Source organism: Pleurodeles waltl, chromosome 3_1 (genome assembly GCF_031143425.1).
Source record: "Pleurodeles waltl isolate 20211129_DDA chromosome 3_1, aPleWal1.hap1.20221129, whole genome shotgun sequence".
In the NCBI taxonomy this organism is placed as follows: Eukaryota; Metazoa; Chordata; class Amphibia; order Caudata; family Salamandridae; genus Pleurodeles; species Pleurodeles waltl.
In genome coordinates, this window is record NC_090440.1 from 915,577,268 (window position 1) to 915,649,356 (window position 72,089).

Consider the following 72,089-nt stretch of genomic DNA (forward strand, 5'->3'; position numbering starts at 1 on the left):
CTCCAACATATTGTGAACAATTATTTTTAAAACAACTCACCATCACCACTGTAGCAACGTATGAAAATAAACACAGATAATAATCACCATATCATCGTCTGGGTAATCATTTTTGCTCACCTTTATCTCTAACTATCAGAATAACAGTGTAGCCTAATGGAGAATTGCTGATATACCGATCAGGACACAGACATTCCAAAGCAATTGTGATGCATATTATTCAACAGTCACATACACACACACTGTAAAAGACATATATCTTGTATATTTCACCTTTGAATGGCAAAAGCGGAGGACCACACCTATTTCACACATACATGTTGGCAACATAGTTCATCGCAGCATATGGCACACAACTAAGACACCATCAGTCTATAAGGGGAAAAAAATGCCTCATACATGAGGCAGTGGATGTGCTATTGCATTGGTAACAGGAATGTATGACCAGACCCTTGACAGCAGTAAGTCGTACAGCACTACAGTTCTCTCAAAGCTGGTGCCTGTGTCATCTGAGCCCTCAGCTGTATTGGAGCTGGCAGGTCTTACAACTGGGGTTGTGGGTGGGTCCTCTGTGATGGCTGCTTGTTCTGTGCTCCTCCTTGGGACAGAAGGTGGGGTCTGGAGGTTTCCAAGGACATCTTGGAGGATCTGGTGGCTGATGTTTGTCAGCTCATCATCCATGTCATCACGGTAGTCCTGTACAGGCATATCCGCAGGAGATCCATCGTCCTCTGCAATGAAATAAGGTACAATTAGTGTATCTGTGTTGTGGCATTGGTGATGTGACACACTGCCTTGTGATGATTTCACATTGTGATCTTGTTTCTTGTTCATTGCTCCAGTCTTTCAGATGGGCATTCTCCCAGGACTATGCCCCACCTGCACGTCACATGTATTGTGGTAAGTTATTAGACTTGTCGGCATCATCTCCTCTAGGTGTTGGTTTAGGCCAAATAGTGATTTGCCACCTTCTTGTCCTACTCAACCCTCCGTCTACATTCATTCTCATGGTGAGACCTTTCAGTGGCTGTGGGTGCTCTGATGGCACTAGCAGCACACTTAACAATCTGGACCTGCCCCAGTCTCTGATCTTTCACATCCACTTATATGTAGGTGAAATGTTGCATATCCTATGCACAGCATTGTTTTGGCACGATATGGATGATGGCTTTGGTAATTGTGTACAGCTGATGTTGGGGAATGGGTGGACATTGGATTGCCCTGATAGTCCTAGCAGTGTCCTATTTCCTCCTCTGACTGTGCAGGTGTATTTCAGTGACCAGTTACATGTGTCCTCCCCCTCAATGCTGTTGCCTGAGCAGTATGACATTTGGGATGTTGCATTGTGACCCAGGCACAGGATGGACCCTGACATATGCTGCATGGGTGTGACCTTAGTGCTGTGTAGCTCCTACTGTTGATGACATTGGCTGATGTTTGCAGGAACTATGGGCATTCACAGTTGACAAGACTGGAAAATTTGTCTTGTTTCAGGGGATTGTTAGAGTTGTAATCCTCAACCGACTAATTTAGGTGTGTATGATCCATGGGGACGTTGCTGCCATTGGCTACTTGACCAGCACACACAGCGGAGGTGGTAGTGACAACTGTTGTCACTGTTAAATTCCAGTTGCCGGTATGGATAGAGGTTGTTAATTGGGCCCTAGTTAATGTAGGAGTATAGTGGCTGATATGTGACGGGATGTCAGTTTGACGTTGTGCCCTTCCCTCCTGGCATGGCTTTACCTTTGCTCCATCGTTGGCATCGCAGCATACCCCCATGGAACTGTTGTTGGTGTTGTGTTATGGTGTGCCCCAGCTTCTCTCTGTACAGGCCAGGCCCCCATGCCATACCCCTTTACCCATGCCATTCCATGTATAATATGACTTCCATGCATTTTGTGGTCGGTATCCCCCCACCGGTTGTAGTTGACATTAGTGCATTTTAATTCCCCATGCGACTTACCCTGCATGTGTGTTGTTTCCTGGTAGTCTGCGCTGTCCTGTCCTTGAATCCCTGTGACGATCTCCTCAGGGATGACGGCTGTGACCATCTCCTCCATGTGGTCCAGGGTCTCATGGTGTGCTGGACTCCCACCTCCAGTCTGCAGTGCTGCCTTCCTGTTCCTGGCCATCTTTTCCTTGGTCCTGCGCTTGCAGTCATGCCAGTGTTTCTTGCATTTGATGACTGTTCTGCGTACTTCTGCCACACTGTTAATCTTGTCAACAATTTGTTGCCATATTGCCTCCCTCCTACTGATTGGCAACTTTGAGGTGACAAACAGATGGTGCTGGTGTTCCGTCACATCTTTAACCAGAATTTCCTGCTCCTCTGCACTGAAGCAACACTTTCTTTTCTTCTTCAAACTGTCCTGGATCTTGTGTAGGTCCTCCTGGCTGGTTCCTGGTCTGTTGTCATCCTCCTGGGGTCCGTACAGGCACCTGGGATCCATTTTGGCTCTCCTCTGCTGAAATGGCTGTGTTTGCAGGGAAGTTTGAAGCTATTGCATCAAAAAACGCTACATATCCAGTTTGCGGTGTCGTAAATCGACCCACAGTCATTTCCGCCACGTTAACGTAATTTTGCTTTATGACTTGACGCTGCAGTGTGCATCTAAAAAAATTACGTACACCTGTGGTTTGCGCCGCCGGGCGTCAAAGTATAAATTTAACGCCCGCACGGCGCACCGAAATGGCGTAAGCCGCGGTAATTTTTTTGACGCAAAACTGCGTCTGTGCAGTTTTGCATCAAAAAGTATAAATATGGGCCAAACTATTTTAATATCCCTGCTGAAGAAAAGGATATTGACATTTGTTTACTTCTATGACCTACCTGGAACCTATTCTGGTGCTACAAAATAAGTAAATTCAGTAAAATGTGTCTATTCATCATATACACACAAGTGGAATATGTGTGAATGTATTCATGTTTGTGGTATTTATACAGTGCAAACCTAGCGGAAAGGCAGGAGATTACTCTATAGGTTCAAAGGCAAAGAGAGTCAACGTGTGACTGAAGCAGCAGCTAGTTTCTATGACCAAAGGTAGACTGTTGCTGCATCATGATATTGAGGACTTTAAAGAGTTTCATCTTCAGATCTTTCCTATACTGGAGCATGGTTGGAGTGGTCTGGTAGATATAAGGATATTTTCCAGCTCCTGTGGTTGTAGAGAAGATCTGCTGCCTTGTGTTTTCTTTGTTGCACTTTTTCATCTTTAATCTGATGGTCTCCTTCCTCAGGTGTGCTGAGAGCCACTGGACATTGGTGGCCTGTCAGACAGTCATGCGGGGACTGCCTATGATGGCTTTGTATATGATGCAGCTAGTCTTGAAGATTGGAAGGGCCAGCAAGTTTTACCCTGTGGAGTTTGATTAGGATGAAGTTGATTTGGTCATGGCATGTGGGATACCCTTGATCAGCGTCATGTGGAGCCTGGGAGGACTTGGTCAGGAAACTGACACTCTTACAAAGACAGCGATTTGTGTAGACAGGCACTTTCATTTCTCAGTGTGGCTCTAATATTTTCCTCTGGCTTTGCTCACCCATAAATATATAGCACATTAAGGGCCATATGTACAAACATTAGGAATACCAATTTCCTAAATGCGATTCTCTTCAAATAGCACTTAGGAAATTTGTATTCCTAATGCATGAAACTCATTGAATTTCATATCTGGATTACTTGTAGTTCACAAATCAACCTACCTCATGAATAGTAAAGAGGTGGGTCGTATTTCGGGACCCATTAGGAGTCACAGCCAACACATGGATGATGGCCTGCTGAGGTAAGCAGACCCCCATTTCTGTGATTGCTTTTTAATAAAGCAATCTTTTTATTAATGCACCTCATTTTCTCAAAGGAAAACAGAATGCGTTTAAAAAGAAAAAAATGAAATGTACACGTTTTTTTAACGCCTTGTGTGCCGAGGATGTAATGGTTATGTTCTCCGCTGCGGCGCTGCTGTGCTGAAGAAGTAACCATTACATATTGGTGCTGACTCACGGGGGAAATCGATAGTAGCCCCCTCCGTGGGCCGATCTCCACCACCCCCACAGCATCTAATGATGTCAGCACGTGGACATTAGAGGTCACCCGGCGCGCTGGAAGCCAATTGCTTCCAGCGAGTCGAAGGAGAAACAGCTACGTTTCTTCTAGGGGGAGTTTACAAAGGAGGCATTGGTGGAAAGCTTCTCTTTGAGCATTTGTGCTGCATGATCGCGAAGCAACTGTGCAGCAGGAATTCCAACTAGACACCCGGGAGTTTTTTCTTTTTGTTTTTAGGCATTTTTTGGGGAGCGACCCCTTTGGGAGCATATATGTTGGCCGTTTCTGCCTCCCTTGGGGGCAGATCGGGCAATTTTTTATGCAGATCTGCCTGCAAGTGAGGCAGAAACCACTAGAATCCAGGGAATTATTTATAAAGCATAAAAAAGAACATCTACTCCAAAATTTTCAAAACAAATACTCATCAATATCTAAAGATAAGTAGTCACTTACTTAGTTCTACTCGTACAAAAAAAGGTCACCCATCCCCAATATCAGGATAGCGCTCTTAAAGGATCACAAGTTAGGAAAAGGAACTAATATTTTGCAATTCCTTGAAAGTAGGCTGATTAACCTACCCTGCTGACCTGTGTCCATGTTCTACATGGTACATGGTAAGTAAGTGACTACTTATCTTTAGATATTGATGAGTATTTGTTTTGAAAATTTTGGAGTAGATTTTCTTTTTTGGTCCTGAGGAAGCGTCATAGGATCCGGCTGGACCATTCGGATGCGAAACATGTAGACCCGCTATAGAGAGATACCATATAGTGTTTATCCTCCTTTTGAGAGTAGGTGACCATTGTCTATCACCCATTACTCTCTGACTCGTTTTTAATCTCGGTCTTCATCACATAAAACTGATTAAACTATGAGCAATAATCGTTGATGATGAACCAATTTTAATTTTTTCTATTCACTCCATTGACATTTGGGTACTTCTAATTGGGCACCCGCTCAAAATAAAGAAATGTTTTGGATGTGCGACTATCTGAGCACCCCGGTTAAGAGCACCCCCTCGGGGGGAGCCTGTTAGTCATTGCAGTACCAGCCTAACGAGGAGCTTTCCCAATGATGAAGCCAGTCATCCATTGCGATGCATGAGGGTTCTTGCTCCTGTAGATATTCCGTTCACTCTAACAGATTACTCTCAATAGGAACAGTGTACTTTTAGATTTATAATGACTACATTGGGAGGCTGTACACTGGACCTGTAATCTCCCGGTCCCTTTTCTACTTATTTGTCTGTGACAGGCAGCCTTGATGGGGTGGAACAGGCAAGTGGTAAATGATGTAGCTAGATTGAAAGATCGCCACTTTCCTGATCACATTCCTCCCACGGTCAAAAAAATCAATCCTCTAAGAAATATAGAGTCTGTGCCCCAAGAGATATCCGGAAAGAGAATTGTATGTACTGCCCTGATTGTCCTTCTAAGCCTGGGCTGTGTGTGCCCACATGTTTTGAATTGTACCACACACAACAGAGTTTTTGGTTGCAACCGTGAGCGTAAAAGTAAACTGACTTGTTTGCATCATTTTTTATTTTTTGTTCAGATTTCACTGCATTAGTGTGATGTATTTAGTTAGAGCTACTGTACCTGTAGGTATCGTTTTGTATCTACTATCAATTGGTTTGTGTTTTCTTTTTTGTATTAAAAAATGTGTTGGCAGTGTACGTGGACTGGTGCTTGGCTGGCAGTGTGCGTGGACTGGTGCTTATTTAGCGGTGTGCGTGGACTGGCACGTGGTTTGCAGTGTGCGTGGAGTGGTGCTTGGCTGGCAGTGTGAACGAAGTAGTGCTTGGCTGGCGGTGTGCGTTGACTGGCGCTTGGCTGGCAGTTTGTCTCGAGTGGCGCTTGACTGACAGTTTATGTGGATTGTTTCTTGGATGGCAGTGTGAGTGAACTGGTGCTTCGCTGGTGGGGTGCATTGACTGGGAGAGTGTGTGGATTGCTGCTTCGTTGGTGGTGTGAGTGTGCTGGCACTTGGCTGATGGTGTAAGTAGTGACTTGCTGCTGGTCACTACAACACACTGCAAGTCAACCACCAGTCCACACACTCCATCAGCTGATGTGATTGCTGCGTCAGGCATGTGGGCGTATGAAATTGATGGGCTCTTAAATGGTGCTGTCCATTGATGTGAGTCTCATAATATGCTTGGCCCACAGCTGGTGGTGTGAATGGTCTTGTGCATGTCACGTATGTGTGTGGATGGACCTTAACGCGGTTGGTGCCTTGACGTGGTTTAAAGCTCACAAGCTATGAGTCATTGGTTCAGTTTGTTTTACCTTTCAATTATTAACAGTGCATTTTATTTTTGTGAAATCTCTTGTTAATAAAAATTGATCTATTGGACCATCACTCACCCTTGTGCCAAGTCCAGCCAGTACGTGAGCGTACTCAATGAATATATGGTTATGCAGCAGTAATTGTCTTTTTTGTCTTTCTCTGGCAGGATGTACATTGTTTCTTCATTCTCTTTTTTTGTAAGTGTTGTTATGTACTAGGCCGTAGGCTAGTGGTGTGAATGATCTTGTGTATCAAGTTTAAAAGGAGTGTGAATGGCCTGTAAAGTGGTTGGTGCCTTGTCATGGCTCCACAGCTCATGAGCTGTGAGTCATTAGTTCATTGTATTGGTGATTGGTTATAAATGGTTGGCATATTTGATTTACTAATAAGTCCCTAGTAAAGTGCACTACAGGTGCCCAGGGCCTGTAAATCAAATGATACTAGTGAGACTGCAGCACTGTTTGTGCTGCCCACATGAGTGGCCCTGTAAACATGTCTCAGACCTGCCACTGCAGTGTCTGCAGTTTTAAACTGCCAATTCGACCTGGCTAGTGCACCTATTTACCAGGCCCAAACTTTCCCTTTTACTACATGTAAGTCACTGCATAGGTAGGCCCTAAGTAGCCCCATGGGCAGGGAGGAGTGTATTTAAAAGGTAGGACATGTACTGGTAGGACATGTACTGGTGTGGTCTACATGTCCTGATAGTGAAATACTGCGTAAAATCATTTTTCACTATTGCAAGGCCTAGGTTAACATGGGGACATCCTTTAAATATCTTTTAAGTGCAGTTTCCCATTGTGAACAGATAGAGATGGGGAGTTTTGGGTCTCTGAACTCACAATTTAAAAATACATCTTTTGGTAGAGTTGTTTTTTAGATTGTCTCTCTGAAAATGCCACTTTTAGAAAGTGGGCATTTTCTTGCTTAACCATTCTGTGCCTCTGCCTGGCTGTGGAATCCACATCTGGGTCAGACTGACAGTTGGGCTGTTTGTGAATTCCAACTAGACAGCAACACAAAGAGAGATGGGGAGTGTCCTGCATATCCTGATGAGTGTCCTGGGCAAGAGGAGGGATGATCTGACACTTACACCTGAAAGTTCTGTGCTTGTCCTCACACAATGTAGACTCCAAACCCTTGGAGTGTGTCTGGGGCCAGGCCTGGGCAAGGCAGGATCTTGTGAACAACAGAGACTTTCTTCTGAAATTTGCCTACTTCAAAGGCAGAAATGAGTATAAGTAGTGGACCCAAAATCCAAGATTTTCAGATTACTTCTGGATCCAGAGGAACCTCTGCCAAGGAGATCAGCTTGATGCTTCAACAGGACCTGCCATCCTACCTGTTGCTTTGCTGTGCTGGCCTGCTAATTCTGCCTGAAGAGGGAAAGACCTGGACTTTGCTTTCTGAAATCATGCTTGTGAAGTTTCTCCAATGGCTTGGACTGTTGTAGATTGACTGTTGCTCTAGGCAAAACTGCTGGTTTAAGGAGGACAGTACTTATGTTTGTAGGCGACTAGGCCAATCCTACAACAAGTCTCAATTGTCGTCCGAACCCTCCCAGCTCACAAGCAGCACCTCACCAAAAACCCAAACAGTAAAACGTGATTTGTGGCAGCCTTTACGCATGGACTCAAGAGTGCGACATCTCAGAGAGTGTTGTGGTTAAACGGAGATTACCCCTTTCTCACATGAACAACATGTCTCAATCAAACACAGGCAATGAAAGAGATGCAGTAAAGTTTCAATAGGTTTTTATTAACAATCCTAAAATCTACAATAAATTGCATGGGCTGCCATGATATGGATAATGAACAAGGAAAGAAATAGAATTGTGAACACAAGAGTCATTAATACAAGGACCCCCACCATCTTGCAATATCATAGAATGACATGAGATATGATATATATCCTAATACCCTAACATGATGAACCTAAGCCTTAACCTAAAGAGAGCTAGGTATGTTAAACCTAATCTGCCACTGTCATGTCCATGAGAAGAGCCACCTAACCCTGGTTATCTTGGAATGAGGTCTCTATATCAGACTCCGTGGGGACACGAAGACTGGGTCAGCATCAAGTTGACACATAGCATGGATAACTTCAATGGCATCTGGTAGGAATCCCTCCATCTGCCTGTGTAAGGTGTATTCATACAGATCTTATCTGACTCCTGATGTAGGTCTGTTCCCAAACAATAGATAACAAGACATGCTTGGGGCAGCAATTACATAAACAATGCCCTCGAAAGCGCAAAGAGGAAAATTAGCTAACATGAATACCTACAGTTTGTTTATCTTAGGCGTTGATAGTGACACCTAGCACATTGGCACTGATAACATGAAACTGAAACATTGGTCTAACTAAAAACAATGCAGCCATCTTGGAAAGATATAATTAAATATTAGACCTGAAACAAAGCAAACTAAGTATGGTAAAAGTCACAAGTCTGCACAAGTCTGCAAGCCAGAAGGCTAAGCTAACTCAAGCTTTCCATTAAAACAAGATAGGATTCACTGCAGGACCGAGCTTGTCCCCTATTGTGAAGTCTCAGGGACATCTAAGACATAATCTACCAGTGCTGGGCTCTTCTGCTGGGAGTCTTGACTTGCTAAGTGGTGTCAAATCCAGTCCCTGGGACCAAAGAATTGGAAGCTGGCAACATGTGGGAGAAAATCCTCTGCAGCTGTGTGCGTGTCAGAAAAAATCGACACCCGTCCAGCGGCTGAAAATTAGACGCAGCGCCTGGCTCACAGGTGGAGAAACAATGCAGTGCCTGTTCTCACTGCGGACTCTTCACACAGCGTGTCGTAAATTTCCATACATGGATCCTGGGGTCAAAGTTTTCACCATCCTGCATGGACCCAAAGCTGTGCACCCGGAATCGACACACGGCCTCCCTTGTGAGAAAAAAATTGATTCAAGGCCTCTGGTACGAGTAAAAAAAATGATAAACGGCCTAACTTGAGACTAAGGAATCAACACCACTTGCTGTTCTGATGCCCCGTTGCCCTTGCAGCTGTATTTTTGATGCATACCAGGTGCTTTGTGCTAAAACAACGCACCCAGTTATTTCTATGGATTAAGACTCTTTATTTTAAAAATTCATATCTTTGCTTGTGTATATTGGATGTTTGTCATTGTGGTCTTATTTAATTTAGATAAATATTGGCTTTTTATCTAAACTGTTGTGGAGTCCTTTTTGGTGTTTTCTCTGTGTTATTGTGTGTGTTTTGTACAAATACTTTACACACTGCCTCTGAGATGAGCCTGACTGCTTGTGCCAAGCTACCAAGGGGGTGAGCAGGGGTTATCTCAGCTGTGTATCTTCCTTATGCCCTGCATTGTGTCCCGATATAAATTCTACCTCATTTGTGTGGGTTAGCCAAGTGCCACAGCAGGGAAGGGCCCAAAACACAATGTGGACACATCAAAATTATTTATTGCAGAACAACCTGTTTTTGCACGGGGGCATCTTCCTTTTTGGTCCTGGGCTCGGTGGTCATCTAGGGAAACCTACCAAACCCAAACATTTTTCAAAACTAGAGTCACGGGGAGCGTCCCAGGAAGTGTGGCTTGCATAGATCCCCCAACATTTTCTTACCCATAATCCCCTACAAACCTCAAATTTAGCAAAGAAATCACATATTCCTCACATTTCTGTGTGTGATCAGCACTCTGGCACAAATGTTCTACCACCCAGAGTTTCCCTCATGATACCTCACTTGTCTGGCCGGCCCAAGTACCTGGGAAAGGCAAAAAATGTGTAGAGATTGAGGGGATATCACAGGTAGTTGTTAAACACAACTTTTTTATACGTTATTAGGCAGATTCTGCTTGGGCACCCACACAAGTGTGGTATCATTTTACTTGGGAAACTGAGGGGAATGCTGGGTGGTTGGAAATTTTTAGGTAAGTAGGTAGAACTCAGTCTTTGCTTAAGGAATTCACACTTATTGTGGTGCAGTGTCAGTCCTGACTCTCGTAGACGTTGGAGCACTGGTCTTAGGTGGGTACTGTTTTCAGATATTGACGTGGCGTAGATCAAGATGTCATTGCTGACATTTACTGGGCCTGGCAGATCCACTAGCAGCTCTTGTATTGTATTTTGAAATACCTCCGACGCACTGGAAATGCTGAAATTAAGTCTGCAAACTCTCCAAAGCCCAACATGTGTGGAAAATGTTGTGCTATATCGAGACTCAGCGAGCAGAAGTTGATGGTAACCAGATCTTGGGTTCACCTTAGAAAACCAGCAGCTCCCTTCAGTTCACTGATCAATTCCTCGATGGTCGGGGTGAGGTGGTCTTCTCTTCTGATTACACTTTTTGGTAGGCACATATCAACACATATAGGAAAATTCCTTGGTTGTTTCAGTTTGCGCCCCATGACAACTGGAGAAACCAATGGTGTCTGTCCAGGTATTCTCTTAATCATTCCTATGCTTTAAATTTTTCCTTTTCTTTTTCCACTTGTGGTCTGAGATGGAAATTGACCCGTCGGTGGCGCATTGCTACCAACTGTATTGTTGGGTCTATGTTTAGCTTGATCCCTCTCCCCTTCAGGCATCCGATACCATCAAACACATCTGGGAACTCAGCGAGAATGTGGGCTACCCCTTCATGGTGCACTCCGAAGGTAAATGTGACTATTCTCAATGGTTTGGCAGTATGGCAACTTAGGAGAATTCCATGGCCTTCTTCGGTAAAATAAACTGGAGGATTGATCGTTTGGGACCCTTGAGAGATCTTTGTGTGAAACTTTCCTCTTAGCCTTTGGATTGACCTTGCCCATATGTAAATACTTTTATTGACATCTTCGTAATGCTGACACTGGTTCCAGGGTATTAAAGACTTCAGTTGACATCAGATTTATTGATGCCCCAGTGCCCACAGTAGCTGTTACATGGTGTTGACCAATGCTGATTTGTCATTGAGGGATGTGCCGCTGTGGTGCACTGGCTATGTCAGCTGCAAATATTGAGTGCACTACATGCTCAGACGTATCCTCATCATCCATATTGCTATTATGACTGGGTGTTTTGGCGACAGTGATCACTGATGCATGAGTTGTTCTCCTTCTGGAGGAGCAGCAGACTTTCGCGAAACAGTTTAGTTTTCCACATATGGCGCACTTATGACCTCTCGCTGGGCAGTCCACTGGCTGGTGAGTGGGCCCTCCACAGTAGCCACAGTTTTGGGTTGTGGACTTGGCTTCTTAGGTTTCACAGGCCACAGTAGTTGGGTAACCTCATTGACAGGCTCTGTTTTCACAGTTCTTTGGAGGGCTGCCTCCATATGTGAGGCACGGGCCTTTGACAGTTCTTTTGTTATCCCCATCATGAGGATTTCTGTCAGAGTGTTCCCTAACTCTTGCAGGATTCGTTCCCTAAGTTTTGCAGAGGTACACCCTTGTATAATTTGTCCTCTGATGTCTTCGTTCTCGTCAGCAAAACCTCAGGTGCCTCCTAGCTCTTTAAAGCACAAAAAGAATGCGTCAATTGACTCATCCTCATGTTGCCTCACTTGATGGAATGTGAACTTCTCATAATCTTGATTGGCCATTGGCTCAAAAGTCGTGTTGAACAAGGTAATGAGCATGTTGTGGGTCTTTGGAGTAGCTTCAGTTATCATTTTGGAGAGTCTGTGGATAGTTTTGCCACCCATGTGCATGAATATAGCCCTTTTTCTGTCATTCTCGACCTGGGTAGCTTCAAAGTATAGTTCTATTCGTTCCACCCAGTCTTTCAATCTGGGTCCCTGCGCAGACGGGTCCCCTTTCACCACAAATGGTTCAATTAGAGGTATGTTCACCATGCTCTGTGGATGTGTTTGTGTACTGGCGGGTTGGCCTGCGGGTTCTTGTTGGTCCGCCAGCACTGGGTTTTATTTTTCTGCCATTCCTCTGGGAACAGGTTACTGATGGTGCTGTGTTTAGGCAGCTCTGCGTTGCTTGGGTGGGGTGTGGTTGTTATGCTTCCCCTCCAAAACTGCTGATGCACTTCCAGATTGTTGATATCTCATTAATAACGCTGCCACTCACGTGTCATAATTTTACCCCTTCCCTCTTGAGACAGTTAAAACATAATGTATTGCAGGATTTGGCACCCCCCATTTGGCAAAGTAGCACACAGTCAAATGTAGGGGAGGAGCCTCTTAGGCCTTGTATCTTGGCGGCAGGGATGACTGACTCACCAAATGTCTCATAGGAGAACAGCAGCACAGTCAGATTTCAGCCCTGGCTCAGCGGTCCACATGGCAGTCACAGGGCTATCTGTCACTCATAGAGGTTGCACGTGAGGCAGCAAGATCGGCCCTAAACGCCATTGTTCTGATGGTAGGGCTGCCGAGAAGCATGTCAATTGGTGGTGTGATATGCTGTCTGACAAATGAAGTGCGTAGGGCAAAGGAGGAAACGGCACGAGCACAGTGCCTCCTTGAGATGAGGCTGTGGCCACTGTTTCTACGAATCAAGCATCCAGAGGGAGTGGTGGGTGTCCCCCTTGTCACCAATGTTGCGTTGACCTACACAAATGGTGCAGGCTCCCATTGCACATGCTCACGGTTGTGTGCAGTAAATAGCCCACTAATAAAACACAGAGGCAGTATTAGTCTTTGCTGGGTCAGTGGTCATGCCCAGAGGACTGCCCACGCCCACAGCAACCCTTCTTTTATTACCTCAGTCATGTGTGCTAAGTCTGCACGATATGGACACATTACTATGGGAGTATATCCCAACCTCCCCCTTTCTGTCACCTCTAGCGTGGTGCACATTCTATCTGTGTCTTTCCCTGTTCTGTTTGCTCAGTGTCTTTCCGATTCTCCTCCTGTCCATCTCCATCTCCTTTTGTACTCTCGCTTGTCCTTCTTTTCTGTCTTGTTTTTCTTCCGCCTCCTGTAAAATCTAATGTTCTTCTTTAGTTTTTATTTCAGGTTTGGGTGTCCTCGCTGACCAGCGGCAAATTGCAGGTAAGTCTTCTACTTGGGACCGTCCTGGGAATGTTCCTCTGTCCCACAAATACCAAACCAAGGACGACCTAAACACGTCCCTTTCAAATACCAAATCTAAAATACAAAATACGATTCAGTAACAAAACACACTTTGCATTTTGTACATTCAAAAAGGTATTTTTTCTGTGAATTGGGCAAATTGCTACCATAAAAATGCATTGTACATCTGGCCCTAGATGGTTACAAATTGAGCACAAGAAGCTGGTATCTTGGACCGGAATATTGCAAGATTCCCTTTTACTTTGTTTTCTTTGTATTAAAGTTGCACTTGTTTACGCTACTATATTTTCATCAGAAACAGGAAATCGAAAGACAAATCAATCAACAAATAAGTGGAGGACGTAGGATAGATTGTGGAAGCCTTTAGAGATTTGAAGCACAACAAAAAATTGTAGGATTAAATCAATAATGCTAACTTGGAAAAGAATGAACAGTAACATTATTGTGTATCAAACCAAATGAAAGTTTTTAGTGAGGAACAAAGGCAGAAATTTATATTATTTATTAGACTAACTGAAATAATGTTGCTATTAAGTCACTCCCAAATAACAAGGTGACTGGCCAAGATGGAATCTGGGATGAATTTTACAAAACCTTTTGCAAAGAGCTGCAGCCAATATATCTTGTGATGGTTCAGAATATCTTCATGGAAGGTGTTATTCTTCCTTTAAGAAGGAATGATAATATTTCAAATTTCTTTAAAAAAAATTGTGATATGACAGGTCAGGCATCATTGAAAGGAGGACCTGGCACATCCAAGTATTTATTAGTATCCTGCGAATTATTATCCCATATCTTCACAAATCACATTGTTCAAGTATTAAGGGGGTCATTACAACCCTGGCGGATGGTGTTAAAGGTGCGGTAATACCGCAAACAGGCCGGCGGACAAAAAAAGGGAATCATGACCCAGGCGGAAACCGCCAACAAAGACAGCCACTTTAACACACCGCCTGCCACGGCGGTACAGACAAGCAGCGCCGCGGTCACCGCCAACAGACAGACGGAAGACAATGTACCGACCATAGTATTACAACCTTTTCCGGTGCGGATTCACCGTGGATAAAAACACGGTGGAAACAGTTGCTGCAATGGGAAAACGCTCACCTGAACACATCCCACGAGGAACGAGGACTCCATAGACCCGGAACTACAAATACTCCCTGCGCTTGTCTTTCTGCTCCTCTACGACCACCATATACGTAGGCGCCGAAGGACTACGGTGAGTACTGCACCTACGACATGGGGGAGGGAGGAGGCAAAAGTTAGGGGGACATCCATGAAACACCCCCACCCTCGCATATTACAACATACACACCAATGCATTTCCAAACATCACAGTAACAACCCACAATCCCCCAGGAAGAATGCAAAGACAAAGCAAAATCCGCTGAAACATTGTAATGTTGCAATAAACAAGTTTTGCAAAAATATACAGATATATACGAAAATCTGGCAGAAATATATACAGTACGAGAAGTAGTGCAGATATGTGCATATCAATGTCCGTGCACCACTAGTCCAAAAATGCATGGGTGAGGCCCACAAAAGATACCTGACCACAATCGGAGAGAACACTGCTGGGGCATCAGATAGAAATACTACAGGCACCTCAGGGGGAAGGGAAGGGGGGGCACCTCAGCCGGATGACTGCAAAGCCAGAATCACGACGGGGCTCCATGCCCACTGTGCCATCCTGGGGAGTGCAAAGCCACAGTCTCTCAAGTCTCTACAGTGGGTGGTTTGCCCACTGTGCCATCCTGGGGAGTGCAAAGCCACAGTCTCTCAAGTCTCTACAGTGGGTGCTCTACAGTGGGTGGTTTGCCCACTGTGCCATCCTGGGGAGTGCAAAGCCACAGTCTCTCAAGTCTCTACAGTGGGTGGTTTGCCCACTGTGCCATCCTGGGGAGTGCAAAGCCTCAATTTCGCAAGAAGATAACATCCGCCAGTGGCTCGTGAGGGGGACTGGTGCCCAGACTGGATTAGTCTCCCCGTGAAAGTTCCTGTCCCGTCACTGTCCCAGCTGCACATGGGATAAGGATGCTTGATGTGGCGGTCTATTCATTCTTACCCGGTGCATGCCCTGTTCAGCGGTCTTCACCATGGCGGTGCTTGCCCTGTTCAGCGGTCTTCACCATGGCGGTTCGGGACTGTTCAGCGGTGCTTTGCCATGGCGTTTCTGGACTGTTCAGCGGTCTTCACCATGGCGGACATTGCCCTGTTCAGCGGTGCTTTGCCATGGCGGTGCTTGCCCTGTTCAGCTGTCTTCACCGTGGCGGTTCGGGACTGTTCAGTGGTGCTTTGCCATGGTGTTTCTGGACTGTTCAGCGGTCTTCACCATGGCGGTTCGGGACGGTTCAGCGGTGCTTTGCCATGGCGTTTCTGGACTGTTCAGCAGTCTTCCCCATGGCGGTCATTGCCCTGTTCAGCGGTGCTTTGCCATGGTGGTGCTTGCCCTGTTCAGCGGTCTTCCCCATGGCGGTTCGGGACTGTTCAGCGGTGTTTTGCCATGGGGTTTCTGGACTGTTCAGTGGTCTTCACCATGGCGGTTCGGGACTGTTCAGCGGTGCTTTGCCATGGCGTTTCTGGACTGTTAAGCGGTCATTACCATGGCGGTCATTGCCCTATTCAGCAGTGCTTTGCCATGGCGGTGCTTGCCCTGTTCAGCGGTCTTCACCATGGCGGTTCGGGACTGTTCAGCGGTGCTTTGCCATGGCGTTTCTGGACTGTTCAGCGGTCTTCACCATGGCAGTCATTGCCCTGTTAAGCGGTGCTTTGCCATGGCGGTGCTTGCCCTGTTCAGCGGTCTTCACCAGGGTGGTTCAGGACTGTTCAGCGGTGCTTTGCTATGGCGGTTCTGGTACGGACATTGGTGTGTGGCATGACGTTCCCTAGACTGGGCATTGGTGTGTGGCATGACGTTTCCTCATAGCCCACCTGGGCTGTGGCAGCCGGGGCCCTCCTGGGTACTGACTCCGGCGGTGGTCTCCTGACCAGTGACAATACTTGGGCCCTCCTGGGCTATGACTCCGGCGGTGGTCTCCTGATCAGTGACGATACTTGGGCCCTCCTGGGCTATGACTCCGGCGGTGGTCTCCTGACCAGTGACGATACTTGGGCCTTCCTGGGCTATGACTCCGGCGGTGGCGGTGGTCTCCTGACCAGTGACGATACTTGGGCCCTCCAGCGCACTGACTCTGGCGGTGGTCTCCTGACCAGTGACGATACTTGGGCCCTCCTGGGCTATGACTCCGGCGGTGGTCTCCTGACCAGTGACGATACTTGGGCCCTCCAGGGCACTGACTCTGGCGGTGGTCTCCTGACCAGTGACGATACTTGGGCCCTCCTGGGCTATGACTCCGGCGGTGGTCTCCTGACCAGTGACGATACTTGGGCCCTCCTGGGCTATAACTCCGGCGGTGGTCTCCTGACCAGTGACGATACTTGGGCCCTCCTGGGCGATGACTCCGGCGGTGGTCTCCTGACCAGTGACGATACTTGGGCCCTCCTGAGCGATGACTCCGGCGGTGGTCTCCTGACCAATGACGATACTTGGGCCCTCCTGGGCTAAGATTCGGGCGGTGGTCTCCTGACCAGTGACGATGGTGCTGGCAGTTGGGTCTCGACCGCCGGGAATGATGGCGACCTTCTCCGCCGTGATACTCACAACAGGCTGGCCAGACTTCCTCTGGCCCTTCCCCACCTTTGGTGGAGTCACAGCTGACTCTCCAATCCCCTTGGAACCCATGTGAGTTGTTTTCCCACCAGGAGGCTTCACACGGTCCCGTCGTCCACTCTCCAATTTCAGAGCCTTTACAGGGGGTGGGCTGCCAGTGCCTTGGCTCCGGGTCACACTGCCTGCCCTGGTGTCTGGTGCACTCCACATACCTTGAACAGGCACCACTGGTATTGGGGGCTTTTTGGCTGAGGCGCTACTACGGGACTGATGAATTGGAGGGGGGGTGGGGGCAAAAAGGTCAACTTTACAGAGGGACAGTTTCTGACGAACACTGGGATGGGTAGTTGGACGGAGTCTGGGAGTGGAGGAAGAGGAGGTGGTTGTAGGAGGTGTAACTTTAGGTGATTTGGGTGCAGGTGCAGGTACTGGAGGCTGTCGTGAGGTGGATGGATGTTGGGTGTGTGATTGCTGGTGTTTGTGTACTTTGGGAGGGGGCGTCACAGACACACTGGGAGAGGACACAGGGGACGTGTAAATGGCAGTGGAGGTGGTGAGTGCAGGTGAGCGGCTTGTGGTGCTGGGTGTCCTGGTGCGATTCCTGGTGCCTGTAGATGTGGTGCATGCAGGTGTGTGTGTAGACGAGACAGGGAGGGAGGAGGGAGAAGAGGAGGAGGGGGACACAGTGGAGGCAGTGGATGTTGCTGTGTCTGTATGTGGGGAAGGCTTGCGTGAGTGCCTGTGGGTTGTGTGGTGCCTCTGTTTGCTTGAGCTACTTGTGAATGCTGACTTGTGTGCATGCTGGTCTGTAGGTGTGCTTGGGATGGGCTGGGGTACAGGGGATTGGGTCTGGGTGGAGGAGGTTGGAGGGGGGAGGCTAGACACAGGTACAATGGCTGCCATCAGTGCTGAGGCCAGAGATTGCAGGGTTCGCTGAAGGACAGTCTGACCAGAATGAATGCCCTCCAGGAATGCATTACCGTGTTGTAACTCTCGTTCTACACCCTGGATGGCATTCACAATGGTAGACTGCCCAACAGTGAGTGACCTGAGGAGGTCAATGGCCTCCTCACTGAGGGCAGCAGGGGTGACTGGGGCAGGGCCTGAGGTGCCTGGGGCGAAGGTGATGCCCACCCTCCTGGGTGAGCGGGCACGGGGCAAATGCTGAGGGGCTGCTGGGAGGGCGGTGCTGGTAGGGGAGGCTGTACCTGTAGAAGTGGGGCGCACTGATGGTGCCGCCACCACAAGGGAGCCCCCATCTGAGGATGAGTCCATGTCACTGCTTGGTGATCCGGTGGCCGACGTGAAGCTCCCCTCGCCCTCCGTCCCACTGGTGCATTCTGAGTCCGTGGTGAGGCCCTCCATGGCCATGTGGGATGCAGCTCCCTCGTGCTCCGGTGCCACTGTACCTCCGCCTGATGATGCTGATGCACAAAAGAACAGGGAGAGCAGAAAAAGGGGGGGGACAGAAGAAAGACAGATTGAGTGCATGCATACCGCTACCGTTGGCGGACAAGACAGACACAGCAGCCCCCTGCATTACGCCGTGCTCTTGCCCTCTGCATATGCAATTTCTGGGATATGGCCTACATGGCAATGGTGGACATCTGCACACATGGATGCCACAAGGGCAACTATACCTCGACTTGGCACTCTACTGAGGTGTGGTAGAGTGCCACATGGACTGCATCACAGAGGGGCCTAGTCTTCGTGTTTCTGGCTGGCCTAGGTACACCCACAGGCCTCCTCCCCCACCCAGACCCCTCTACTGCATGCAAAGTCCACAGAATGAGTTTGTACTCACCCCCTTGTGTCTGCTGTGATGCCCTCAAGCGCCCATCCAACTCCGGGGAGGCCACCGCCAGGATCCGGAACATCAGGGGGGTCATGGTGCGATGGCACCCCTCCCAAGTTGGGAGGACATCCCCAGCTGAGCCTCCGCCGTCTTCTTGCTGCAGCGGCGAATGTCCTCCCACCTTTCCTGGCAGTGGGTGCCCCGTCTCTGGTGGGCCCCCAGGGTCCGGACCTCCTTGGCGATGGCACACCAAATGTCCCTCTTCTGGTGGGCGCTGACCTACATGACATGCACAAAGGGAAGAGGAACAGTCATTACCAACTGCACCGTCAATGTGAGTGGCCCCCTCCCTACTCTGGCCATGTGGCCCATTCATTCACATGCATTAATGTTCTATGAACTCTGCCCCCTTCCCTCTTACAGCCAGCCCTCTCGACCCTGGCCTAGCCCATACAACATGCTCCCTGTGTACTGACCTGTTGGTCTGGAGGACCGTAGGGTAGCGTGTACTGGGGGAGGACCCCATCTATTAGTTTCTCCAACTCCTGAGCAGTGAAGGCAGGGGCCCTTTCCCCAGACGCAGCAGCCATCATCGCTTCCAGACCGAGGTCACAGCAGCACTTGCAGTGTAGGTCCTCTCCTGTTGAAGGTCAGGTATCTAGTGATTGAACAGACAGAAAATGGCGGTGACGTCCGCGGCGGTGACGTCCGCGGCGGTGCGCATCATCACCGCCGGCGCACCTGTTCATTGGCTCCTGGGACCCATAGGGTCCAATGTTAACCAATGCTGCATTGCGCCGTGGTCTACGACCGCCTACCGCCACGGTGTGCAACGCCAGCGCTGTTACCCCACAATCCCATTGTCCCAGTTTAGAGGTCAGGCCGCCGCCATTTCAGGGGCCCACATGGCCTCATTTACCTCTGCGTCACACATAGCTAGGCCTACACTCAACACACATACAGGAAGGGTTTTGTGATTGGTGTAGTCTTGTGTGTAACTGTGGGTACATACCTGGATGAAAAATTACTGATTTGTCGCTGTTGTCCTTCGTAGGCACCGTCAGCTGCGACATGTGAGAAGATGGCAGAATCCTCCGGTGTACCGACCGCTGGTGGACCTGTTGACAATGGAAGAGCAACATGTCATCATCACCTACAGGTTTGACCGTCCCACAATCCAGGAACTATGTACCCAGTTAGAGCCAGACCTGATGTCACCAATCCGCCATCCGACTGGAATCCCCCCTGACGTGCAGGTGCTGTCAGTGCTCCATTTCCTTGCAAGTGGGTCATTCCAGACAACAGTGGCCAGGGCATCAGGGATGTCCCAGCCTATGTTTTCCAACGTTTTGCCCAGAGTGTTGTCTGCCCTGCTGAAACACGTAAGGAGATACATAATTTTCCCTGAGGTGGAAGATTTGCCTACAGTTAAAGGTGACTTCTATGCCCTTGGACATATCCCCAACGTCATAGGTGCCATTGATGGGACCCATGTAGCTCTGGTCCCCCTCCACAGGAGTGAACAGGTGTACAGGAACAGGAAGAGTTATCATTCGATGAATGTTCAGATGGTCTGTTTGGCAGACCAGTACATCTCGCAGGTAAATGCTATGTTCCCTGGCTCAGTGCATGACGCCTATATCCTGCGGAATATCAGCATCCCTGAAATGATGGCTCAACTCCAGAGGCACCATGTGTGGCTATTGGGGGACTCTGGTTACCCCAACCTGTCCTGGCCCAGTGAGGAATCCCAGGACCAGGGCAGAGGAACGCTACAATGAGGCCCATGGGCTGATTAGGAGGTTGATTGAACGCACCTCCGGCCTCTTGAAGGCCAGGTTCAGGTGCCTCCATATGACAGGTGGTTCCCTATTCTACTCACAGAAGAAGGTGTGCGAGATCATCATCGCCTGCTCGATGCTTCATTATTTGGCTTTGCGACGCAGGGTGCCTTTTCTGCAGGAGGATGGTCCAGATGACGGTGTTGTGGCAGCTGTGGAGCCTGTGGACAGTGATGAGGAGGAAGCTGAGGAAGAAGACAACGACAACAGGGAGTCAGTCATACAGCAATATTTCCAGTGAGACACAGGTGAGAACATTTTCATTTTTACCATTACATTAACTTTCACACGTCTACCTCTATCCTGTCTGACGATTTCAACCAGTATTTGGTAACTGAGTTGTTCCTTTACATTACGGTTTCACAGGTGTGGTTACCAACGTGTGTCATCTGCTTGCATCCTTCAAGGACTTGTGATGTGTGACATAGGTACGTTGGCTTTACAATGGGGAACGCATTATGACTCTGTCATTGATAATACATATTTACAATCTCACAGACTGACTCCAGATTGTTTTTTGTTTCAAGAGTGTTTATTGAAGTGCTCAGAAATGGGAGGGGGTTGTAATATGAGGATGGGTGATGGCGGAGGAATGTACATGGCAGAGTCCAGTCTATTAGTCTCACAGGTGCACTGCCCATCTGGGCATAGGAAGTGGAGCTGGGGCAGTTCAAGTATGGACAGGGTAACAAAGTGGGTCAGTGGGGGGACAATCAGGGTGGTCTCATTTCCTGGCGGGGGTCTTGCCATCTTGCTCTGTCCTGTTCCTGGCTCTCAGGGACCGCTTGCGTGGTGGTTGTCCATCTGCAGGGGGTGGGGTGCTGGTGTGGTGGTCCTGTGGCGGGGCGTCCTGTCCACTAGCGCCGGAGGAGGTGGTGGGCAGTTCATCGTCCTGGCTAGTGTCAGGAGCCCCTTGGAGTGCCACGGTGTCCCTCATGGTGTTCTGTATGTCCTGGGCACCATCGTAGGGGTGTATGCACCCCTACGATGGTGCCCAGGGCGGAGCTGATGGTCCTGAGCTCCTCCCTGAACCCCAAATACTGTTCCTCCTGCAGGCGCTGGGTCTCCTGAAACTTGGCCAGGACCGTCGCCATCGTCTCCTGGGAGTGGTGGTATGCTCCCATGATGGAGGTGAGGGCCTCGTGGAGAGTGGATTCCCTTGGCCTGTCTGCCCCCTGTCGCACAGCAGCCCTCCCAGTTCCCCTGTGTTCCTGTGCCTCCGTCCCCTGGACCGTGTGCCCACTATCACTGCCCCCAGGTCCCTGTTGTTGGGGTGGTGGGTTCTCCTGGGTTCCCTGTAGTGGTGGACACACCGCTGATTGACCTGTCCTGTGGACGGAGGTATGGGCCCGCTGGGTGGGTGCTGTGCTGGTGTTACCAGAGGGTGGAAGGTCAGTGTTGGGCTGTGCCTGTGCAAGGGGAACCGACTGTCCCGAGGCCCACGATGGTCCGGGCTGGTCATCAGGATCCAGTAGGGCAGAGCTGCTACTGTGGGCCTCTTCTGGGGGTGGAGTGGTGTTGTCTGGACCCTCTGGTGTGGTGACGGTCCTTCGGGTTCCTGCAGGGGCATAAGAGCATAATTAATGCATTTGTGTGTGTGATGGTGTGCAATGGGTGGGTGTTTGTGTACCCCAGTGCTAGCATTCCTGTGTGGGGGCTTGTGTGATGATGGTTAGGGGGTGTTCTGTGTATGTGCAATGGGCATGCTTTAGTGAGGGGTGACCATGCTTTGTTGTGTCATGCAGGGCTTGGTGATGGGATGTGTGGTTTGTGTTATGAGTACATTAGTGAGGAGTTTGAGTGATAGGGGATGGGGTGAGGGTGGGGGTGTGCAATAGCATGCAGGTAGGGTGGGGGATATGAGAGTTAAGATTTGACTTACCAGTGTCCCATCCTCCACCAACTCCTACGAGGCCCTCTGGATGCATGATGGTCAAGACTTGCTCCTCCCATGTTGTTAGTTGTGGGGGAGGAGGTGGGGGTCTGCCGCCAGTCCGCTGAACCGCGATGTTGTGCCTGGAGACCGTTGAACGCACCTTCCCCCGTAGGTCGTTCCACCTCTTCCTGATGTCCTCCCTATTTCTTGGGTGCTGTCCCACAGCGTTGACCCTGTCCACGATTCTGCGCCATAGCTCCATCTTCCTGGCTATGGAGGTGTACTGTACTTGTGAGCCAAATAGCTGTGGCTCTACCCGGATGATTTCCTCCATCATGACCCTGAGCTCCTCCTCGGAGAAGCGGGGGTGTCTTTGGCGTGACATGGGGTGGTGTGTGTGATGTGCGGGGCGGTGTGAGTGTTGATGTGTGTGGTGATGTGTAGTGGTGTGTGGTGTTTTGTGCGTGGATGTGGTGTGGGTGATGGTGTTGTGTGCCTCTGTATGGTGGTGTTGTCTTGGCTGTGCTGTCTCTCTGGCCTTCATTCGTGAATTTTGGTCATAGGGGTTTGTGGGTGATGTGGGTGTGTGTTTTATATTGTAATGGGTGTGTGGGAGTGGTGTTTGTATGTGTATCCGGTTTGTGTATTTTGAATTGTCCAATGTGGCGGTGTTTTGGAGATGTGTGTGTATTTTGAGAGCGGAGGTGTATACTGCCAATGGAATACCGCGGTTGAAAAACCGCCGCGTGGATTCGTGGGTCGTAATAGCATGGGCGTGTTTCTGTTGGCGTGGAGGTGGAGTTTTTTTTTTCGCACTTTAATACTGACCTTTGGTGTAGCGGAGTTGTGTGGGTGTCTGTATTTCGGCGGATTCCGAGATGTGTGTCATAATAGCTGTGGCGGACTACCGCCGCCGCCGCAGTGTATTGGCGGTCTTCTGCACGGCGGTAAGCACCTTTTACCGCCAATGTTGTAATGACCCCCTAAGTCTTGTAAAGTCACTATTCTTTATTCATCCAATTTGAAAATAAATAATCCATAGCCAATGTGTTTCATCCTAACGGACTTAATCAGGGCTCATAGTCACAAAATGTAACACACTCGACAACGGAACGCCATCTAGACAGCATACCGGCAAAACCTTGACCCCCTTTCGATTTCGAAAGAAGATCAGGCATCATATCAACCTTTACGCAATAAACGTGGGTGGCAAGGCCTCTACCACACAAAAAATGTACTACACCTGTTTAGAACAACATAACTTAATACAATAAATACAACAAGAACAAAATGACAAAAATCCAATAAGTAGAACTTGAAGATATGAACTTTCAAAGAATGAACTGTAAAATAGCACTTAGAAGCAAGAAGTGCTAACCCGGGATATCCTGTTGCGCCGGACTGGGGCAAAGTCAAACGTTCAGGAGGACCGCGATGGAGGATTGGCCGGCCTCAGGGACCCAGTGAGGCCCGCTGAACAAAAGTACCTTTATCTTGGTTGCAACAGTGAAAATGTGACAGAGGCCAGGTGCTGTAGCAGGTGAGATGGTAGTCTTTTGTGTCCCTGGAACTTCAGAAAACAGGAGACCAATCAACTGGCCCTTGAAGTCACTCTGGGATTTGGGTGCAAGTGATGTGGTCCCTGTCTTTCTCACACAGGCAAGAAGTGCAGCAGGTCAGCAGAGCAAGGAAGCAGTTTTTCCAGAGCAGGAGTCCAGCAGAGTGGAAGTCCTTGTAGCATCACAGCAGTCTTCCTTCCTGGCAGAGTATCCACAGGTCCAGACTTGTACAGAGTAGTTTGGGATTGAAGTCCAGTTCTTACATCCATTGGTGCCTTTGAAGTGGGGAAGACTTCAAAGAAGGGCTTTGAGGTACACAGACATCCTCCCTTCCTGCCCTGGCTCCAGACTCACTACTGTGAGCTAAGCAGAGCTTTGAGTGGGGATGGGACACAGCCTATTCAGATGTAAGTGTGAGGCTGCAGCCAGCTAGTCCCTCCCATCCTCCCCCGAATGGATAATCAGTATGTGAATGGCCCATCAACCACACCCTAGCTCCCTTTGTGTGTGGCTGTCTAGAGGAAATGCATAAAGCCCAGCTGTCACCCCACCCCAGACGTGTACTGGAGACAGGTTGAAAGCACACAGGGCTAAGAGCAGGAAAATGTCTACTTTGTAAAAGTGGCATTTTCAAAATTATAGCCATAAATCCAACTTTACCATTAAAGAGGAGTTATCATTAAAATTCCATTGGTACTATACATGACAGATCTACACCTTTATAAGGAATGCCCTTGCTATCCTGTGGGAAGGGTAGGCTATACAGTAGTGAAAAACAAATTTAAGAGCTTTTCACTACCAGGACATGTAAAGCTTAAAAATATATGGCCTGCCTTTTAATTACATAACACTCTGTCCTATGAGCTACATTCCTCCTACATTAGGGATGGAGTCTATGTAATAAAAGGGGAGTTTAAGCTTTTGCAAAGGGTTTTAAATGCCAATTTTACATGGCTTGTGAAACTGCATTCAGGCTGCAGTGGTAAATTAAATATACCAATCAAATCATGTTGCAGAGATAGAGCACAAGCACTTTAGCACTTGTTAGCAGTGGTAAAGTGAACAGAGATCTAAGGCCAGCAAAAACAACTTCTACAAAAATGGAAGCAAGCAGGCAAAATGTTTGGGGAAGACCACCCTACGGCTGCCAGGTCTAACACTCCACTAATATCTTATCTAGAGTTGAGGGAACATCAGGGCCATATACTGGTCAGACATATGATGGAAAAAAAGAACATGCCTTTTAAGAGGGGAGGAAGAAGACTGACTCTTGCTTTATAAACTGAGAAAAGGCCTTCAACCATATACGGTGGTCTGTTTTAGGACACGTTCTTGAATATTAGGCTTTTCTGTCTGAATTTTCGTCCACAGGTGAATGGTTCAGACAGAAAATGCCTTGCTAAAATTCAATTTCTGCTCAAACTGGCATCCTACATTATATTTTTTTCAAGCAAAGATTGCCCATCTATAGAGCAAGATTTACTACTGTTTTCTTAAGTAACTTTCATCGCCATCCTTACCTCCATTACTTTGTATGGGAGGGTGTTGCAGTGGCATTAGTTACTCATGTAAGTTGGACTTGGTCCCTTTTTTAGGGGGTGGGGGGCCACACATTTGATAAACTTTACACTAGTCAGTAGTAAGGTTACTCATAAGTGTAGGAGTGCATTTACACATGTGAGTCACTCACAAGTTAAACATACCTTTGTGAATAGCCTGTTAGTGAAAATCACAGACAAAACATAAAGACCAGGGCCCTCATTACGAGGCTGGCAGTCATAAGACCGCCAGCCTTGCCGTGGTGGTCCTACACACCAAGCCTACACAACTCTGCCTGGCCCGCCTAGTGTGGTCACACCACTGCGGCCGACGGTGAGTGCCTCCAACCCGGCGACAGGCCTCGGCCTGCTGTCTGGCTTATGAGGCTACAAACCGCCAGGCTTTCTGTGGCGGTCACCCTGCCACAAAAACCCTGGTGGTCACGCACCCGGCGACAGGAATCTTCATTCCTGTTGCCAGCACACACATACACACATGTCTCCACATATGCACGTATCCCCCCACTCATCCACTCACACACACACCTCCACACCCCTTCACGCACACATGCATTCGCATACACGCCCATTCAGCAGATGCATACATGCACTCAGACACCCTCACTCACTCACATTCATCAACACAGACACCCCCACTCACTCGCAGTCATGCAGACCCCCACCCATTCACGTGCACATACATGCATACTAACATTAACATTCAAATACATAGACGCACACATTCACCACCCCCTTCTTCCTCTGCAGTCATGCACTCACAGTATCCCCTCCACATTCACGCACTCACAGTAATCCCCCCTCATATTCACACCCACGCACTCACATACAGACACCCCACTCATCCGCAATGATTGACATCTCTACCCCTCCACACATGCATACATTGCACCCTCCCCACTCTGCGCACATGCAGCTACACACACAGGCAGTCCCCCCCCTTCGGACACCCACTTACCTTCTCCGTCAAGGAGAATGTCTGGGAGGGGATGGCTCCTGGCGGTCTTGCACCACCAGCATCACCACACCAGCAGGACTCCGCCAAGCCGTATTACAGCTCAGAATACGGAGAACGGAGTCATGCTTGCGTGGTGGTGCTGGCGATGCACTGGCCTCAGCACCGCCAACCGCCAGCATGACTGCTGTCAACTTTCCACCAGTACCATGGTGGATCTCTGCCAGCATTTGTGATATGGCGGTCTGCAGACCACCAGCACTGGTGGTTTGCTGGTGGGTTTGGCTTTGGTGGTCTGGCAAAAAGAACGCCAAAGTCAAAATTAGGTTCCAGGTCTAGACACAACCGGCCCAGAAGGCTGAGAAACAGTGACTCACCTGACTGCGTCTGCCCCTTCCATACCTTTGGAAGGCAGTGGAATATCTGGAAAACTTAAATTTTTCATGTTTATGCTAAAGGCCAACCGTATATTTGTGTGTTGTGGTGTGGGAATACAAAACTGTGTGGACTGGAGATGACTCCCTCCAAGAAAAGCACTTGCATTATCTGTCCATCACAAGTCTGAAAAGGCCTGTATCGGTAGTATATCATTAACAAATATACTAAGTGGAATAAAGGCCAAAAGTCCAGAGCGATTAGCTATTTTTAATGTCTGTGGAATAAATAAACGGAGACTGGCCTTTGTTCTGTTATCACCCGTTCCTTCTGGAGCGAAGTGGACAAACAGGTGAACAGGCTGCCTTGAAGGGCGCAGAACCTTGAAGACGTGATACATGTAGTGGAAAACTCAGTTGACGCACTTATATAAGAGGTAGTGCGGCGGGGGCTAATGATGCAGGCGCCCCACGGGCTCTATAAAAGGACAAGTTAAGCCGTCTCTTCTATTATTTTAATTTATCTTCCTCTGTTGGAGTTGACTCATACAGTGGGCACTATGAAGTTCCTCTTACTTCCTCTCTTGTTCCTTCAGCTCTGCGAGGGGTTGGTGAGGTGAGTTTCCTTTGGACAGTGTGCACTGTGTTTTAGTGTTGCTGCGTGCTGCACCACCGGTGTCTTGTCAAAGAGTTCAGCTCCTCAGGAGTTTGAGTCATAGGGGAAAAGCATGTATTTCTGCTTTTGAAGTTAATTTATCTCTCTGAATTCACAGGTCTGATGTCTAGTCTTTCGGGCAGATTTGAGTGCCCTTGGCACCTCCTTTCGCTACATTACAGTCATTTTTGTTTTACAAAATGTGGGCCGACGAGGCCAAAATCGCAGCGCCAAATTTAAAAAGTGGCGCATTTCATGCATTGCACGACTTTGTAACCCTTTTCGCTACATTATGCCTGCGCCAGGCATAATATATGCAAAGGGGGCGTTCCCCATTAATCTAAGAGATTTCTTTGCGTAATTTTTTGGGGCACTTTTAACAACTGTTCAGAGCAGGTGTTAAAAAGAGGTACACCATTGTTTACAATGGGCCTCATTGGGCTTTGCAGGATTAGTGTCAACATTTTTTACGCTAATCCTGCAAAGCTCTGAACTAGCGTCAAAAAGTTTGACGCTAATTCCCCTAACTATAGTCATGGTGCGCCGTACACATGGTGGCACTAGGGAGGGCAAAAAGGGGCGCATGAAAAGTGGCGCTGCACTAGGTGTAGCTCCACTTTTTTTAAATCTGGCCCTTTATTCCAAACGATTATGCAGCCTTGAGGACTGATTTCATAAATGTGTACTAGTGGAGCGCACACTTACATCGTTATTTACACAGATAGACCGAGCAAAAACATTTGCACCAAATAAATAGTACAAAAAAAGGGCAATTACACCAACTGCTGTAAAACTGCACATGCAGCAACAGACAGGTGGTGCAAATGAGGTGATGGTACTGGACGGTCAGTACAAAGGTTCATACAAAACTGCCCAGCGTCTGTGCAGATTTATGTCCTTCGGCTCTTGGGTGCTGCTAAACCTTGAGTTATCACTGTTTTTTCTTCTTTTTGCGTACATACAGATAATCCTTTAAAGGCCAGAATATAAATGCACCTATAATTTATTATTCACTGCACGATAGTGTGTAATTTATCCAGTATAAATGTAGTATAGATCGATGAAGAGCTTTATAAAAGGGGCATTAAAAGAGAGAACACCGTAAGAAAAAAATGCTATAATGGGGAGATGAAATTCTAATGGTTTGGGAATAAAGAGGGCTAGTGAACGTCATGATATTGAGCTGTAGCGAGATGCTTTGAAAAGAGAAGTATCATTTTTTCCGATGTGGACTGGGGGGCTTTTTGATAAGTCCCCTGGCACAAGGCAGCACAGAAAGTGACCTTTCTGCGCTTCTCTTCAGTACAGGGAAAGGTGTACCATGGACTACCTAGCACTAGTCCAGGCACCCTTTCACTATGGTCAGAGGAGTCAGATTTCTTGCACCAGCCTCACATTCCCTAACAACGCCATGGATGCTCTCTATTTATAATACAGAGCTCCATCGTGCACGTTTTCACAGATGCATCCAAACTTCCAAACTGGCACATTACTGGAGTTGTGTTGTTAAGCTGACGCAACTCCAGAAATGCCAGGAGAGTCCCATAGGAAAAAGCCCTGCATCAATTTTACACCTGCTCTGAGCAGGCAATCAAATTTTGGCTCAGTGAAGTCTTAGAATGACTCAGTGAAAAGTTGTACATTTCACCGCACCAGTTCTGCATGGCTTTTTCCAAGGGAATGCCTACCCTGCATACATTATACTTAGCACAAGTTTAATTTGAAGCAGGGCTTTACAAACTGACACATTTGGCCCAACGTGCCAGTTTGTAAATATAGAGCAGTGTAGTGCATTGCTGGCACCATGGCTGCGTCAAAACAAAAATGACGCAGAGGTGGCACAAAGGGCTTGTAAATGAGGCCCTGTATCTGTGCAGGAAGGGAGACCTTACTGCACAAAAACAATCCATGCAGGCTTTTTCCTCTTACTATGTGTGCAGAGGACAACACAATGAGAAATAAAGATATTTCTCCTTGTTGCGCCTCCCCTGGGGAGGTGTAAGATTTTGACGCATTCCCAGGTTTACAGACTCTTATAAATTTGGGAATGCATCAAAACTCATGGGTGTTGCATGGGAAAACCCACTGCAATGCCCATGGAACGCCTCCCTGATGCAGTGTAAGGCAACGCAGCGACTTGGGCGGCACGCAGGGTTTGTGAATAAGCCCATGGGAGTTTGATCCATTCTCTTGGTGCACAGTCAAATTCATTCTGGGGCAAATTTACTAAAATAGTGGCCTTGCGATGCAGTCCTTCTCCACAGGGAAAGGGCAGGAATGTATTGTATTTATGAAATACGGTGCATTCCTGTCCTTTCCTCCTGCACTGGTGCTGTTTAGGCAGCCTAGTGCCAATGCAGGCACCCTTACACCATGGTGCAAAGGTGCCTCTGTTACATGCAGGATATTTTTTGTGCAGGAAAGGGCACATTCATGCACAGAAGCAATCCTCGGAGGCTCCTTCACCTTTCTATGTGTGTCCTACAAAATGCAGCACACATAGAAAGAGGAAAAAGTGAGGTGAAATAATGATGTTGCTCCTTGTTACGTGTCCCGTGGGAGGTGTGCATTTTTGACACATTCCCAGATTTACAAGGTCAAACCACATAGGTGTTGCATGGGAAAACCCACAGTAATGTCCATGGAATGCCCCCCTGATGGAGGGTAAAGCAACGCAGAGACTTGTGCTGCTTTGCCTTACTCCTTATCTGTGAGGCCTTGAAAAGCCATGCAAGGTGGCTTTGCTTGGCCTCCTGGATAAGGGTCTACAGTCTGTACCGCCGGAGCATCAAAAAAAGTGACACTCCTGCAGTGCACAGGGCTTGTAAATATGCCCCTCTGTTGGGTTGAGGGATGGTGTTGAATCTTAAACACAGGTATTTGCTGCAGATAAAATTAATTAAATTAGCCCCGGGGAGGTGGTAGTCCCTGGGGCAAGGGGGCGCTGCACATCCCCATTCATACTTTGCATCCGTAACCCCAGGGAGGTGGCGGTCCCCGGGGCTCAAGGGCATCCGCAGGACCCCCCCATTACATCATTATTTAATCAACCTCAGGGAGGTGGTGGTTCCCGGGGCATGAGCTATATTTATTCAGAATAGCCATGGGGAGATGGTGGAACCCAGGTTTGTAAAATCTCTACGAGGAGAAATCCGTGCTCCCCCTTAATTTTTTTCCCCACTAATTCCCCTGGCCCACACATGGGCCACAACATTTTTATGAGACTATTTTATAAAAAAATCCATGTCAAAATAGTGAATATTTGCACATTTTGCCATGAATTTTAAAAAATATACGTTTTTGCCCTGGCGGGAGGGTACCAGAGACATCCCTGCACTGAGGCTAGGGGTTAGGGTTAACGTACCCTGCCCCCTTTTCTTTTTCTTTTCATTTGGTTTTGAGACTCTGCAGAAGCCCAGTCTCAAAAAGATTGCCAACAATTCATGGTTAAAATGTTGTCATCCTATTAGATCTCTGCCCCTTACATACAAATTTGGTTTTCCTTTAATTTCGCTTTAACCACTGAACAAATTGACACCAAACTAAAAAAAACGTGTCAACTGTGTACCAAGAGCTAACTTTTTGCAAAAGTTGGTGGAATTCCGTCCAGTAGTTCAGGCTGCAAGTGTGTCTAAAGAGTCTATGGGAAACACACTTTTTTTTATCTCCCCCCTCTTTCTCGGCCCCCGTTGATGGATCACACCAAAATGTTCCATGCACAACAAGACCCTGGAAGGCACTCTTTTGGGAAAACTATGTGAATATTTGTCAAGCAGTGCCAAAGATATAAGCTAGTCAAAAAACTCTTCTTCTATGGAAAGTATGTCCTCACTATAACTACCTTCTGGCGATCACCAGTAGGTAGTTATATTTAGGACTTAGGGCCAGATGTAGCAAAGGCTTTTTCCCATTCTGTGTCAATGGGAAAATGTGTTAGTACATATGGCCCTTAGTGCCTGATTATGACTTTGGCGGTCCGACCATGGGACCACCAAAGCTGTGGGGAGGACACCACTGCCATGGCGGTGGTGCCCCCTCTTCTGTATTACAATGCTCCTTTCTGGCTGACCTGTGGGAACAATGCAATACATGTTCCCACCATGTTGACTGTCGGGAACAGTGCCAGGATATTGACCTTGGCTCCTTTAAGGCAGCCGAGGCCAATATCCTAGCACTTCAGCACCATCAGAATGCATACTGATTGCAAAGCAGACAGTGCGTTCCGATGGCGCTGCACTGTAGGGCCCCAGCACTGGCTTTCCACCAACCTTTTCATGGCGGTGTTCTGCCATGAAAAGGCTGGCAGAAAGTGGGGTTATAATCAGCCTAGTGCACTGAGTTAAGCACCTCCATGGCTGGTTACAAGCCTGACTGCCGTCACCCCATTGGGATCTGTGATTCCTAAGCCATAATTGAGCAGTCAGACCGCACGGTCCAACTTTAACACAAGTGTGGCAGTCCTTGGACCGCCATACTCATGAAGAGGCCCCTAGTTTCCATAGAAAAAGTGTTTTTTGACATAGCTAAATCTTTGGTGTCAGTTGACAAATCTTTGTGAAATTTTCCCAAAAAAATGTCCTCTAGGCTTTTGTTGTACATGGAAAGTTTCGGGTGATTTGACAATAGAGATTTTAGACACAACTACAGCTCAAACGGTTAGGCAGAATTACACCAAATCTGGCAGAAAGGTAGCTCTTGGCCCAGAAAGTGACCTTTTTGTTATTTAGTGTAAATCTGTTCTGTAGTTTTCGAGAAATTAAAGGAAATTCAAATTTGTATTTCTGGGGTTGCAACGACTTTGCAAATACTCCTGATCTCATGCAGGGATTTGATTGGCTGCCAACACTTCAACCAGGAATTGTTGGCAGCACTTTTGGGAATCGACTTCAGCCAAGACCTAAACAAAAAAACGCAAAAAAAAGAAAAGGGGACAGTGTACGAATACCTTAACCCCAACCAACCTTGGTCCTGGGGTCTCCCTGGAACCCTGTCTGGGCCAAAAGGCATTTCACAAATTTTCCCATGAATAAAAAAAAAAAAACAGGGTCTCCCATGCTTGTTTTAATGGAACTCCCAGCACAGTTTATTAAAAAAAATAGAGGGTGGCACACTGGACCCCCCTCCAAGAACTCTTCTTCGTCCCGGCTACCACCACTTCACCTGGGCTACATACAAATTAAATACAGAGAAAGGCATCGCAGACACCCCAGGCTCTTGGGACCATCACCTCCCCGGGGCTTGGAGGGGCCTCATGGAGGCCTCTCCTAGGACTGTATGAAGCCTTGGTGACCACCACCTCCCCGGGGCAAAAAGCAAAATAAGTGTGGGGAGCCATATGGACCCCCTACGCCCCATTCACCACAACCTCCCCAGGGCCATTTAATTTTTAGAAAAGGGAGGAGGGCTGCACCCCCTCCCCATCTAGTTCAATATATGGCCCTGGGGACCACCACCTTTCTGGGGCTGGCCCGTGCAAAAGAGAGAAGGGGGGCAGGCAGCCCCCTTCCCAGAGCCATTAATGGCCCAGGGGACTGCCACCTCTCAGGGATGGCTCCTACTATCTCCTGAGATGCTCACCCTAGGGAGATGGGTGTTTGCTTTTGCTTGATGGGAGCTGTCAAAACGCTTCTGCTTGCTGGAAGCAGAATTTGCATCTCTTTCCCTGCCCGCAGACATGCATAGTTAGGTGTAAGAAATAACATGAAAACTAATGTTTAAAAAACAAAACCACTGAAATTCACTATTTATAGTATCTTGAGATGCCAATAACTTGCACCCCTGCCATGCTCTGAACATGACTGTACATATTACATCACTCATTACATGTTCAATAACATTATTGATTACTTCTCTGATGATATCTCAAATGTTAGAAGTATACAGAAAAGTAAAAAAGTTTATTAAACCTGACAAGAATTATTAAATATAGTTTTGTTAAATATCAATGTAAATTAATTATTTATATTTGTTTTAGATGTAGGACAAAATAAAAAATGTTACAGCACTATTGATGTTAGTTTAATTTAAAATTGAATAATTTTGAATATATTAAATTCAACTTTAAATTATTGTCTGATGTTTAAATTAAACAAATTCCACCTAAATTAAAAATGAAATACTGTTATGTATCACAAATTATAAACTTTGTTCGTTAGAATTAATTAAAAGTAATGTAATAATATTTAAATAACAATTCATGTTTCTTTAATTTGTAAGTTCAAATAGGTAGTTAAAATTTGTTAAAATGGGTTGATAAATATGTTTTATTAGTAGATGTTTTAACATTAAATTAAATATATTTATTGCTTTAAAAAGTTTACATTATTTAAATTAGTTAAATATTATCCCTACCTCCATTACTTTCTATAGGAGAGTGTTGCAGTACCATTGGCTGACCATGTGTGGTGCTAGGCTTCCTCTGGCTCTGAGTTGGAGCACAGTTACTTCTTTTTGGGACCTTTGTAGCTGCAGTAACTTTAGAAGTGCAGTTTTGAATACTGGTGGCCTTACTGTTTTGTGGGTGGGTATCTGCCCCTCTCTAAACTTCTCATTAGCTGTCCCTTAACCACTCCTTACTCCTCCTTAAGCCCCATCTATTTTGCAGTAAGTGTTTTCCTTTTTTCAACTACTCCCCTAGTCTTTCCCACCTTTAGTATTAAATAATAATCACACATGTGAGGATCTCCCAATAGAAAAGATAGGAGAGGTGGAGACGGAGTGCTACACTTGTAGTTCTGTGCATAGCATTTTGTAGTATTTTAATAGTAGTATTGTAGTACTACTCAAGGTACTACAAAATGTTGTTTGTGAATAGATTGCATACTATTTAACACTACATCTACCTACCTCATTGAAATAATGGTGGTCAATATTGTGGAGCTCTTCTAAGTCCAGGATGATAGTAAAACTTCAATATTGTGGCACGACAACAATATAGCAAAGAAATAAAATATTAACTCATAGATTTTAGGACCACTTTTAAAGACCTATCCTTCTTTGATGTTTTAATTTTTTTTAATGTTTATTTTTAACACCTAATTGCTCTGTTGTCTCCTGGTTAGATGGTGTTTCACTAAAGTGTCCAGTTATTACTGCCACTGAAGGCTATGTAACCTGATCTTCTATAAAACGATATCATGGTAGTTCTCTGGTTATTGTATAAATAAAATCTTTCATTCTGTTGAGTGACTATCCAAATCTTCTATATTTTACATTTATTTTTTACATGTTGCTATTTCTTCACCTTAAATATTATTGATTATCCCACCACAATACACACATTTAAGTCTCAGGTGGGATTCACTAGCAGCGTCCTTAAATGGTTCTTCTCCTGCCTATCCGACCAACACCATATCATTAGCAAGAGCACCTTCTAGTTCAAGAGGATCTCTATCACCTGTAGAGTCCTTCATGGTTCCATCTTGTATAGTCTCATCTTCAACCTCCATTTACCCCTGGGGCCTCTACTTAGCGTTACCAGCATTAAAGCACTTCAATAGTCACAAAGCATCTGAAAGTCTCCTCCACCCCCTACATTCAATGACTCAAACACTGCTGCATCTCATCCAGAACTGAATGTCCAGCACCTACTTGAAGTTCCACCCTATCAAAGTCAGGGCCTACTTTAAATGATGCCAGCATAATTTGCAAAATTTTGGGAATTTCACATTACGCTTGTTATGCGAAAGTCCTGAAATTGTGTCATCGTACAACTTTGCATAATTATGTGCCATTAACAGTAAAAATGTATTGGAAGCACACAGAAACAACAGAATGTGAGCGTCTGTTGATCACAATGCTTTTGTTTGTTTGCACTGTTTTTTTTTTGCTTAAAATGGTTTCTCACATCAAAAGTTTAAGCAAAGTCACATTTTGCGCTAAAATATATTGCAAAGTGACAGATTTGCATTTCGTGTCATTTTATGTAATTTCCTATAATTTGCATAGTTATGAAAAGCAAACTGTGCAACATTTTTACATACCTAATTAAAAATAATTTCTACTATTTGCCAAGAAAAGCAAGCAAAACCCATTCCTCAACTTATTCAATGAGCTAAATATAAACAAGCTTAAACCCTAACTTTCACCTAATGGCAAATCATTCAGTTTACCCTGGACTCCAAACTCACCTTCTAAGAACACAGCGCAAAGATAAAAAGATGGCCTGGTACAAGCTGTCTTTGCTGAAAAAAGTGGTATCATTGCTCCCAGAAAGTGATTACAGAAGGACTGTTCAAGCCATTGGATGATAGTGATACCCTGCACCAGAGCCTCCACCGCATTACCTTTCCTTAAGGGTATCATACACACAGCACCATTCCTCATCAGCGGCTGGAAAAAAGATTATATCACCCACACCCTGATGGAACTTTACTGGCTCCCCTTGCCAAACTTCACAATCTTCAGAGCCAGCTGCAAAGTTATCTTGATCGACACCTACAACTATCTGTCTGACATGCTCACCATCTCTGGTGACTCTTAACACCTGCAGCCAGGACACAATCAGGCAGTAGCTAAAGTGTGAAAAAGAACAGGACAAGGAACATCGAACCTCCATTTCTGCACATATTATCTAGGAAAACCTGTCTTTGCCCATCAGGACCCCCCAAACCCTGTTTCAATTTAGAAAAGCGCTAAAGACACACTTCTTTAAGGAACGTTACCTCACAGTAAAGTAGCAGTCCTCCACTCCCAGAACCCATCAATTAATGACTGTATGTTTGTTTGACCTTGGACAGCACTCTGCTCCCTTTTGCCTGGGTTTGTACCATACAAATACCACATAGTACTTTTGACTCTGTACAAACATATCTCAAGAATGTAAGGTGATAGTGAAGATTTCCTGTGTATGCTCCCTCCAAGTTTGCAGGGGTTCCTCAGCTGTTTCCAGCCAGTGCCTTTGATGCTACCATCTTTTTAAACTGAAGATAGCCCCTGTGCCTGGGGATCCTTCAATGTGCGTCATATCCTATGAGAATCCTTCTTGTTCAGATACATTCCTGCAGGGTGACATACTCACTGAAAAAGTAGCAATGGAAGGCAGAGATAGAGGGTTGATGGGCAAAGAAATTAATAGTGGATAATGGTGGAATGATGGTGTTGAGCACAAGGGAGGGATGTTTTTTAGTAGCGATGGATGGTGCGGTGAGGTATGTTGTGAGCTGAATTCTGTGCTTCGAGTGATAGGACACAAGTTGGCTATTTAACGTGTGCTTTTCTTTTGATCAATGTAGGGTCCCGCTTCATAAGTTCAAGTCCATGCGGCAAGTGATGATTGAACATGGACTCAAAGTTCCCTGGGTGGATCCAGGAACCAAATACCGATTTAATAACTTTGCAGTGGCCTCAGAACCCCTCTCTAACTATATGGATGTGAGTGAAAATGTATCTCCTCCCCCTTGCTCATTCTCCATTTTCTCAGTTAATATGACCAAACTAAACACTGCCTGTGTCCGCAGTTCTTTACACTTTACATACTTTACAGCTTCTCTCGCTAACCTTTCCATTTCCCAGGCTTATTTGTTCAGAGAGTTTGCAACAGCTAAATAGTTTTGTACATAACCTGACAGTCTGATCTTTGAACGTTGACAGGATCGACTCAGACGTTCATCTTTCATTGACTAATAGAAAACATCCCACTGTATAGAATGATAGTAACGCTGTTTCTTCTTGCTTCCATGGCTCTGCTTCATCCTGTCTTATACCATGACACGCAGTTTAATTTCACTGTCTCTATCACTCTATCTGACTGTTTACCAGAGTCTTTCTTGGCTTATTATGAGGTCGTCGGGGTTGGATGGGAAATGATTGCATCTGATAAAATTTGACACCGAGGTTTATATCAGTGGCCTGAAAATGGGGCATAAAATGCAGGTTTCGGTGCATATCGCACCAAAGTTTGCATTTCCTGGAATTTTCAGGGTTGTTTTCACTCCTTCGTTTCTGTCAGGTTTGGCCTGGTGAAACCTAGCGAACAGTGGGGACTTTACCATGTAATGATACCTGTTTGCACTTGGATCCGTATTTACGCGATCTTACATATTCACCTCCTGTGCGTTGAACCTGATCGCTCTCACTTTTTGTCACTTTCAGTTTAACCATCTTTCATTGTTTCTATATCTACGTCTTCTGTATTTATTGCTCTGTCTCACACTGTCTCAATTACTACTCATTACTCTCACAATTAAGCTGTCCCTCACCGTTTCCAATGCTGCATCCCTTTTCTCTTCCCGCTGCTCCCTCTCTCCCGTTTTCTCTCACATTATATACATATATTTCCCATAGTAGTTCTGTGTTTAGGCAGTGTTATGTGAAGCATTTGTACTCTGTTCCAGTCTGTTTTTAGAACTTTGCTCCTGGCCTTAAGAGCTATTGATAAGTACATTCCCAAGCCTCTTTTCCTGCGGCCAAATGTGCATCCTTAGTGGCTGTTATGAGATTATGGGAAAAGCCCCGGATCGCGACCAGCTCAAGCGCCCAGGTGACCTGCAGAGCTACAATATCAAAGGTTTGGAAGTATCTGAGCAAACCCGGGTCATCTATCTTGTCCCTCAAGCCATGAATATTCCAAGACCTCAATCTTAATTTACATTCCCTATGTTCAAATGCAGCCTTGTTAGTATTAGCTCACTTTGAATGTGCCGTTGTGGGCGTCTGCTGGTTTATGGCGCTTGCGATCCACACCCAGTCAACTCTTTATGAGCTGGAACGCTGTTTGGAGATCTGTGGCCGATCTTTTGACTGTACTTCCTTTTGATGGGTATGGCCCTTTGGCATTCCCGAAGACCGAGTAGGATTTAGGGGTTACTCTTGCGTCCTTGTGCTGTGGTCTTTAGGCCTCCTCAGAGGATAGGGTATCCGGTTCAGAGAAAGTTTCCTCCACAATTCCCCAGTACATGAACTGTTTCGCCTTGTTTAAAAACTCTCTGGGCGGTATTGGATGATCTCTAGGTAACTTTGGCTGAATTGCCCTGAAGCTGAGCTAATGAACTGGAGTGAGTAAATTTCATTGCAGGAAAGCCCGGCTAGTGTCGGGATCTGAGTTAATAATCAAAGTATGTTTCCTCGATTTAAAGAGACTTCATTTCCCACTTAGCAGTATTTAGGATGGAACAAGTTATGCTGGGAGGTAATCCCCATGGTTTCCTCGAAACACCTCTCTATGCGTGTGTGGGGTGTGTTATAATTCCATAAGACTGGGCACTGTTTGGGTCACAGGAGCCTTGCAAATTTATTCGGGGCCTGCTTGAGGATAATTGCCTATATGTGATTTCAATGGCTGTGAACTTCTGAACTTCAGAGTTGCTTCATGTGACAGGAGGAGAAGTGTCACTTCTTATCCAATTAAAAGTAGACAGTGGGACCCGTAGGATATAGGATGTGTGAGATAAAACCTCCCCAGTTTTGGTGTTTAGTGATGTCCTTTTTTAATATGGTTATACTATCTTGATTAGATATTTCCAGACTGGAAAGACATTGTGTCAGATTATCCATTAACTATAGGTGCTTCGGACTGAGATCCTTTGCGATTGATGACAGCTGCTGTTGTTGACCTGACCTGTGTGTCATTTGGCCGAATGATTTCTGAGGGGCTAGCTGCAGACTGATCTTGTGTCATTCTCCCAATATCGTGATTGGAGACTGTACGATCAAAATTTAATCCCGGATTGTCAGCAGGGAGTAGGCTCTGCCATGATTCCCTTTTTCCCTAATCGCCTTGGCTGGGGCGCCCATGTCTTGACTGCAGACTGCTGTCATTGTGCTGACATGGATTTTATTTTGGTTAAGTACTTCTGTGAGACTGGCTGCACAGTGGTCTTGTGTGTGTGTCCCAGAAGCGTAGTTCAGAGGCAGTGAAGGGCCCCGGGCCTGGGCCCTATTATTCTAGGGTCATGCTTTGGAGCGCATGAGCTGCTGGTTCACTTTAGGTTTGCTTTTCTGAAGCGATTTAGTTGGTGACGAAGGAGCGCAGTTGTGTCCTTCCGATTTATGGCCAGACATTTGAAAAATTGCAGAATTTCGAAGCTAGGTTGTTTAAGGAAATTTTGTATTTCTAGATTTCCTTTTTTGAGTTCTTTTGGCCTTTGTTTTTGTGGTGATTCCTGCAGATAGTGAAAGGGGGTTTCCCTTTTTATGAAATTAAGGCGTTTACATTTCATTATCCATTTCACTACGTACCCCTGATGGGTATTGACTATCTTTTTGAATCAAAGTTTGAGGTTGTGTGGAGTCATCCCTTTTACTAAGCATCTCAGTGCTATTTCCGTTCATTGACTTGGCCCTTGTCTTCGGGGCCTTGCTTGCTATCGACATACTGCCCGTTGGCGTAGAAGTCGTGACATTTCCATTCCTAGACTCAGCCCTTGCCCCCATGGCCACATCATCTGTCACCGTTTGGTCGGTCATGCTGGGCATCGTGGTCGAGCTGACGCGGAGAGATTGCTAATATTGTTCAGGTCTGTCCACTGACGGGGTAGTTTGCTCTTGTGAGGGGTTTCCTCTACTTGATGTGGTACCTACCATTTTGACTGGGGCTTTAAGTGAGCTGGCCTGCTGATCTAGTGAAGGCTGGTCCACCCCAACTGCTGGCAGTGTTCTTTGCTCCAGTACCATAGTGAAACTGCTAAAGGCCTCCCGCCCCACCCGCAAGGATGGGTTCGCCTTTGTTTCTTGCTTATTTGCTGCCTTAAGACCCTCCATTACCTCCCCTAAAAACTCAGGTACAGTACTTAACTTCACCAATACTGGGGGGCATGTACTTTTGGGGGTCAGATCTGCAGTATCTTCTTGAGCTCTTTTAATCAGACTGTTCAGCTCTGTGATTTTATCATTGATTCAGCCACGTGGCCTTAATTTGGACATCCATTTTAAAAGAGTGATAAACTAGGGCCTCGACCTTTGATTGATTGGTCATCAGCAAAGGGGAAAAAACACCATTGTTGGAGTGGTCCTGGTGCATTGCAGTGTTGTCGTGCAGCATGTCCCCAGCTGGAAATTAAGTTTCCTCAGTATTTTTGTTGCCCTTAAACTATTGTGATCCTCATCTGTGACATATGTGGCAAATAATTAGTTCTACTCTTCCTGTGTCAGATCGGAGAATTCTGTGCTTCCTCCTGAGCACCATACGAAGTCACTCACTACACTTTCACTCATTCTTTCCACCTATGTTTTGACACTTGTATTCCATGCAACGGTAAATGGTGCAAGTTTTCTTGACTTCAGTAAGGAGTGATGTGGAGTCCTGTCGGTTTTTGCATGGCTCCTGGCCTGTTCCCATTCACTTTTTATGTAGTATTGGTTTGCATTTTGCAAACCCATTTAATCATTTAACACTGCCCTCATGGAATTTTTCTATGCAAAACATCTTTTGTAGTCAAACACTGATCGATGTGGTCATTTTAGGCTTCGCCTGCACAGCGCTTGTGCTGTACTTGTGAAATCTATTGCTAATATATAACTTAAAATGGCTTAAATCCCGACCCCAGTGCTTCTTCCCTGTTTCTATTGGCTGTAGGTCGCTATTCCTGTCGCTATTCTGTCTGCTCTTATCATTGTACTGAGGCCCAAGTACTGTTTTCATTAACTTTTAAAGCGAAACATTTTGGATGTTTTGCCTGCACAGTTCTTTCCCAGGCACAGCAGCCTGGAACCACCCGAGTCACTCCTCCCACAAATATTTATTCTCTCCGCACATGTAATGTCATTTGTGTAGCGCAATCCCAGGCACCTAGGGCCAGATGTAGCAAGCAGTTTTTCCCATTCTGTGTCTATGGGAAAATGTGTTTGTACATATGGCCCCTAGTTTTATCTCATGTTTACAGCACCTGCATTAACATACATACTCATGACACCAACGCACTTATTTAGCATAAAATTTTGTGTTTCACACATTCTTATTAAATGTACATATCATCGATACAAGAAACATGCTTAAAAGAGGGATGAATCACGTTGCCGAACAACGCAGATATATTGTTATACCCTGGCCACTCAAGATGTCTCATATTGGTCATTTTTGTATACGTGTACATTCAGCTGTCACCTTTCTTCAATGGCGCTTAACGTTAAGATATATGATTTTAGACCTTTTTCTCATGTCTACGGCATCTACATTATCATGCATGGTAATGACACCAACACACGTATTTAACATTTCCAACTTAGCGGCCGACTTAGGCGCTGGACATAGAAGGTTCGATAATGCTCCTGGAATTGTACACATGATGAGTTATTTATTAGGAATATTGCACCAGTTAGACTTTTGATCCTGAAAGGTTTTGATTTTAGAACACACATAGAGTCACTTTGAAATCACTCAGACTCACGTCTACTCTGCACTTTGGCATGTCTGTGTTCATTTTGATACAAGTATGTAGACGGGAATGCATGGTGTGTGCGCTGTATTCACTTTAACGCAACAGGGCATGTCAAACACATGAATGTTCACTTGAAAGCTGAGAGGTTCAGTGATACTTGTGCACTTATGGCTGCTCCACAGCTGACTCCCTTTCTCTGACACTGCATGTGCATATATTTTTTTCCATTTGCTTCAACAGTGTGGCTGTCCCCTTTGAGCCTTCGGTAAAGTCAGACAGATATACAAAGTAGTATCCGTTCTTGGTAAGGAAAGTGCTCATAGTACTCATTAGGTGCATGTTCTAGAGCATCAGAACATTTGGGTTGTATTGTTTGCCATTTTGATTACTTCTGTATGTTTAATTTTGGTCAGGAAGCCATTACCATTCAGAGAGGAATCTAAAGTGAATGCAGTTATTTAACTACAATACTTAGGGCCTGATTTAAGAAAGGTTGTGGGGCATTCACTTCAGTGCCACTTTTCTTGTGCCCCTTAGTGTCCCCTTAACACCACCATGTGTGCACCGTATTTAATGTATGGCACACAATGGCTGTAGTTAGGGAACTAACATCAACATTTTTGACGCTAGTTTGGCACTTTGCAGGATTAGCGTAAAAAATGTTTACACTAATCCTGCAAAACACATTGAAGTCCATTATAAATAATGGTGTGCTTCCTTTTAACTCCTGCTCTGTGCAGGCATTAAAAATGCCACAATTCACAATAAAATAAAAAAAATAAAAATGTGATTAAAAATAATTGTTATTTATATAGTTACACACAATTCAAACAGGCTTCGGCTGGCCTTAATTTACTACCACTTATATCTAAGCCCTCCCACCAAACCAATGTCTTGCTCTGAGCAAACACAGCAGGATGTGACCTCTGACCCCAAGTTCATTCATGTACGGGGGACAAGTAGCCTAGGTTCAAAACTTAAACATGCAGTCATCAGCACTATTTAATCGTCAGGGCCCTTCACAATGTTTTTATACAATATGTATACCCTCCTAATCCTGCATTCCCACATCACCTTCTTCGACCATCTCTCTCCTCAATCTACTCGCTCATCATCTTTTTGACGCCGCACTCCCTCGCCCCATCTCATGTCTTTACTTTTTTCTCCTGTTCACCCATCTCCCATATCATCTCTACTGTCTCCATTTCTTACACTCCTCTTTCTGTACCTCACTCTACGTCTCTGTTACTCTGTTCTCCTTCTCATGCCCTATTTTCCCTCTCTCCTTAATTTCATTTTACTCTTTCCTGAATGTTCGTCTCTCTTTATCCTCACCCTTCCCTCTTTTTGGGTCTCTCCTTCCTTTTCCTTCCCCTGCATCTCTCTCCTGGACTCTACTCTAATGCCCTCTCGCGCTCTTTAATCTTGTCCACTTTGCACTCTTTTGCAGTCCTCTGCTCTCCATTTTCTGCATTCTCCTCTTCCCACCTGCATCTTTAGGTCAATCCTGCTACAGCGCATGAGCTGCATGCAAGCACACTTGTGAGACGTATCATTGTTTACAACAAAGGGCTTGGAGTTCACCCACTGCTTACCACTCACTGGCTTTAGTGTCACTAGTCTTTGCTGCTTCCTATTTGGCCAGCACAGGCCAAACAGCACTTGCATTAATTTCTGTGAAGGATATACAAAGCATAGATGGAATTATTTTAATTAGTGTCCATACATTGTTTGCACTGTAATTGGGATACTATTTTTATTTACCCTCCCTTCTCCGTGTTGCTGCCCCATTCTGGTGCTGCCTCCCCCCAACCTGCACCTCCTTTGTGTTGCTTTTCCCTTCTCCCATTGTTGCTACTCCCGCCCTCCTCCCCTGCGCCTCCCTGATATTGCTCCCCTAGATGCATTTTTTTACATATTGCACTGCAGCCGGATGCTGTGCAAAATGGCTTAAAAAGTTCTATGACATGTCAGCTGCTCACCAAGCTAAAACGTACAACAACAAAAAAACATCATTAATCCTATAGGCGAAACCTATTGCATTTACTAATGCTTGATGCTCTCATTGTCACACTGGTAAATCTGTTCTTCAGTTGTGTTGGAAGGCGGTGTGCATGATCTCTCCTCTCCTCCATAGATGTCGTACTATGGGGAGATCAGCATTGGCACACCACCGCAGACCTTCCTGGTCCTCTTTGACACCGGCTCCTCCAACCTCTGGGTGGCCTCCACCTACTGCTCGAGCTCCGCCTGCAGTAAGTAGCCAATATTTTGCCACTGTGAATGATACATTAGAAACACAAACACCAGAGACTTAATACCTGTCTGACACAGCCTGTCCACTGTCCACATACCTTTACATTGGTTATGGTGTTGCAAGTAGAACACACGGACAAATAGGCTTGTTATTCCACTGGGACTTTCCCCGAGGGGCTATAGCCCTTGGAGACCAGTTATAAAAGGTAAAGTCGAATGGCACTGCCTCTCTCACTTTCCCCAGCTCCCGAGGTTAATTGCTAGAGACATGGGAAAGCTTCAAGATAGAGAGATAGGGAGGAAGAAAGTAGAGAGAAAGCAATCATAGATGGAGAAGAGAGAGAGAACAGAAGGAGAGAGAGACAAGGTGAGGATGGAAAGAGAGAGGTATCACGTGTGAAGGGAGTGGAGCTGGGTTAAGCATCTTTGCCAGGGCTGCTTTTAGTTCCCCAAAATGGTCCTGATAGGATGTCTACATACAATTCAAAAGTATATATATTTGCAAAGTCAATTAAAGATGGTGGGCCCGATCACAAAGGTAAATTTGAACGTTTAGTCTAAACTTAGACCAAACGTCTAAGTTTACGACTTTGGGAATTCACAAAGGGCATTTACGAGTAGTATTTTTACATCTGCACTCAGTGCGAACGTCTAAGTTTACCTTTGTGAATCGAGCCCCATGTGACAAAAGAGTCTTCTGACAAGCCCAGGTCCTTGAAATATTTATAGCATGCTGTGTATGTGATTTTCAATATACTCACTTCCTCTGCTGAGATTTTAGAGGCACAAGGATATGTTTCTACCTCTCTTTGGGGCTGATTTACACACCATGGTGCGAAGTAGGGGGCAATAGTATCAGAATTCCTGACGCTACTGATGTGCTCTGCAGGAGTAGAGCCAAATTTTTGGTGCTACTCCTTCAGAGTCTATAGGGGCCCAGTATATTCAATGGCATGCCCCTTTTAATGCCTGCTCTGAGCAGGCTTTAAAAGTGACGAAAAATATGATGAAAGGAAATGTCTTAGATTTCCTAGCTCCATTGTTTCGGCCCCACTAACTGGGAACGCCCCCCTTGCTTACATTATGCATGGCGCGGGCATAGGGTGGCGCAAGGGTTTGCAAAGTGGCACAGTGCATGCATTGTGCCACTTTGTAAAAATAGTGCGTGTAAAAAGCCTCTTTAGCGCTGCCTTAGCGTCAAAGAAATGATGTATGGTGGCACTAAGGTGGCCCTAGGTCCTCCTAAATCAGGCCCTTTGTGTTCTCCTCTACAATGACAGAAGTAGTTTTACAAGGTTAGAGGCCGCTCATGGTGAAAAATAAACCCTGTTCTTTTGTTGTGATGCAGCCAACCATCCACTTTTCAACCCCAAACAATCGTCCACCTACACCACCAAAAACCAACAGTTCTCCATCCAGTACGGGACTGGCAGTCTCACTGGCATCCTGGGATACGACACTGTGTCGGTGAGTACCATGTGAAACACTGCACTCATTATAATGCTCAAATGGAATTTTGAGAGGCACAGAAAGGTTTTCTTCTAATGGACAGTGTGGATTTTGGTAAGGTGCCATGCATTATTCTTCTTTATGTCAGGTATTAAAAAAACTGTTTTGTGATTATTTTTTTCTGAAACCTTTCCTTAGATCCAGGGCATCTCGATCACACAGCAAGAATTCGCCCTGAGTATTAACGAACCTGGCTCCAACTTTGTCTATGCCCAGTTTGACGGCATCTTGGGTTTGGCCTACCCATCCATCGCAGCGGACGGGGCTACCACCGTCATGGAAGGCATGATGAACCAAGGGCTGCTTTCCCAAAACATCTTCGGCTTCTACCTGAGGTGAGCGCCAGGTACTTCCAGTGTCAAGTTAGACTCTGCAATGGCTAGGGCTCTGGTCGTCGAAAAAGTTATTCCCATGGTCATATACTGACAGGCCCATCTCAGTGCGTGGAAAATGGTAAATCTTTCAGTGATAGTGTCGTATGTCAGCAACTTCTCAGTAGCTGTTTGAGCGGTATAGCAAACTGGCTTACAACTATGACGAAAGTCTTTTTAAAAACGTTGTCAACTTTCGGACGTGTGCAAAGCCTTTTTAAATAAAACATAGCATGTTAAAAATCCAGCAAAAAGTTTATTTTCTGGCACAAAATTCCCCCCAAAACACTTTTTGGTGGAAAAATGCTTTAAGTAAAAATATTTTTTTCCAGGGAAATTCTCCTTTTCAGTCTTGAAATTGCAGGAAGAGTCAACCGTAAACAGACTGTTTGCAATATTCGCAATATTGTGAGCATCACACTGCCCTGCCGGCAAAAAAACACTATAGCCAGGTCCTTACTTCTGTTCGAGGTGCATTTTCTTTCTCATGAGTTCGGTGCTGATCAGGCTATTCTCGAAAATAATCGAATCTGAACCATGTCTCTTTTGTGCGCTATTTCTCACCAGTGAGGAGGGTAGTCAGCCCGGAGGAGAGCTCATCTTTGGTGGCGTGGATTCCAACTACTACACTGGTGAGATCACATGGACACCAGTCACGCAGCAGATGTACTGGCAGATCGGCATTCAGGGGTAAGCTGGCCAGTGGTGACATGTTGGTGTTAAGTTGCAATAGACCATTCGGGGGAAAAAAAAACTAGAAGTAACAGAAGCTAGAAGTAACGCGTTTTCTGGCCATAGCACAATATTTATACATAGGTTCAGAATGGAGAATAACGTACAAAAACTGAATTTGAGCCCCCTGAGTTGACTAGATGTTCGCGTTTTCTCGATTGATGATACCGGTGACCTTCAGCTGAAAGAACAAGGTTTGCAGTTTTTAACAGGCTGCAATAAAAGCATGAGTGGAAATGGCATGTGCACCTTTTTAAGGACTATGGCACGTGATTAGATAACCGTTTCAGTGCATTAAAAAGACAGATTTCATAACATCAGGCCCCAGAGCTGGGGGATAAACCCTTGATTCAGAGAGATCATTGATAATGTGTTTGGGGCTGGAGAATGCTTAAAAGGCCTGGCTATGGTCTGGAAGCCCTCTCTCCATGGTGTAAGAACCTGGCTGAGCATGCCACGTTGCCGAAATTAACCTCTGAATTATGGGTGAGAGCTCTAGCGACACCACTTTCATGATCACTTGAAGCTAAAAGGAAAACATGGGTGAACTCCTGCAGAGTTAACCACAGCCAAGAAATGGGAGACCCCCTGTCGAAAGAGAAAGTGTCATTCCACGAGTTAGTCCTTCCATGGATATATTATAGTACTGTGTAATTTTACAAACCTGAGAGTAGATGTAGCTTTTGCTTTCACATTCTTCCGGAATTACCAAGTGCATTGTGGGCCGTTGGGCATGTCACCTAGAACACAGGACACACGAAGACTCTATTACTACGAATACCTGGTTTCTCATTTGAATAGCGTTATTTATCATCATAGTAGCTTTTTTTTCTTTTATTAATGTGGCTGCATATCTTTTGAAAGCATGCCCTTAGAGTTAAGGGGACTTTTAGGCTTCCATCAATAAAGTGCTTGGCCCCAAACGTATGATCGCTCTTGGATAGGAAACCATGAGTACTCACAGTGTAATGAGCCAGTTTTGCCTGGTTTTGAAAAGAAGTGGCAGTGTCCCTATGTTAGGAGAAAAGTGAGGCTTCATTTGCAGTCATCTTTCCCGGGGTTAAATGCGATGTACGTGAGTAGAATTACATGCAGTCCTAGTGAGTGAGTTTACCCTGCGTTGAATGTAAAACTGGTGAGTGAGCCCGCACCTGATTTATATGTGATCCTAATGTGTGAGCTCACATTGGTGCTGTAGTTACTTCAGGTGAATGAGCTTGCACAGGCTTTGTAAGTTATACAGGTGATTCACATTACACTGCCAGTGCACGGGCCCTGAAAAGTGTGCTCACACTGCTATTGTGTGTGAAACTGGTGAGTAGGCTTATACTGACTTTGTATCAGATCCTGATGAGTGAACTCACAGTGGCATTGTAAGTGATGTAGGTTAAATAACTCACACTGATGTTGTGCGAGATCCAGGTAAGTGAGTTTACAGTTGATTTCTACTGGATCTTGTAGAGTGAGATTAAACTCGTTTTGCATGTGAGGATGGCAAGTGAATTTACACTAGCTTTTCAAAAGATTGTCCTGGCATTATATGGACTCTCAGTGAAGAATCATATACTGGGATTGTAGGTGATCTTGTGAGAAAGCTTAGATTGGCAATGTAATTGACCCTGGTCCTTTTATGCTAAGTTACATAAATATGGTCTGTGACCTTATGTTACATTTTCTACAGCACACTGTTCACCTTTTCTTTTTGACTTTTTATGCTTGACGTTTTCAGCAGATTGGTGTCTGTGATTGTAATTTTATCCAGTGAAGGGATGAAGTAGCAGAAGTGTGATTTTGGGGAACACGGCAGGGATGTGTAATTAACCTTACAAGACCCATTACGTTTTGGAGAAGTTCCTAGTGTGATGATGGATTTCCCTACAGTGGTGCTCTGTAGGGGGACTTTCAAGCGTTACCACTAAGAGTATCAACTGTGTCATGTCTTGTCCCTCAAGGGCGGTAGGTCCTGTAGCAGTCCACTAAACCCACATCAGCATGAGCTTTACCCACTGGTAGCCAGATGCTGCAGAATCTTACAACAGCTTTCCCCCGGTGCCCATGGCACTGCCATTGCTTCACCTCGTCTCTGATCATTAAAGCAGCAACAGAAAGAGAAAGTAAAGAAGGGTTTACCCTGTTTACTTTGAGTAGTTTTCACCTGTGTGCTACAACTAGCACACACACCCCCTAGCAAAATATATGCTTTTTCAGTACGTGCATAAACCCTATGATGTCCATGATGGTTCCTGGGGTGCACGCTGCCACTTTGTCTACCACTCACCTTTTCTTGAATCGCTGTCCATGTAAGTGACCTATGGCACTGATTGTTGTGCTTTGGAGTTTCGACTGATTGTTGCATGTTGAGGGTTTTCCACTCCTGCAACAAACTTGAGGGTGTGTATCAGGGTACTCATACATTGATGGCCCTGACTACATGTTAATGGCTGCTCTTTGTTCCTAAGCTTGGTGCTGTTAGAACTGTGGCCCCGGTAACCCCTTGCTCCTCGTTTCCTAGTAACTGGCATATATCTATCCTCTTCTAGCCCAGCTTCTCTTGGTTTTCAGCCCTTTGCAGTCGTGCTCTCTGTCTGCAATTTGCAGACACTGCTTTGCTATTTATCATTATGTCCCCTGTTCCCCTCCGTTATTTGTCCCAGTGGTTTCCTCTCATTGTGTTCCAGAGGAAGTGTCATGTGATAATGCCATCTACAAAATACTGATACAACAGACTTCGATTTCTCCCCAGTGAGGCATAACCTCCCTATTCCGAATTCTGTAGGACAGAATGTTGGATAATGCAATAGTCGTGCATATGTTTCCCCACTCCAGACTGCAAAACTCAGGATGTTTAGTTTCTTTTGCGGTACGTGTTTTCAAGGCTTTAGCTGGTGAAACTCGGGAAGTAAACCATACATTCAGTGTGAAACGTGCCACAAAATTGCAATCCTGATTCGAGGTGAATGCATACCATTTGGCCTGAGGCAAGATTATTGGTCCGATTAGAATGAGTGCCTCAGTGTTTTATCTGTAGTGTTCCTGCTAATGCTAATGCCCTATCTCCAAGCACTTTCTGACCCCTGCCCCTTACACATGCATTTACTTGGCGAGAGACCTCACTCTAGCTCTGCTGGGAATCTGAGTGAGTTGGGTGTGAGTGGGTGGCATCTATAGGATCCTGGAAGTGAGCTCATAGACCCATTGTATGGGTTCTGGTGAACGATGTTAAACATTCACCATATGAGATTCTAGTGTGTGCAGTCATAGGTGACTTGCATATGATCGTTTTGAGTGAGCTTATACAGGCAATGCATGATCCTGTTGCGAGCTTTAAGTTAATGTGCAGGTATATGGGACACAATAGAGCCAGATGGTAATGGGGGTCGTCTTAGATCCGGCTGTGTGTCATTCACTGACATTTCATGAGTTCTTGCGAGTGATCTTTGACAGGTCATGTGAGTGATCCTATGGATTATCGTGCACTAGAATCATTTGCTGATGTGGTGGTGAAGTTTATTCTGGTATTGTGAAGGTTGTAATCAGTATGTCCTGTCCTCAGAACAACTCTTGTTTCTCCGTATTTCTCCTCAGTTTTGCCGTCAATGGGCAGGAGACTGGCTGGTGTAGCCAGGGGTGCCAGGGTATTGTTGACACTGGCACGTCCCTCCTAACTGCACCCGGCCAGTACATGGCAGCACTGATGCAGGACATTGGAGCGACTCTGGATTCCAGTGGCCAGGTACCAACCACAAACAAATCCTATTGGACATTCCCACATCTTGCTTCTCCCTGGTGGGTTATGGAAGCCTGTATGACAGGAGCAGGGCTTTCTTGGGTTGTTCATTCTCTTTGATCCTACTGTAGTGTAACGTCCCGTGCTGTTGCAACCAGGCTTCCTCAGAACTATGTCACTTTTCTGGATGTAAGAAGGTAATTGGTTTGTGACTGTCTTCTCATTTGCAGTATATAGTGGCCTGCAGTAGTGTTACAAACCTGCCTACCCTGAGCTTCACCATCGGAGGTACTTCCTTACCACTACCGCCCTCTGCATACATCGTTCAGGTATGAAAATGTACAATTTCATTGTAACCCCTCTAGCGCAACCAGTCACACCCACTATTCTGTGTCAAGCAGTGTACATCCTAAATTCACTGCACTCCTAGCCACAACAGTTACCCCAGCTCCACCCATACCACTGAGCCAAACACTGTAGACTCTGTATCACTTGCTGTTCCCTACCACACTGTGCATACCTTGCCATCCTTTTATTCATTGTAACATGAGGTCCAGTCTTATTATACACACAAACACTCACTGTATAACCTGACATATTTAGTGTACTCTAGTACCATGTATACACTCTGGCAAATCAGGTCCAACATCACATTATGCATCCACCATACACCCCACACTCTAACACACCTTCTATATACAAACACATCTGCTACACTGTGCCTTGCTTCAGGTAAACCTACATATCCATGACGCTATGTGCGCTCTGCCCTATATCCTACACCTAGCTCGTAAATCATAAGACACTGCCACATCTGCATCACCCTTTAATACTTGATCCACTCTGTTGTACAAGTTCATACTTTTATAAAGGATACACTCAGGTAATCAAGGTTACCCTACAGCACTTAGTACATTTCTCTGTATATCAGACAACCTGCCACCATTGGGGCACTCTGCCGCACTCAGGTAAAAAATGCCAAACCAAGTGATTCTATCACGTCGGATACCATTCAGGTCTTTAACACCACAGCACACCTCACAATCTCTGAAGCAGTACAGCTTTCCACTACTGTCATAATCTAGCACACCCGCAGCACTCTTCCATCCATAGTCTTAACGTCATGCCCTCCTCTTGTGAATAGTGGTGTACCCTCATTCTCTGACCTGAACTCTCCTACCAGACATTTTTTTATTTGGTTTGCAAATCCTAGAGCTAGAAGCCCACCACCACCCCAGCAATACCTTAGCCACCCAAATCATTATTATGAGTGTGCATTTATCAAATTGTTGCGTCATTTTGGAGAGTACTATGGCCCGTATTTATACTTTTTGACGCTAAACTGCGCTAACGCATTTGCGTCGCAGTCATTTTTTTAGACGGGAACGCCTACCTTGCATCTCATTAACGCAAGGAAGGCGTTCACGCAAAAAAATGACGCTCTTTCCTCATACTTTGGCGCTAGACGCGCCTAACGCCAAAGTATAAATATGGCGTTAGTTTTGCGCCGAATTTGCGTCGAAAAAAACGACGCAAATTCAGCGCAAACGGAGTTTAAATATGCCCCTATGTTGCATGAGTCATACGTGCAATATGTCATGAATGGTACACACCAGCAATGATATAAGGATTACGCTGCATCAGTTTCTTTTCTGAACAATGGTGGATTCCACTTTGCAGCAACTCTCTATGAAGTCCCATTGCTCTACGGTCTGTGGATGCTAGTATACAAGGTAGTCGTGTAGGTGCAGTGAATGCGGGCATCTGTGAAGTGCTACGGAGAAATTTCCAGTTGATTCCAGTTACAAGTTATAACTGGAGCTGGCAGTAACCATGTGGCACCGATCAAGTGTCGATTCTGTCAGAGTGGTCATCAACTTTCTGGTAAGGAAACTATTTGCAAAACAGGTAATGGGAGCGCTGGCTTCTTTTTGTATTTTAACAGGGCAGCGCGGCCTGCACAGTTGGCATCATGGCCACCTACCTTCCCTCACAGGACGGGCAGCCCCTCTGGATCCTGGGTGATGTCTTCCTGCGGCAGTACTACTCCATCTATGATGTCACCAATAACCGAGTGGGCTTCGCCACTTCCCTATATGCGTAGCAGAACGTTTGGACTCTTATCTGCTTAGTCTTATTTTCTAGGAGTGTTCCACATTTATGACTCCATAAGGTTTTGTTTTCTTTAAGAAATGTAAGGATGTTAATAATCAACTTTCTAGAAATAAAGAAGTTTAATCACCTATGCAACTACTTTTGAGTTTTCAAATGTGTGGATTGAGAGAGTTTTATAACATTTTAAACAGTTTTCCTAATATTTTATAGACCAATGATTAAACAATACTTATGTTTAGCATAGATGACCTAGGGTTCTCCATGAAGAAGTTACCAGCAGGTCTTCGAGAGAAGCTTAACAAATCTGCTCTTTCAAAACTATAGAGCAACGCTAAAGCTTCAGTCGGTATTACCACCTTCTACTTTTCGGAGACTGCTGCTCCAGCTGTGATGTGACCAGCAACCAAGTGGGCTACAACACAACATCCATCTACCCCTCAGACGTGCTGCCACAAAGGCACGCTACCAATGTATTTCCTTGCACGTCACTGGCCCTCCCTTCACTTTAACCCCACCACACAGCAAACCCCTGACCACTAGAGCCAATATTAGGGATTATTTTACTCCAACCAGAAACATTTACTATGCACATTTTTCCACTTTATCAACATGAGAAAATGTTTATGTACTAATTTGTGGAATATCTCGAACTTCTAAGGTATGTAATTTTGGCTGGCCCTTTTCTGTTTAATAGATGTTATTAGACAGTGATTACAGTGATTAAGGCATATTCTCAGACCTGATCAAAATCTGGATATCCATGCAAATTTGACTGTTATATTAAAATCAGAGGGATGGCAGGAAGCATTAGGAAGAAAATTTGGATATACTTTTTTGTTTGAGGTGGCAATTTCTGGTTGGCTGAGGTGACGCCCTAGCCGAGCAGACTCTACCACTCCTGTCTGTGGTGGGTGATTGCACTCACTTTATAACCTGCGCTCATCCTTGGGTAGCTTGGCATAGAGCAGTGAGGCTTACCACAGGGGTAATGTGTAAAATATTGGTACAGCACTTCCACACAACAATTACACTGAGCGTCACAAAAGAGACCTCACATGAGGTGTATGTAACTACAATTTGCATTGAACATATGCATTATTAACACTGCATGATTATCATGTAAATCTAGGTATAAATCATGTTTAGAATTAATACTCGCAGTACTAGGGCCAACTGTGTTAAACACCATAAATACTGTTTACCTGTAAATACAATAATACTTTCCCTCCCAGTACCCTCATGCGGTCTAAACGTTGTAGCAAGAGGCCTATCCTAGCGATAACCCCAATTCAATAACACACTGATGCAGGGTGCACATGGTTCACAACGTTAGCCGCAATATATAGATAATAACACTTGTAGCACTTTTAGTAAACTTGCGTTCTGGGCCACTCAAGCAAATCTCAATCTCAACTGTGAGAGGCCTCTGGCAGGAAATAATGTGTAGGGCAACACCACAGTGTTGTTCTATCAATCACCCGCACTCACTCCCTTACATTCACTCTGCATCACTATCCGGTGCCAGTAGAATCAGGTGGCTCGTACACACACACTCGCTCCTAGCACCCTAATGCAGTGCACTGATATCTGGTTAGTTGATGTCACTGTGTTCACAGACACCAGGGGCCCCAAACCGCCATCCACCCACCAACCAGTTTCTGCTACCCCATCCCCATGAGCTGGAGATGAACCAACTTTTGCCGGATATTAGGCCTCTCGCAGCCAAAGTCTCACTTCTCAGGATCCCGGGGACAAGGTGGGGGGAAGACAGAGATAATGGCTCAGCAGGAAACATTTAACATATAGAGGTTTGGGCACCAATCAGGAAGTTCACTCAGAGGACTGCAAAGCATGTGGGGAGGGTCACTGGGCCACATGCTAGTCACAGCTGTGCCCAGATCAGCCAGGCACTCCAATACCTAATAGTTACCAAATCTTCACCTCCCGAGAAGGAAGCACACATCTGGGGCATGCGGACCAGAGCCACCTCAACAGTTCATGTTGTACACAAAGAGTTTTCAGGTCTGGGCCTCCGGGAAAGGAGGCACAACAATAGGGGCGCAATGACGTGAGTCGCACCAGCCGATTCCGATCCCACACATATAGTGCTCAATGCCGTGCATCCCTGGAATGAAGCACAACCTCAGGGGCACGATGACTTGAGTCGCCCAGACAATTCGAACACCCATGAAAAGGGTTCCTATGTGGTAGTGCCCCGAAATGAGGCCCTAGTCAGGAGTGCAATGACTTGAGTCGCACCAGCAAATTCCGGACAATAACACAAAGATCTCCGATGAGCTACCTCCCTGGAGTGATGCACAGAGCCTGGAGCGCGATGACTTGAGTGACACCAGACAATCTGGTCCAACACAAGCAACTCCAATTCCCTATCTCCATGGAATGAGGCACAACGTCTGGTGCGCGATGGCTTCAGTTGCACCAGACAATCCAGTCACACAAAAAGATGCAAGTTTGGAGGTGCCACATGAGACATAATGCAGCACTGCTCCAGATGGACCCCACACCTTTGGGGGTCACAACCTATGCATCCGGCACCACACACAATGATCATGCAGTTGGGTGTAACATGGGAGAAATGTGACGCACTCTACAAAAGCGTCCACATGGGGTTCCACAACCGGTGAACCCACTCACTACAAACAAGACATTGATTTGTGCATTGGCCCCATGAAGAAGGGCCACACTCTGTAAGTGCAGGTAGTACTTTAAAGGCTCGCCACCAAGCAATTTCGGTCTCCCGGTGCAACACTTATTCTACGCTCACAGCACTGCTACCAGGTGGAATCCAACAGACAATGTAGGTGTAGAGGAGGGCAAAGCTTTCCAGATGACACAAGTAGATGGTGTACATCCCTCGCATGAAGTCTTTGATGTCCCTGAGACGTCTAGGAAGAACAGGGGGAAGCCAACAAGCCCTTGGAGAGCACACTTCAGAGTGCCACACAGCAGCAGACAATCTGTCCATGCCAGATACGATGCAAGAAAGGTGCGCAGATCCCTTCCAAGGACAGTAAATATTCCTGTGCAGAACAGATTACTAGCAGTGTGCACAACACAGGCCAGCAATACCGGTCCCACATCCCTGCTAGTATGCCTCTAAGCTGCTGAAGTGCCATAGTTGAAGTTATACTAAAGTGTGTCTTTGAAGTTGGGGATGGTTCAAAGCGGTCCCCTTTGAACCACAGATGTCTCCCCTAAATTTCAGTCCTGTCTGTCATGGGGCTGTGGAATGCAGATCTGTATTTTTAGTAGTACCATAATCTAGCCCTGAGAAGCTAAGTGACAGAACCTCTCACTCCAGTCTATCCAGCCAGGCAATCAAATGGCAGAGGGCTGCCATTCCAATCTTTATAGTTGTCTAATGCACAAATGCATTTCCCCTGCTGCCAGTGGAACGAACCTGTATTAAAATTAAAAGACACACAAAAAAAAATATTTTAGAACATAAAAAAGCCCACTTTCTAGAAGTGGCATTTCTAGGGTATTAGTGAAAAAACTACCTTTCCCATGAGAAGGTGTTTGTCATTGCGAATCCAATGATGGTAAACATCTTGGGGCTGACCCCATTGCAATCCACTATTTCAGCCAGGATTAATTCTAAACTTTCGTCCATGTTAACCAATGGGCAGAGCAGCTCTCATGGGGAGGAAGAACACACATGGGTATTCTTCACTTTCTGGACACATGCAGGGGCACATGCAGGAGCAGGTTGGGCACAGGAGTACGATAACCAAAAAGGTTCAAGTGCACCCATACAGGCCTGTTGTGACAGGTTCAGTATAGATAAAAATGCCATTGTGCAAGTGTGCACTCCCTGGCAAGTTGTGCCAAGCTCAGTATATATGAAAACACCATTGTACAAGTGTGCACACGTTGGCTAGTACCTTTGCTAGTGGATGTAGGACGTGTGTCTGAACATCCACACTGTACTTTACAGTGGGAAACTGCTCAGGGCCCATAGGCCACTCACATAGACTCAGCAAAACTTTCTAAAAAGAAGCAAAAAGGTTTGGGGAACCACTACGGCAGCATGTCAGGTCTAACACTCTTGCTGATGAAGAGCCAGACATTGATTAAGTAAAAAAGCATCAATTTTGAAATGATATTGTCTTATCCAGGTGACTGATTGACACCTGATCTGTTCGATATAAGTCAATAAGGACGCTCAGTGAAGGACCACACGCCAATTATGAACACAATTTAGCTTTACTAGAGTTTCAGGTAAATGTATGCATTTGGCACATCAACGAAATAGAATGAAAACAGCAATAAAGAGCATCAATTTATATATAAACACACAACAAAAAGCATATATTTATACATGAGCAAAGAGTTCATTGACAGATAGAAACTTTGATTAACTGTATACAAAAATGTGTATTTTACTGCAGCAAGCTCACACTACGATGTTCAGGAAGCAAAATATAAACGAGCTGAATACTTCAGATTATAAACACAGTGCAAGCATAATAATCAATCATAATAATAGAGCAGAGAAACAAAGGCCTTTCATCCCTGGGTGGAACTTAACTTAGTCCACAAAATGCTGGGAAGCCCTCTACCGCCCACTTGGACCTCTCTCCCACTCAAGCGTCACGGTCTCTGAACAGCAAAACAGGGAGGCAGCGCTGTGGGCCTGGCGATGGCAGCTTTCACAACACCATCTGCGAGCTTCAATCCCCTCACCCACACTTCAGTGCTTAAATAACCTGAAGCTTGGATTCTATCCCTTTCTAGCATTTTGTAGCTATGTAATCAGCACGTGTCTCTTGGCTGCTCTGCCATTGTTTGCATTCCATCTTTTTCCTGTATTCTCATTCTCAAGGTTGAGACGACCTCCGTCTTTCACTCCTACACATCCTGTTTCTTGCACATGCAGCTGTGAATAATTTTATCTATGGAATGTTGGGAAACAAGCTTGAAAACAATATCGTGAACTTTTCCACGTTGTTTGGGTTTCAGCAGGCATCACGCTCATCGTCACTGTTCTAGCTAATTAACCCTTCGCGTCACAATGTCTTCCGTACCTTTCCCTATACTGATCAGATATGTTATGACTTCAGTGCAAGTTCCCCAAATTAAAATCTCAAAAGAAACCAAAGTGTGCGGCCGAATAACTATTGTACCAGACTTTAACACGCCACTTTTAGTCCCAATATTGTGTTCTGTGTCTCACATACTGCTTGAGATAGAAAATAAATTGAGAGATTTCACACACACAGGTCAAAAAGTTCTTCAAAAGGCTACTTTTTTGTTTGAAGATAAGTAATACTATCAGATACAAAATTTGATTTTTCATGATGATTGCAATTGCTCTTCCGTATAGTACACCTTACTATTTAGGTTAATGTGACCATGTTACAAAGATGTACAAAAATGTATTTATCGTCCCTGCTAGTAGTCAGATCTTTACTGTTATGGATGCAGTGCCAATCTGGAAAACACTACATTGTTCAGTCAGCAAGACTTCAAATGCTGCCTTCCACATTTTCTCAGGATTTTATTATTTTTAAGAAATCCATTGTCTGATCGAGCTATCACAATTTCTTATTAAGGTACATATACAGAAACATTGCATTGGCTTTAAAAAAACGTCCACAGTATAAAATGTCTCTAGCAGATCAAGCTATCATCTCTTAAAAAAAAAACACAAACCTTATCATCGTCAACTGCAAACCTCCCTTTACTAAAAAAACAAATGTGTGCCTCTAGCAACATACCAAGGTTAATTAATAATAATAACTTAGCCAAACACCACTTGGACTTCCATCCAGCATGGAACACAAAAGTGTAATGAACTATGGTGATGTATGTCTTCTGGTCCTACTCTTTGTGCAATTTTATGGATATTAACTCAACTGAGACTATGGTGTAAATGATTGCTTCCCTTGTTTGCAGCAGCTGGTAATTTGGCAGCCCAGGAATAGCTTGAAACATATTCCTTGGCCATACCATGATTACATTTGTTCCCTGAAAAAGGATTCAACTCTAAGCATATCCGTGCTGTGTTCGGTGCATGCGAAATTGTCAGTCTAATCTCTTCTGCTGAATTGTGGAATCACTTTCAATTAATTTGTTCTTTTTCTGTGTGGTAAGTGGTATTGGGAGCAGTATGATAGCGCAGTACATCACATATTCGTGCAAGATATACGAAATATGTTCTGTCTATTGTGCACTTTTGTGTCTTTCCAAGGATTCTTTTTGCTGCCAGTGCTTTAGGGAATAAAGTGATAGCTATGGTTGCATATCACAATATCAACCACAAAAATATTGTGCAACACAAATATCTTGAATACGCTATCTACTGTTAATTTCTTGTAAAGGTAAGTCCATGTAAATAAGCATATCAAAGATATATGTAGTCAAGGTGCATGCATGTAGAGTTAAGTATGTTAAAGCCATGCACAATATTTATTTACTCAATATTCTGGGTGTTAAATTGATGTACAATGATATTTCAAACTCGATGTAGTATACCAATAGCTTATTTGATTACATTGGATAAAAGATGTCCTTTCTGATAAGCTATGCTTGGTTTGTTTAAAGTAATTCTTAAGACTTGAGTACCAGGGTGCCCGATTTTGGTGCCCTAATCCAAGGGAGGGGGTCCACAGAGTCCGATGCTCACACCTCATAGACCTGCAGAAGCGACACTTTAGGTAGCAGCAATTGGCTACTATTTACTGAGTCAAACGTTTTTTTGTTACAGGGCTAACCCCTGTTGTCTATGGAGCTCCCTAACCACCCCAGAGAGGCAGAAAGGTCTGTTACATGGTGGGAGAGCACATCTGATACCTGAGCGGACTCCTCACTTCCCCTATTTTCTAACATACAGTCACCTTCATCATGATGTGTAATGGGTTATCTGCCCCCTCTGGAAGTAGGAGACTTAGGAGGTGTGCAGAAAGACTGCTCAACCTATCATGGGATTGGGTACAGTCTGATGCCTGGGTGAGCCTTCCTCACCCCTTCTTTTTAAATGTATTTTCTCTGATATAAACAATATTCTAAATATTCTCCTTGGTGTCTAGTGGGCTTTCTGATCCCTGAGGAAGCCCCCAGGGAACAGACAGGCTATTGGGTCATATATATAAAACACAGGATGGGTCAGGATGCCCTAGCATTCTATTTAGGGTAAAGTTCTATACAATATATATCTATATGTATATATTACTTGTTATCTAGTGAGCTTTCTGTTCCCTGGTAATGGAACTGCAGGTAAGCACTCGTTTCATTACCTCAGGATGGCAGAAAGACTGTTTTTTTTTGGGTGGCGGCAATAGCTGCTTCTCCCTCAATGGTGTCTACTGCACAGATCCCTTCTTGTGAAGCACAATCCTGTAGCAATCACCAAGCAGGGTTCAGCTGAGGAGAGAAAAAGCTGGAAATGGAACAATGTTCCCTTCCAGTTGTACTTCTCTCACTTGATTCAGTACTCAAGAAGCTGAGATATGCCCCTTGAGAACTGATCAAAGTAAAACCAGTAAGCACTAATTGCGCTCACTTCATGGTTTCACTTTCAGTCAGTGTGACATAAGTGCACTGCATGCCTGGGCCATCCCACTAATTAAAAAAAATAATCTTGATTGCGAGCAAAGCTCTTCCCTTGCGCCATTTAAAAAAAAAAGAAAATCATTGTGCTGTATGCATCAGTAGGATCTTTTGTCTTTAGTGTGGTGGCGGACCATTGACATCCATTGCACTACAGAGGTAATGTGGTGGAGGCGGAGCTTCCTTCCATGTCATGAGGACCCAGATGGCATGACCTCCAGGGAGCCTTTGAGGTGCAGTGCTCCCTAAGGTGCTGCTGGGGACCAGAGGGTCTGCACCACCAGTGCTGCAGGCGCTGATATGGGCCCAGACACGCCTTGTTCGCTCTCCAAGATGTCACCCTACATTGTTAATGAGGCTGCATGGGGGGGGGGGCGAGAGCACCAGATTAAGAGTGGCCCATGATCCCCCTGAGAACTTTGATGCCTTCGCCCTGGTTCCTGTGGCGCAGGGGGGGACTCAACTGATAGCTATTGGTATAAGGCAGAGACAGGGCTTGTAAGTGGGCATGGGCTCCACTTGATGCTGTGAGTTGAGCCCTGCCTGGCCTCTGGTGCCATTTTCATAAAGCAAATTGCTGGCAGGAGCACGCGCTCAGTGAGGGCTCTGTGGGGCATCCACTATGAGGGAGGTTGGCTTATAAGGGAGACAGCACCCCCGGATTTGACACCCTGGAGAAGAACTGAGGTCCCACTAGAGCACTGTGTGCTGAAGAATTGCTAGAGAGGATGGTTTCTGCACTCTACTTGCTGCTGACTGGCTTTCCTCTGGAGCCAGGGGAGCAACTGTAACAGGTTTGATCAGCGACCACACTGAAGACACCCACAGGTGAGGAGCTTGCCTCGCTGACATCTGTGCCCACCTCTGCCTTCGAGGAATGCTCTGAACTGTGGGTGAGCACGAGGGGGTAACTATGCTGTGAGGTAGGTGCTTCTCATGTACTTAACTGTTACCACATGGTCGCTCCCCCTCACAAATGCACAGTTGGTGCCTGGATGACCTCCCCCCACATGCAGCTACCTCCTGGGGTGTAGTGGACCTTACCTTGCCACATGTGGTTCCCGGGGTAATGGTGTGGTTGGGGGGCTTTCGGGAAACCTGAGGCAATTGTTGGATGTTGTGGGTCTCTCGCTGCCCTCCTGGCCTGCCATCTGATGGATTGTGGCCATCTGGGTTGCACCCAGTCCTTGGCCTTGACCTGGTTGACTGGTCACCCCCTTGAAGCCGCTGTGTGGGGACCCCTTGGGAACAGTCCCTAACCTTGAGAGACTTTCACTGGCTTCACTGGCTGAGCAGTTTGGGTCATGTGCCCTACTTCAACATACTGGGGTCCTTACTGGTGGTTGGTGACATGGTCGCCCAAGACATTCTGGACTGCCACTAGTACAGCACCTCCCAATACCATCAGAACAGTGCTGTTGTAAACTGATTGTGGAGAACTGCCCATCCTGGTGTTTACAACAACAAACCTCATTGTTATCTACTTATTTGTGTGGTCAGGTCAAAATGGGCCACATGCAGCATGTCAGGGAGGAGGCAAGTCCGAGCACAGATGGTGGCGACACTTCATCTCTAGAAAGTAAGTTTGATAAACTCATGGCTGCAATAGATGCATCGGGAAACACCAGGAGGGGAAAATTCACTCCATAGTAGTAGAGCTTGGCCTTATCCTGGAGGACTCCTGGGAACTATTAGAGAGGGTTACCTCTTTGGAGGTCACAAGCAGTCACTTGAACTAGCTGTGAAATCAACAGATCATTGTCTCACAGAAGTAAAAGCTCCAGTGAGGAAATTGGTAGATCAGTTGGATGACCAGGTGGGGAGAGCACGCCGGAACAGCATTAAACTGGTGAGCCTCACAGAGCACGTTGAGGAGAGAGGGTTATTGCCTGTACCATCCCACTGGATCTGTCTCATCCAGTAACTGGATTTGGTTGTTTCGTTCCCCCAAGTTTCACACTCCATTATGGAATTCATTGTTCCCCGCTGTTGAGGATTCATTGGCTCCTTAGTGGCCCCAGCATTATTCTTTGTTTGCAAAGGATGTTGTACGTCACGGTGCTTGGGTGGTGTTGGGGGTGAGTGTTTCGGTTCTATTAGATGGTTGTTTTTCAATGTATTGTGTTGTTTTTTGTTTTGTTTTTAAAGAGGTAAATATAGCACCAATTGAGCTGTTGTGTGTTTTTAACAGCGGCTTAGACTAACTGAAGAGGATTGGTGGAGTTGGTTGGCAGTATGTCTGGATCAATCATTATGGTGACGCAGGTTTGAATAATCACATAGAAAGTACAGGTTCTGCCCATCCCGCAAAACGTTATAATGTCTTAACCCCTTCGCTGCCAGGGCTTTTCCCCCTCCTGTGCCAGGCCTATTTTTGCCTATTTGGGGCAGTTCGCGCTTAGGCCCTCATAACTTTTTGTTCACATAAGCTAACCAAGCCAAATTTGCGTCCTTTTTTTCCAACATCCTAGGGATTCTAGAGGTACCCAGACTTTATGGGTTCCCCTGAAGGAGGCCAAGAAATTGGCCAAAATACAGGGAAAATTTCGTTTTTTTCAAAAAAATTGGAAAAAGTGGCTGCAGAAGAAGGCTTGTGGTTTTTCCCCTGAAAATGGCATCAACAAAGGGTTTGCGGTGCTAAACTCAGCAGCTTCCCAGCTTTCAGGAACAGGCATACTTGAATCAGAAAACCCAATTTTTCAACACAATTTTGGCATTTTACTGGGACATACCCCATTTTTACAATTGTTTGTGCTTTCAGCCTCCTTCCAGTCAGTGACAGAAATGGGCATGAAACCAATGCTGGATCCCAGAAACCTAAACATTTCTGAAAAGTAGACAAAATGCTAAATTCAGCAAGGGGTCATTTGTGTAGATCCTACAAGGGTTTCCTACAGAAAATAACAACTGAAAAAGAAAAATATTGAAATTGAGGTGAAAAAAACATAAATGTTTCTCTACGTTTTACTCTGTAACTTTTCCCTGCAATGTCAGATGATCGAAAGCAATATACCGTTACGTCTGCTGGACGCCTCTGGTTGCGGGGATATATAGGGCTTGTAGGTTTATCAAGAACCCAAGGAACCCAGAGCCAATAAATGAGCTGCACCCTGCAGTGCGTTTTCATTCTATACCGGGTATACAGCAATTCATTTGCTGAAATATAAAGAGTAAAAAATTGCTATCAAGAAAACCTTTGTATTTCCAAAAAGGGCACAAGATAAGGTGTTGAGGAGCAGTGGTTATTTGCACATCTCTGAATTCCGGGGTGACCATACTAGCATGTGAATTACAGGGCATTTCTCAAATAGATGTCTTTTTTACATACTCTCCTATATTTGGAAGGAAAAAATGTAGAGAAAGACAAGGGGCAATAACACTTGTTTTGCTAATCTATGTTCCCCCAAGTCTCCCGATAAAAATGATACCTCACTTGTGTGAGTAGGCCTAGCGCCCGCGACAGGAAATGCCCCAAAACACAACGTGGACACATCCCATTTTTTGACAGAAAACAGAGGTGTTTTTTGCGAAGTGCCTACCTGTAGATTTTGGCCTCTAGCTCACCCGGCACCTAGGGAAACCTACCAAACCTGTGCATTTCTGAAAACTAGAGACCTAGGGGAATCCAAAATGGGGTGACTTACGGGGCTCGGACCAGGTTCTGTTACCCAGAATCCTTTGCAAACCTCAAAATCTGGCTAAAAAAACACATGTTCCTCACATTTCTGTGGCAGAAAGTTCTGGAATCTGAGAGGAACCACTAATTTCCTTCCACTCAGCGTTCCCCCAAGTCTCCCGATAAAAATTATACCTCACTTGTGTGGGTAGGACTAGCGCCCACGAAAGGAAAGGGCCCAAAACACAACGTGGACACATCACATTTTTTTATAAAAAGCAGTGCCTACCTGTGGATTTTGGCCTGTAGCTCAGCCAGCACCTGGGGAAACCTAGCAAACCAGCGCATTTGTGAAAACTAGAAACCCAGGGGAATCCAAGATGGGGTGACTTGCGGGGCTCTGACCAGGTTATGTTACCCAGAATCCTTTGCAACCATCAAAATTTGGCCAAAAACACTTTTTCCTCTCATTTCGGTGACAGAAAGTTCTGGAATCTGAGAGGAGCCACAAATTTCCTTCCACCCAGCGTTCCCCTAAGTCTCTCGATAAAAATGGTACCTCACTTCTGTGGGGCAGAAATGGTCTAAATACAATTTGCCCCCCTGGGGAGCGACCCTTGCCTGATGGGTCGCTCCCCATCTCTAAAAAAAAAAAAAAAAAAAAAAAAAAACACACAAAATAAATTTGCCCTGGCGCCTAGAGGTCTCTGCCCCCCCCCGGGGGCAGATCGGCCTAATAATAGGCCTGGACCATTTATTGCCATTTATAATCTCTTATCCCAGGATAGTGGGGCTGATTTTAACTCTGTCGCCAATCTGGGCCTGGATAGATCTCACTCTCCCCTATGTACAACACCATTGCATACAATGGCCGAGGTTGCTTTCTCCTAGGCCACCCACAAGACTCTCATTGGGATCGTATTGACTGTTGAAGAGCAGGGAACCCAGAGGTCCATGATTACTCCTTCCATTCCGGCCTACATGCTTTGGAAGTACAGCTATAAGGGTCTATTCTTGTGGGGTGTAGTTTGCTCTCTGCAGAATACTTGGCAAAGACATATTCTGACCACTCCCCCTTGGTGTGCTCTTTCCTGTGGTCCCCTTGCAGGCCGAGAATACCAATTTGGTGCCTAGATCCTACAGTGCTTGAGGATCCTGCTTTCTGGGCCTTTCTGGATGAACGGGTCTCTAGTTATTGGTTCGATAGTGCAGGATCAGCCTTTTCCCCAGGGGCGTAACGGGAGACTATTGAAGGTGGTGGTTTGGGAATATTGCATTTCCAGCAGTTTTGGGGTCCATGTTCAGCTGCACTTAGACCTCCAGTGGCAGGAAACAGTTCTTAATTATCTGCCCCAGGATCTAGAGGGGACTGCAGTGGGTAGGTCATGCGCCCGGGAGGAGTGCAAGCAACTGTTTGTCGTTATATAACGATGATGGCATTTTGATTGTAAAGCTTACATGGCTAGAGCCCACCTGAGAAAGCCAAGTCAGGTAGAGTGCTCACCTGGCTCTACAGAATAAGGTGAGAGGATACACCAAACTCCAGGTGAAGGATGCCTCAAGAGGAGATGCTTTTACACAGGCAGGTGTTGATTCGGCTTTTCTTCATTATTATAAGGACTTATATTGTGCTAGAGCAGTGGTCAATGAGGTCTGTATGCTGAACTATATTGCTGTTTCCTTGTCAGTGACCTTAGACCTCGGAGTGGCGACACTACTGGCACAGATGTCATGGAGTAGGAGGTCCAGGCACGATCAAAGAGATGGCAAGGGGTAAAGTTCTATGCTTGTATGCCTCTGACCTTGTTACCAGATTGCTGACTGTTCAACAATTTCCAGGAATGGGAGTGTTTCTTCCCTCATCGCATGAGGCCACAATTGTATCCTTGCCTAAGAAAGACAAGGAACCACTGCTCTTGGACTCGTACCACCCCCTCTGGATGCTCAATGCTGACAATAAGATTCTCAGCAAGATTCTTGAAAACCCGCTGTTACTGCACATGTGCTTGCTGGTACATTCTGGTCAAACTGGCTTTACCCTCACCAGTAGCACCATGCCCAACATCCACCAGTTGCTTCTTGCCCTGGACCAGCAATAGCGACTTCCACCAGCCTCTCTGGTCATGTCCATAGATATCAGGAAGGCTTTTGACTCACTTTGGTGGGGTGCCCATATGGCACTTTACTAGGCATAGGTTGCAGATTGCCTTTTGTTAAATGGACGAGCCTTCTTTATACAGACCCTCTGGCTTGGGTTTTCACTGGTTCAGTGATTTCAGAATTGTGCACACTGGAACGAGGGACTAGGCTGGGATGCCCACTATCACCATTGTTGTCCTTCCTGGCTCTAGAACAGATTGCTCAGACGATAAGATAAGGGTGTCGATTTTGAGGAGTGTCCCTTTTTTTCAATTTCCTCTATCACTCATTGTATGCAGGATATTCTTCTATACATGAGGGGTGGGGTTTCAAATCCGAAAGGAGCTGTACATGAATTGACTGAGTTTGGTTGCTTCTGAAGCTCAGAGATGACCGGAGTAAATCCTGTGTCTGTCCACCCAGGAAGAGCACGAGGGTTAGAGGCCCACACCGTCTGCTCCATCCATGAGGTGGATTGGGTGTCCATTCGGTTTATTTGGGGTTGGCCATTTTCACACTGTAGATTCACTCCATGAGGGCAATTTGCACTGTGCTTTGGTCACTTTGAGATGCTCAGTGGACTTTTGGATCTAGCTTTTCCTGTCTGTAGGTGGCAGATTGGAGATCTCTAGGATGGTAGTATTACCCCGACTTCTCTATATGTTTGCGGCCCCTTTCAGTAGAGATCCAGCAGCAGTTTTTCCATGAACTGGACTGTATTATGCTGACATTGTAATAGGGAGCTTCGCAGTGCCTAACAGCATTGAAGACCTTGCGTTTACCACTGGAGGGTGGTGGACTAGTGGCACCAAACTTTGAACTCTATTACTTAGCAGCAGAGTGGTTTATCGACTGGAGATCTGCCCTGTGGGAGGGAGTGGGCTATTGTGAGCTGGGTCTGCCATTCAGGGATCTCTTAACCCTTATCTTGCAGAAACCTAAATTGATGTCCCTGCTCCGCAACACAAACATTCCAATTCAAATGGCACGCTTTGAATGGTCTCAGGCACTACGGCGAACACATACTAAATTGTCCGATTCCTTCAAATTGCCTTTGCTGACTATCCAGTGCTTGGGTCAGTGGGTGGGCTGGTCGGAACTCCATTGCTGGGTGGAACTGGGGGTTACTATCTTGGGTGATCTATTTGTGAGAGGTAAGTTTTGTCCTTTGCAGAATTAAGGGAGTCGTATGACCTGCCTCATGCACATTTTCTACTTCATGGATCTCTACTGCACTGAGCATGCCAGGGGTGAGTTTGCAGCACAACTGAAGCTCCCAAACATGAGTGCTTGCTTTATAGCTTTCTTATTACGAGCCAGACAAAGATGGTTACTTTATAGAGCGATGTTGAAGGGAGCACAGGGAAATCTGACGTGTCTGAGGCAGCACTGGGAGGAAGACATAGGGACATTAATGGCTGACCAGGCTTGGAGACAGGTGCTGGAATACACCACTAAGTTGTCCAGGAATGTCTGCTTCAAGCTTATCCTGTTCTTTTACCTTTACAAGGCATACCTCACCCTCCAGCACCTTCATTCTATATTTTCTGGTGTGTCGTAGGCATGCCCCGTTGTCTGGCGAAAGAAATAGATTACTTTTACATGGTCTGGTCCTGTCCCACATTGCCACCATATTGGTCTACTGTCCTTAAGGTCATCCACCATGCCACCAAGCTGATGAATGAACTCACACCTCAGCTGTGCTTGCTCGGTATTCGTAGCGGGAGTGCAGCTCACCAGATGACTGATAGAGCCATAGACTTGGCCCTCATTCTTGCTCCACGGCAACGGACCACGACTTGGAAATCGTCCTGAGGTCTTGACGTATATGGCTGGGGACTGGAGTTGGTGAAATGGGTGGATTGTGAGAGAGAGGTGATACAGAGGGAAGAGAGTAGAGGAGTATGCAGGATCTCAGGTTAGCCTGAGTGGGATGATATAATAGGGGATTGCCCTAGATTGGGTCTACATGAGTGGATTGCGAAGCAGGAACATCAATCTGAGACCTCTTCTCCCTCTTCTGATTTGCACGGATGGCCCCGGGCCCAGCAGAAAAGCCCCTACACAGTTTGGAGTATGTTGATCTGATGGTGGGCTTCTGGCAAGTTTGAATGCTCAGCTGAATGAGTGTGATGGTTGTGGGCGGGTGAAGCCTGGTGTTATAGATCTATTCCTGTGTCTGATACCCTTTTATTGTTTGTTGTGACTACTTAAATGCAAATAATAATATATATATTTTTTTAATACAGAAGCAATGTGGTGGATCTGAGTTAACCAGATTGTGTTTGTTAACTCCTTTAAAGGAGTTAACAAACACAATCTGGTTAAGCCAAACACAGTTCAGTTTATGATATGTCTATGTCAAACATTATCAATGATCAAAACTAACACAATCATTTTCCCAAATCAATTAGAGCAAAATGTTAATAACAAAATAAAACCAAGATCATTTTAATCAGGTTTGGTAAACTGATGAGATAAATTGTAAAGATTCAAGGCAAAAGCTAGATATGACAGCTAAAGTTCAATACATAGTAACAGGTTACCTTTGACTGGGATCTGAACACAATTTCAGGTAGTCTGAGATGGAGCTGAGGTCTGATACACAAGACAGATTACCTTCATCAAAGCTTTTCTTTAGGTCCTTTTCTCTGAACTAGAAGCCAAAATATATCAATGAAACTAGGTCTAAGGCTGAGGCTGGCAAGATTCCTTTGATATATGTCATCACCCAGCTAAAGTTGCTGGCAATTTGGAACTACCAAGTCAAAAGAGGCAGTGCCAAACCATCATTTGTTTTTTAATCTATTTCTGACTCCTATCAGAGAGCTAATCCTGGCTAAATGGTAATTTTCTCACAACTCTCCTATTTTCACGGGACCAAAGGCCAGTCTATTGTCCTCTGGCTGGTAGGGTCACTGTAGGAGGCTGGCCTGGTTTGTAGTGGGTACCAGAGGCACTTACACCTTGTGCCAGGTCCAGTTATCCCTTATTAGTGTAGAAGAGGTGTTTCTAGCAGTTTATGCTGATAGAAGGTAGCTATGGCAAAGCAGTTTAGGCTGAACTAGGAGACATGTAGAGCTCCTACTTTACCACTGGTGTCATACGCACAATATCATAAGAAAACACAATACACAGAAGTACTAAAAATAAAGGTACTTTATTTTTATGACAATATGCCAAAAGTATCTCAGTGAGTACCCTCAGTATGAGGATAATATATATACACAAGATATATGTACACAAACCCAAAATTATGCAGATAATAACAAAAGGAAGTAATGCAAGCAATGTAACATTACAGTAGATTGCAATAGGAGCACATAGGTATAGGGGCAACACAAACCATATACTCCAAAAGTGGAATGCGAACCACAAATGGACCCAAACCTATGTGAGCTTGTAGAGGGTCGCTGGGACTGTAAGAAAACAGTGAGGGTTAGAAAAATAGCCCACCCCAAGACCCTGAAAGGTAGGGGTAAAGTGCACCTACTACCCCCAGAGAGCACAGAAGTCGTGATAGGGGGATTCTGCAGGAAGAACAAACACCAGCAATGCAACAACAGTGGATATCCGGACCTGAGTACCTGTAAGACAAGGGGACCAAGTGCAAGAGTTGCGACAGTGTCGAGAGTGGGCAGGAGCCCAAGAAGTGCCAGCTGAGGGTGCAAGGAAGCTGCCACCTGTTGGAAGAAGCTTGGTATTCTACAAGAACGAAGAGGACTAGGAACTTCCCCTTTAGAGGATGGATGTCCAACATCGCGAAGAAGCTTGCAGAGGTGTTCCCACACAGAAAGACCTCAAACAAGCCTTGCTATCTGCAAGGGTTGCGGTTAGGGTTTTTGGATGCTGTTGTGGCCCAGAAGGGACCATGATGTCGCCACTTGGATGAGGAGACAGAGGGGGCACCCAGCAAGTCAGGGGGCCCTCACAGAAGCATGCAGCACCCGTAGAAGTACCTGAACAGGCACTTAGAAGAAAAGTGAACTGGAGTCCACCGAAGTCACAAAAGGGAGTCCCACGACGCCTGAGGACAACTCAGATGGTTGTGCACTGCAGGTTAGAGTGTCGGGGACCCAGGCTTGGCTGTGCACGAAGGAAATCCTGGAAGAGTGCACAGGAGCCGGAGCAGCTGCAAACCACGCGGTAACCAGCAATGCAGTCTAGCGTGGGAAGGCAAGGACTTACCTCCACCAAACTTGGAATGAAGAGTCACTGGACTGTGGGAGTCACTTGGACAGAGTTGCTGAGTTCCAGGGACCACGCTCGTCGTGCTGAGAGGGGACCCAGAGGCCCAGTGATGCAGTCTTTTGTTGCCTGCGGTTGCAGGGGGAAGATTCCGTCAACCCACGGGAGATTTCTTCAGAGCTCCTGGTGCAGAAAGGATGCAGGCTACCCCCAGAGCATGCACCACCTGGAAACAGTCGAGAAAGCCGGCAGGATGAAGCGATACAAGGTTGCTAGTAGTCGTCTTGCTACTTTGTTGCAGTTTTGCAGGCGTCCTGAGCAGTCAGCGGTCGATCCTTTGGCAGAAGGTGAAGAGGGAGATGCAGAGAAACTCTGGTGAGCTCTTGCATTCGTTATCTGGTGAGATCCCCAAAGCAGAGACCCTAAATAGCCAGAAAAGGAGGTTTGGCTACCTAGGAAGGAGGATTGGTTACCAAGAGAGGTAAGAGCCTATCAGAAGGAGCCTCTGACATCACCTGCTGGCAATGGCCACTCAGAGCAGTCCAGTGTGCCACAAACACCTCTGTTTCCAAGATGGCAGAGATCTGGGACACACTGGAGGAGCTCTGGGCACCTCCCCTGGGAGGTGCAGGTCAGGGGAGTGGACACTCCCCTTTCCTTTGTCCAGTTTCGCGCCAGATCAGGGTTGGGGGATCCCTGAACCGGTGTAGACTGGCTTATGCAGAGATGGGCACCATCTGTGCCCATCAAAACATTTCCAGAGGCTGGGGGAGGCTACTCCTCCGCAGCCTTCACACCTATTTCCAGAGGGAGAGGGTGTTACACCCTCTCTCAGAGGAAGTCCTTTGTTCTGCCTTCCTGGGCCAGGACTGCCTGGACCCCAGGAGGGCAGAAACCTGTCTAAGGGGTTGGCAGCAGCAGCAGCTGCAGTGGAGACCCTGGAAAGGCAGTTTGGCAGTACCCGGGTTCTGTGCCAGAGACCCGAGGGATCATGGAATTGTCACCCCAATGCCAGAGTGGCATTGGGGTGACAATTCCATGATCTTAGACATGTTACATGGCCATGTTCGGAGTTACCATTGTGACACTGTACATAGGTAGTGACCTATGTACAGTGCACGCATGTAATGGTGTCCCCGCACTCACAAGGTCCTGGGAATTTGCCCTTAATGATGTGGGGGCACCTTGGCTAGTGCCAGGGTGCCCACACACTAAGTAACTTTGCACCCAACCTTCACCAGGTGAAGGTTAGACATATAGGTGACTTATAAGTTACTTAAGTGCAGTGGTAAATGGCTGTGAAATAACGTGGACGTTATTTCACTCAGGCTGCACTGGCAGGCCTGTGTAAGATTTGTCAGAGCTCCCTATGGGTGGCAAAAGAAATGCTGCAGCCCATAGGGATCTCCTGGAACCCCAATACCCTGGGTACTTCAGTACCAAATACTAGGGAATTATATGGGTGTACCAGTATGCCAATGTGAATTGGTAAATTTAGTCACTAGCCTGTTAGTGACAAATTTGGAAAGCAGAAAGAGCATAACCACTGAGGTTCTGGTAAGCAGAGCCTCAGTGAGACAGTTACGCATCACACAGGGAACACATACAGGGCACATACTTATGAGCACTGGGGCCCTGCCTGGCATGTAAGGTGTGATAATTTGCTTGATAAGAAACGGTCCCCTATCATGAAGAGCTCGATGCATCATACACATAGCTTTAAAATTGATCCTTTGCTGGATAGGAAGCCAATGAAGGGAGGCTAAGGCTGGTTTGGCTGATGCAGTTCTAGGGATGTCCATGAGTAGCTGGGCTGTTGCGTTCTGCACTATCTGCAGTCTCCTTAGTTCCCAGATGTGAGAGCTCAGAAACAGAACATTCCCATAATCCAAGCGAGATAATATAAGGGCTTGAAT

At 45.9% G+C, this 72,089-nt stretch overlaps 1 protein-coding gene across 2 annotated transcripts; it reads left to right on the forward strand.

Annotated features, from left to right (window-relative positions):
• Positions 1 to 27,538: 27,538 nt before the first annotated feature.
• Positions 27,539 to 52,771, forward strand: LOC138283282 (gastricsin-like). 2 transcript variants are annotated; one of them, XM_069221303.1, is made up of 10 exons: positions 27,539 to 27,585; positions 33,517 to 33,528; positions 36,867 to 37,005; positions 44,086 to 44,203; positions 45,553 to 45,671; positions 45,852 to 46,048; positions 46,652 to 46,774; positions 50,402 to 50,549; positions 50,774 to 50,872; positions 52,489 to 52,771. In XM_069221303.1, exons 1-10 carry the CDS (start codon positions 27,539 to 27,541, stop codon positions 52,645 to 52,647), a joined length of 1,161 nt encoding a protein of 386 aa, XP_069077404.1. In that variant the 3' UTR covers positions 52,648 to 52,771. The 2 variants fall into 2 exon arrangements, with proteins under 2 accessions (XP_069077404.1, XP_069077402.1); XM_069221301.1 differs by lacking the exon at positions 33,517 to 33,528 and having other exon boundaries at positions 27,539 to 27,594.
• Positions 52,772 to 72,089: the final 19,318 nt, after the last annotated feature.

What these genes read in the sequence shown, in the direction of transcription:
- LOC138283282 (XM_069221303.1), top strand. Translation starts at nt 27,539, where the DNA reads ATGAAGTTCCTCTTACTTCCTCTCTTGTTCCTTCAGCTCTGCGAGGG. An exon ending in CCCTCTCTAACTATATGGAT is followed by an intron (nt 37,006 to 44,085) that starts GTGAGTGAAAAT and finishes TCTCCTCCATAG; the next exon opens with ATGTCGTACTATGGGGAGAT. An exon ending in CCTCTGCATACATCGTTCAG is followed by an intron (nt 50,873 to 52,488) that starts GTATGAAAATGT and finishes GTATTTTAACAG; the next exon opens with GGCAGCGCGGCCTGCACAGT.